Source organism: Zalophus californianus, chromosome 10 (genome assembly GCF_009762305.2).
Source record: "Zalophus californianus isolate mZalCal1 chromosome 10, mZalCal1.pri.v2, whole genome shotgun sequence".
NCBI classification, from domain to species: Eukaryota; Metazoa; Chordata; class Mammalia; order Carnivora; family Otariidae; genus Zalophus; species Zalophus californianus.
The window spans coordinates 107,299,456-107,361,415 of NC_045604.1; the positions used below are offsets into that span (position 1 = coordinate 107,299,456).

The 61,960-nt window shown below is 42.4% G+C and overlaps 1 protein-coding gene across 1 annotated transcript; it reads right to left on the bottom strand.

Annotated features, from left to right (window-relative positions):
• Positions 1-20,553: 20,553 nt before the first annotated feature.
• On the bottom strand, positions 20,554-53,507 carry LOC118355995 (cytochrome P450 3A12-like). Its single transcript, XM_035722051.1, has 13 exons — positions 53,346-53,507; positions 49,439-49,532; positions 47,493-47,545; positions 44,375-44,474; positions 37,406-37,519; positions 37,066-37,154; positions 35,601-35,749; positions 31,715-31,842; positions 30,580-30,646; positions 27,098-27,258; positions 24,995-25,221; positions 22,276-22,438; positions 20,554-21,097 (listed from the first exon to the last, which is right to left on the bottom strand). Exons 1-13 carry the CDS (start codon positions 53,414-53,416, stop codon positions 21,002-21,004), a joined length of 1,512 nt encoding a protein of 503 aa, XP_035577944.1. The 5' UTR covers positions 53,417-53,507; the 3' UTR covers positions 20,554-21,001.
• Positions 53,508-61,960: the final 8,453 nt, after the last annotated feature.

Genomic DNA, 61,960 nt, shown 5'->3' on the forward strand with positions numbered 1-61,960 from the left:
AGAGTTTGTCTCTAAACGGTTCCCCAAGTAGAGTACCTTGTGGGTCAATAATTGCTAAAACCCAAAAGAACCAACCACAGGAGTAAGGAGAGCTCATTCTCTCTTTACCAATACAGTGTTTTTATAAAATTCAGTTAGGATTTCTAGGCAGAGCCGCGATAAGAAAGGAGAGTGAAGCATTTCACTTGAGGGCAAAATTGCCAAAATCTCAGTAATCATATAAACGATATACTTTATTTGAATATAATACTTTTAAAAGTCAATATTAAAACAATAAGGGATAAAATATCAAAATTTTAAAGAAAAAACCCTCTTACACTTTTGCTGGGAATGCAAGTTGGTACAGCCACTCTGGAAAACATATGGAGGTTCCTCAAGATGTTAAAAATAGAGCTACCGTACAGCACAGAAATTCCACTACTAGAACTTTACCCCAAAGATACAGATGTACTGAAAAGAAGGGGCACATGCACCCCAATGTTCATAGCAGCAGTGACCACAATAGCCAAACTGTGAAAGAAACCAAGATGACCTTCAACAGATGAATGGATACAGAAAATGTGGTCCATATATACAATGGAATATTACTCGGCCATCAGAAAGGATGAATACCCATCATTTGCTTTGATGTGGATGGAACTAGAGGTGATTATGCTAAGTGAAATAAGTGAAGCAGAGAAATACATTTATCATATGGTTTCACTCATATGTGGAACATTAGCAATAGCATGGAGGACCACAGGGGAAGGGAGGGAAAACTGAATGGGAAGAAATCAGAGAGGAAGACAAACCATGAGAGACTCAGGACTGCAGGAAAAAAAATGAGGGTTACAGAAGGGAGGCGGATGGGGGATGGGATAACCGGGTGATGGGTATTAAGGAGGGCATGTGTTATGATGAGCAGTGGGTATTATATGCAACTAATCAATCACTGAACACTACATCAAAAACTTATGATGTACTATATGCTGGCTAACTAAATATAATTAAAAAAACTAAATAAATAAACCAATAAATAAATAAATAGAGACATGAACTCTCTGACCATTTACAACCTCTCTCTCTCTCTCTCTATGTATATATATATATGATATATATATATATCATATATATATATATATCAATATATATTGGTAATTTGCTACAAAAAACAATGGGAAGGAGAAAACTAGAGAATAATTCCAGGAGGTCCATCATTTGACCAACAGGGTCTCCAAAGAAAGAATAGAAAAAAATGAGACACATGGGGTGCCTGGGTGACTTGGTTGGTTAACTGTCACACTTGATTCTGGCTCAGGTCATGATCTCAGGGTTTTGCGATTGAGCCCTGCATCAGGCTCCACACTGGGCATGGACCCTGCTTGGGATTCTCTCTCTCCCTCCCTCTGGCCCTCCCCCACCACTCACATGTGTGCTCTCTCTCAAAAAAAAAAAAGAAAAGAAAAGAAAAAAAGAAACAAACAAACAAAAAATTAAAACTGAGAGAAAAAATACAAAAAAATTTCCCAGGACTAAAGAACAACAGTCTCCAGAGTGAAAAGCCAATACACTGCACTGTCCAATAGACAGCCCCTGGACACACATGTGGCAAGTTATATTTAAATACACATTTATTAAAAATAGATAAAATTAGAAATGCAATTCCTCAGCCACACCAGCGACATTTCAAGTGTGCAATAGTCTCATGTGGCTGGAGGCAACCACATTGCACAACACAGATACAGAACATTTGCATCACTGCAGAAAGGCCTCTTGCGGGCACCTGGGTGGCACGTCAGTTGAGTGTCTGACTCTTGGTTTCAGCTCAATCATGATCTCAGGGTCATAGGATTGAGCCCTGGGTCAAGCTCTGCACTCAGCTGACTTCTGCTATGAATGAGATGCAGTCTAAACTGGATACCCTGACAGCCAGGGTAAATGAGGCCGAAGAATGAATTAGTGAGCTAGAAGATAAGATGTGAGAAAAGAAGGAAGTTGAGGAGGCCTGGGATAAACACCTAAAAGCCCATGAGATCAGACGAAGAGAGATGAAAGATGCCATGAAACATTCCAGTGTCAGAATTATTGGGATCCCTAAGGGGGTGGAGAGAGAGAGAGAGGACTGGAAGGTACATTGGAGCAAATCATAGCTGAGAACTACACGAATCTGGGGAAGGAAACAAGCATTCGTGTCCAAGAGGCAGAGAGAACCCATCCCAAGATCAATGAGAATAGGCCAATGCCCTAGCATAGCATAGTAAAACTTGCAAATCTTAGAACCAAGGAAGCTATCCTGAGAGCAGCTGGGGGAAGAGATTTCCATATGGAGGGAGGAACATCAGAATAATGTCAGACCTGTCCACAGAGACCTGGCAAGCCAGAAAGGACTGGCAAGACATATTCAGGGTACTAAATGAGAAGAACATGAAGCCAAGGATACTTTATCCAGCAAGCCTGTCATTCAGGATTGACAGAGAGAAAAGGAGCTTCCAGGACTGGCAAACTGAAAATATATGTGACCACCAAGCTGGCCATGCAAGAAATATTGAGGGAGATTCTATAAAAGAAGAAAGACCCCAAGAGTAATATAGACCAGAAATTTACAGAGACAAATCTATAGAAAGAGGGACTTCACAGGCAACATGGTGGCACGAAAATGATATCTTTCAATAGTCACTCTCAATATGAATGGCCTAAATGCTCCCATGAAATGACACAGGGTTGCAGATTGGAGAGGAAGACATGACCCATCCATATGCTGTCTACAAGAGACTCACACTCAAGAGAACCTAAAGATACATCCAGACTGAAAGTGAGGGGATGGAGAACCATTTTTCACGCCAACGGAAAGCTGGAGTAGCAATTATCACATCAGACAAATTAGATTTTCAACTAAAGACTGTAGTAAGAGGTACAGAGGGACACTGTATCATTCTTAAAGGGTCTATCCAACAAGAAGATCTAACAATTGTAAATATCGATGCCCCCAACATGGGAGCAGACAACTACATAAGCCAACTGTTAACCAAAATAATGAGACATATTGTTAATAATACTTTAATAGTAGGAGACCTGAACACTCTACTCTCAGCAATACACAGATCATCTAAGCCGAAGATCAACAAAGAAACAAGAGCTTTGAATCACACACTGGACCAGATGGACTTCGTAGATGTATACAGAACATTCCACCCTAAAACAACAGAATACTCATTCTTCTCGAACGTACCTGGAACTTTCTCCAGAATAGGCCACATACTGGGCTACAAAGCAGGTCTCAGCAGATACAAAAAGATTGAGATTATCCCCTGAATATTCTCAGACCACAATGCTTTGAAAGTAGAACTCAATCACAAGAAAAATTTGGAAGGAATTCAAACACTTGGAAGCTGAAGACCATCCTGCTTCAAAATGTTTGGGTCAACCAGGAAATTAAAGAACTTAAACAATTCATGGAAACCAATGAGAATGAAAACACATTGGTCCAAAACCTATGGGCTACTGCAAAGGCGGTTCTAAGGGGGAAATATATAGCCATCCAAGCCTCACTCAAAACAATAGAAAAATCTGGAAAACACAAGCTAACTTTACACCTTAAAGAACTGGAGAAAGAGTGACAAATAAAGCCTAAGCCAAGCAGGAGAAGAGAAATCATAAAGATTAGAGCAGAGATCAGTGAATTAGAAACAAGAAATACAGTAGAGCAGATCGATGAAACTAGAAGCTGGTTCTTTGAAAGAATTAATAAGATCGATAAACCACTGGCCAGACTTAGGCAAAAGAAAAGAGAAAGGGCCCAAATTAATAAAAATTATGAGTGAAAGGGGAGAGATCATAACCAACACCAAGGAAATAGAAACAATTATTTGAAATTATTATCAAGAACTATAGGCCAATAAATTAAACAACCTGGAAGAAATGGATGCCTTCCTGGAAACCTATAAACTTCCAAGACTGAAACAAGAAGTAATTGACAATCTGAATAGACCAATAACCAGGAACAAGAGTGAAGAAGTGATCAAAAACCTCCCAAAAAACAAGAGTCCAGGGCCTGACAGATTCCCAGGGGAATTCTACCAAACATTCAAAGAAGAAATAATACCTTTTCTTCTGAAGCTGTTTCAAAAAACAGCAACAGAAGGGAAACTTCCAAACTCCTTCTATGAAGCCAGCACTACCTTGATCTCCGCACCAGGCAAAGACCCCAACAAAAAGGAGAATTCCAGACCAATATCCCTGATGAATATGGATGCCAAACTAGTCAACAAGATCCTAGCCAAGAGGATCCAACAGTACATTAATTAAAAGGATTATCTATCACGACTCCTGGGATGCAAGGGTGGTTCAACATTTGCAAATCAATCAATGTGATAGAACATATTAACGAAAGAAGAGGCAAGAATCATACGATCCTCTCAAATGATGCAGAAAAAGCATTTGACAAAATACTGCATTCTTTCCCGATTAAAACTCTTCAGAGTGTAGGGATAAAAGGATGATACTTCAAATTCATACAAAACCAACTATGAAAAGCCCACAGCAAATATCATTCTGAATGGGGAAATGATCAGGAACACGACGAGGATTTCTTTTCTTTTTTTAATTTTATTTTATTATGTTAGTCACCATACATTACACCATTAGTTTTTTTTTTTATGATTTTATTTATTTATTTGACAGAGAGAGAGAGAGACAGTGAGAGAGGGAACACAAGCAGGGGGAGTGGGAGAGGGAGAAGCAGGCTTCCCACTGAGCAGGGAGCTGGACATGGGGCTCGATCCCTGGACCCTGGGATCATGACCTGAGCCGAAGGCAGACACCCAACAACTGAGCCACCCAGGCACCCCTACATCATTAGTTTTTGATGTAGTGTTCCATGATTCCTTCTTTACATATAACACCCAGTACTCCATGCAATATGTGCCCTGCTTAATACCCATCACCAAGCTAATCCATCCCCCCACTCCCCTCCCTTCTAAAACCCTCAGTTTGTTTCTCAGAGTCCACAGTCTCTCATGGTTTTTCTCCCCCTCCGATTTTCCCCCTTCATTTTTCCCTTCCTACTATCTTCTTCTCCTTCTCCTTCTTCTTCTCCTCCTCCTTCTCCTCCTTCTCCTTCTTCTTCTTCTTTGACATATAATATATTATTTGTTTCAGAGGTACAGGTCTGTGATTCATCAGTCTTACACAATTCACAGCGCTCACCATGGCAGCTACCCTCCCCAATGTCCATCACCCAGCCACCCGATCCCTCCCACCGCCACCACCCCAGCAACCCTCAGTTTGTTTCCTGAGATTAAGAGTCTCTTATGGTTTGTCTCCCTCTCTGGTTTCATCTTGTTTCATTTATTCCTCCCTTCCCCTATGATCCTCTGCCTTGTTTCTCAAATTCCTCATATCAGTGAGATCATATGATACTTGTCTTTCTCTGATTGACTTATTTCGCTCAGCAGAAGACCCTCTAGTTCCATCCACGTCACTGCAAATGGCAAGATTTCATTTTTCTGATGGCTGCATAATATTCTATTGTATATATATACCACATCTTCTTTATCCATTCATCTGTTGATGGACATCTTGGCTCTTTCCATAGTTTGGCTATTGTGAACATTGCTGCTATAAACATCGGGGTGCACATACCCCTTCGGATCCCTACATTTGTATCTTTGGTGTAAATACCCAGTAGTGCAATTGCTGGGTCATACGGTAGCTCTATTTTCAACTTTTTAAGGAACCTCCATACTGTTTTCCAGAGTGGCTGCACCAGCTTGCATTCCCACCAACAGTGTAGGAGGGTTCCCCTTTCTCCGCATCCCCGCCAACATCTGTCATTTCCTGACTTGTTAATTTTAGCCATTCTGACTGGCGTGAGCTGGTATCTCATTGACATTTTGGATTTCCCTGATGCCAAGCGATGTTGAGCACTTTTCCATGTGTCTGTTGGCCATTTGGATGTCTTCTTTGGAAAAATGTCTGCTCATGTCTTCTGCCCATTTCTTGATTGGATTATTTGTTCTTTGGGGTGTTGAGTTTGATAAGTTCTTTATAGATTTTGGCCTTTATCGGATATGTCATTTGTAAATATCTTCTCCCATTCTGTCGATTGTCTTTTGCTTTTGTGGACTGTTTCTTTTGCTGTGCAAAAGCTTTTTATCTTGATGAAGTCCCAATAGTTCATTTTTGCCCTTGCTCCCCTTGCCTTTGATGAGGTGTCTAGGAAGAAGTTGCTGCGGCTGAGGTCGAAGAGCTTGCTGCCTGTGTTCTCCTCAAGGATCTTGATGGATTCCTGTTTCACATTTAGGTCTTTCACCCATTTGGAGTCTATTTTTGTTTGTGGTAAGGAAGTGGTCCAGTTTCATTCTTCTGCATGTGGCTGTCAATTTTCCCAACACTATTTGTTGAAGAGACTGTCTTTTTTCCATTGGACATTCTTTCCTGCTTTGTAGAAGATTAGTTGACCATAGAGTTGAGGGTCCATTTCTGGGCTCTCTGTTCTGTTCCATTGATCTATGTGTCTGTTTTTGTGCCAGTACCATACTGTCTTGATGATTATAGCTTTGTAATAGAGCTTGAAGTCCAGAATTGTGATGCCACCAGCTTTGCTTTGCTTTTTCAACATTCCTCTGGCTATTCGGGGTCTTTTCTGGTTCCATACAAATTTTAGGATTATTTGTTCCATTTCACTGAAAAAAGTTGAAGGTATTTTGATAGGGATTGCTTTAATTGTGTAGATTGCTCTAGGTAGCATGGTCATCTTCACAATATTTGTTCTTCCAATCCATGAGCATGGAACGTTTTTCCATTTTTTGTACGACGAGGATTTCTTATTATCGTACAACAACTTCTTGGTCTCGCTTAGGTAATGAACTTCTCTGAGTTCAGTCTTTCTGATCCTCACCCACCATTTCCCTTTCCCTGCTCCTCCCAGAATGAGCTCAGGCTGTCTGGGGATGTGACTTCTGGGCTGGGAAAGTGGGCCTCAGACCCTCTCTCTGCCCTGGACCTTACAAGTGACACCTGCTCTCTGCCCTGGTTCTACAGAGGGTCCTTGATGGTTTGTGGCTGTGTTCAAGGCTCTATAAGGACCGGGAATTGCCCCTGCTGACCCGGGCCTTTCTCACTGGTCCCCGGGTCCCAGCCTCACCATCCCCCCAACTTTGCTGAGAGTGTATGGTCACCGCTGTGTGTTCTCTAGCCCTCCTGTGACCGGCATGTACAGGCCCACTATTATCATCCCTGCATCACAGTTGGGGAAACTGAGGCCCTTAGGGTTGAATAACTAGATCCCCCATCTCTTTCTGGCACAGGTGGTTTTGGATCCAGGCAGAGTCCACCCCTCAACCAGCACAGCCTAGTGGTGGCAGTAATATTCAGCCTCCCAACAGAGCAGTTGCTGGGACCCCACCTCTCTACATATGTGTATACATACCCCCCACACACACTCCCTTGGACCCAAACCCCTGTACACACAGACACACATGCCCCCATGTACACACATCCTGTGCACACAAACACACACAACTTCTAGACACATACACTCCCCTGTACATTCAAACACATATCTAGAATATATTTTTTTATCTTTTTTAATTTTTTATTGTTATGTTAATCACCATATATTACATCATTAGTTTTTGGTGCAGTGTTCCATGATTCATTGTTTGTTCATAACACCCAGTGCTCCATGCAGAACGTGCCCTCCTCAATACCCATCACCAGGCTAACCCATCCCCCTACCCCCCTCCCCTCTAGAACCCTCAGTTTGTTTTTCAGAGTCCATCATCTCTCCTGGTTCGTCTCCCCCTCTGACATACTCCCCTTTTCTTCCTCTCCTATTATCGTCTTCTTTTTCTTTTTTCTTAAAATATGTTGCGTTATTTCTTTCAGAAGTACAGATCTGTGATTCAACAGTCTTGCACAATTCACAGCGCTCACCGTAGCACATACCCTCCCCAATGTCTATCACCCAGCCACCCCATCCCTCCCACCCCCAACCACTCCAGTAACACTCAGTTTGTTTCCTGAGATTAAGAATTCCTCATATCAGTGAGGTCATGTGATACATGTCTTTCTCTGATTGACTTATTTCACTCAGCATAACACCCTCCAGTTCCATCCACGTTGTTGCAAATGGCAAGATCTCATTCCTTTTGATGGCTGCATAATATTCCATTGTGTATATATACCACCTCTTCTTTATCCATTCATCTGTCGATGGGCATCTTGGCTCTTTCCACAGTTTGGCTATTGTGGACATTGCTGCTATAAACATTGGGGTACACGTACCCCTTCGGGTCCCTACATTTGTATCTTTGTGGTAAATACCCAGTAGTGCAATTGCTGGATCGAACGGTAGCTCTAATTTCAACTGTTTGAGGAACCTCCATACTGTTTTCCAGAGGGGTTGCACCAGCTTGCATTCCCACCAACAGTGTAGGAGGGTTCCCCTTTCTCCACATCCCCGCCAACATCTGTCGTTCCCTGACTTGTTAATTTTAGCCATTCTGACGGGTGTGAGGTGGTATCTCATTGAGGTTTTGATTTGGATTTCCCTGATGCCAAGCGATGTGGAGCACTTTTTCATGTGCCTGTTGGCCATTTGGATGTCTTCTTTGGAGAAATGTCTGTTCATGTCTTCTGCCCATTTCTTGATTGGATTATTTGTTCTTTGGGTGTTGAGTTTGATAAGTTCTTTATAGATTTTGGATACTAGCCCTTTATCTGATATGTCATTTGCAAATATTTTCTCCCATTCTGTCGGTTGTCTTTTGGTTTTGTGGACTGTTTCTTTTGCTGTGCAAAAGCTTTTTATCTTGATGAAATCCCAATAGTTCATTTTTGCCCTGGCTTCCCGTGCCTTTGGCGATGTTTCTAGGAAGAAGTTGCTGCGGCTAAGGTCGAAAAGGTTGCTACCTGTGTTCTCCTTTAGGATTTTGATGGACTCCTGTCTCACGTTTAGGTCTTTCAACCATTTGGAGTCTATTTTTGTGTGTGGTGTAAGGAAATGGTCCAGTTTCATTCTTCTGCATGTGGCTGTCCAATTTTCCCAACACCATTTGTTGAAGAGACTGTCTTTTTGCCATTGGACATTCTTTCCTACTTTGTCAAAAATAAGTTGACCATAGAGTTGAGGGTCCATTTCTGGGCTCTCGATTCTGTTCCATTGATCTATGTGTCTGTTTTTGTGCCAGTACCATACTGTCTTGATGATGACAGCTTTGTAATAGAGCTGGAAGTCCGGAATTGTGATGCCGCCAGCTTTGCTTTTCTTTTTCAGTATTCCTCTGGCTATTCTGGGTCTCTTCTGGTTCCATACAAATTTTAGGATTATTTGTTCCATTTCTTTGAAAAAACTGGATGGTATTTTGATGGGGATTGCATTGAATGTGTAGATTGCTCTAGGTAGCATTGACATCTTCACAATGTTGATTCGCCCAATCCATGAGCATGGAACGTTTTTCCATTTCTTTGTGTCTTCTTCAATTTCTTTCATGAGTATTTTATAGTTTTCTGAGTACAGATCCTTTGCCTCTTTGGTTAGATTTATTCCTAGGTATCTAATGGTTTTGGGTGCAATTGTAAATGGGATAGACTCCTTGATTTGTCTCTCTTCTGTCTTGTTGTTGGTGTATAGGAATGCCACTGATTTCTGTGCATTGATTTTATATCCTGCTACTTGACTGAATTCCTGTATGAGTTCTAGCAGTTTTGGGGTGGAGTCTTTTGGCTTTTCCACATACAGAATCATATCATCTGCAAAGAGTGAGAGTTTGACTTCCTCTTTGCCGATTTGGATGCCTTTGATTTCTTTTTGTTGTCTGATTGCTGTGGCTAGGACTTCTAATACTATGTTGAATAGCAGTGGTGAGAGTGGACATCCCTGCCGCGTTCCTGACCTTAGGGGAAAAGCTCTCAGCCTTTCCCCATTGAGAATGATATTCGCTGTAGGTTTTTCATAGATGGCTTTTATGATATTGAGGTATGCACCCTCTATCCCTATACTCTGAAGAGTTTTGATCAAGAAAGGATGTTGTACTTTGTCAAATGCTTTTTCTGCATCTATTGAGAGGATCATATGATTCTTGTTCTTTCTTTTGTTAATGTATTGTATCACGTTGATTGATTTGCGGATGTTGAACCAGCCTTGCAGCCCAGGAATAAATCCCACTTGGTCATGGTGAATAATCCTTTTAATGTACTGTTGGATCCTATTGGCTAGTATTTTGGTGAGAATTTTTGCATCTATGTTCATCAAGGGTATTGGTCTGTAATTCTCTTTTTTGATGGGGTCTTTGTCTGGTTTTGGGATCAAGGTAATGCTGGCCTCATAGAATGAGTTTGGAAGTTTCCCTTCCATTTCTATTTTTTGGAACAGTTTCAGGAGAATAGGTATTAATTCTTCTTGAAATGTCTGATACAATTCCCCTGGGAAGCCATCTGGCCCTGGGCTTTTGTTTCTTGGGAGGTTTTTGATGACTGTTTCAATTTCCTTAGTGGTTATAGGTCTGTTCAGGTTTTCTATTTCTTCCTGGTTCAATTTTGGTAGTTGATACATCTCTAGGAATGCACCCATTTCTTCCAGGTTATCTAATTTGCTGGCATAGAGTCGCTCATAATATGTTCTTATAATTGTTTGTATTTCTTTGGTGTTAGTTGTGATCTCTCCTCTTTCATTCATGATTTTGTTGATTTGGGTCATTTCTCTTTTCTTTTTGATCAGTCTGGCCAGGGGTTTATCAATCTTGTTAATTCTTTCAAAGAACCAGCTCCTAGTTTCGTTGATCTGTTCTACTGTTCTTTTGGTTTCTAGTTCATTGATTTCTGCTCTGATCTTTATGATTTCTCTTCTCCTGCTGGGTTTAGGCTTTATTTGCTGTTCTTTCTCCAGCTCCTTTACGTGTAGGGTTAGGTTGTGTATTTGAGACCTTTCTTGTTTCTTGAGAAAGGCTTGTATTGCTATATACTTTCCTCTCAGGACTGCCTTTGCTGTATCCCAAAGATTTTGAACAGTTGTGTTTTCATTTTCATTGGTTTCCATGAATTTTTTTAATTCTTCTTTAATTTCTTGGTTGACCCATTCATTCTTTAGTAGGATGCTCTTTAGCCTCCATGTATTTGAGGTCTTTCCGACTTTCCTCTTGTGGTTGAGTTCTAGTTTCAAAGCATTGTGGTCTGAAAATATGCAGGGAATGATCCCAATGTTTTGGTACCGATTGAGACCTGATTTGTGACCTAGGATGTGATCAATTCTGGAGAATGTTCCATGGGCACTAGAGAAGAATGTGTATTCCGTTGCTTTGGGATGGAATGTTCTGAATATGTCTGTGAAGTCCATTTGGTCCAGTGTGTCATTTAAAGTCTTTATTTCCTTGTTGATCTTTTGCTTAGATGATCTGTCCATTTCAGTCAGGGGGGTGTTAAAGTCCCCCACTGTTATTGTATTGTTGTCAATGTATTTCTTTGCTTTTGTTATTAATTGCCTTATATAATTGGCTGCTCCCATGTTCGGGGCATAGATATTTACAATTGTTAGATCTTCTTGTTGGATAGACCCTTTAAGTAGGATATAGTGTCCTTCCTCATCTCTTATAAATGTCTTTGGTTTAAAATCTAGTTTGTCTGATATAAGGATTGCCACCCCAGCTTTCTTTTGGTGTCCATTAGCATGGTAAATGGTTTTCCACCCCCTCACTTTCAATCTGGGGGTGTCTTTGGGTCTAAAATGAGTCTCTTGCAGACAGCATATAGATGGGTCTTGTTTTTTAATCCAATCTGATAGCCTGTGTCTTTTGATTGGGGCATTGAGCCCATTTACATTCAGGGTAACTATTGAAAGGTATGAATTTAGTGCCATTGTATTACCTGTAAGGTGACTGTTAACTGTCTGTTGTCTGTGTTCGTTTCTGCTCTTTGCTGCTTTTGGGTTCTCTCTTTGCTTAGAGGACCCCTCTCAATATTTCTTGGAGGGCTGGTTTCGTGTTTGCAAATTCCTTTAGTTTTTGTTTGTTCTGGAAGCTTTTTATCTCTCCTTCTATTTTCAGTGATAGCCTAGCTGGATATAGTATTCTTGGCTGCATATTTTTCTCGTTTAGTGCTCTGAAGATATCTTGCCAGTCCTTTCTGGCCTGCCAGGTCTCTGTGGATAGGTCTGTTGCCAATCTAATGTTTCTACCATTGTAGGTTACATATCTCTTCTCCCGAGCTGCTTTCAGGATTTTCTCTTTGTCTCTGAGACTCGTAAGTTTTACTATTAGATGTCGGGGTGTTGACCTATTATTATTGATTTTGAGAGGGGTTCTCTGTGCCTCCTGGATTTTAATGCCTGTTTCCTTCCTCACATTAGGGAAGTTCTCTGCTATAATTTGCTCCAATATACCTTCTGCCCCTCTCTCTCTGTCTTCTTCTTCTAGGATCCCAATTATTCTAATGTTGTTTCGTCTTATCGTATCACTTATCTCTCGAATTCTGCCCTCGTGATCCTGTAGTTGTTTCTCTCTCTTTTTCTCAGCCTCTTTATTTTCCATCATTTGGTCTTCTATATCGCTGATTCTCTCTTCTGCCTCATTTATCCTAGCAGTTAGTGCCCCCATTTTTGATTGCACCTCATCAATAGCCTTTTTGATTTCGATTTGGTTAGATTTTAGTTCTTTTATTTCTCCAGAAAGGGTTTCTCTAATAACTTCCACGCTTTTTTCAAGCCCAGCTAGTATCTTTAAAGTCATGATTCTGAACTCTAGGTCCGACATCGTACTAATGTCCGTATTGAGTAGGTCCCTGGCTGACGGTACTACCTCTTGTTCTTTTTGCTGAGGTGATTTCTTTCGTCTCGTCATTTTGTCCAGAGGAGAATAGATGAATCAGAGAACAAAATGCTAACAGGTTTACAACGTCCCCAGCAAATATACTGTATACAAATCAGAAAAGACCTGAAAGCAGGGGAAAAGAAAGGGAAAGAAAGAAAAAAGAAAGAGAAAAAGAAAAAAAAAAGAAAAAAAAAGATAAAAACAAAAACAAACCAATACAAAAAAAGCAGAATATGATCAAATATGATCAGGCTAGTGCATAGATCAGTGCCACACACTAGTTTTTGGGCGTATTTTGGTCTGTTAGAAAAAAGTGCCTCCTAAAATTTTAAAGGAAGAAAGACATATATGTACAAAATAAGGGTTGATACAATGAAGGGATGGAAGATGACTGTAAAGATGAAAATTATAAAAGATTTTATAAAAGGACTTGGTAAGATACGTTGTTTGAAAAAAGAAAGAAGATTTAAGAAAAAAAAGAAAAATAAAAGGAAAAAGGGAGAGAATGTGATCAGGCAGGAGACTAGAACAAAGCCATACACTAGTGATTTAGGGTATATTTTGATCTGTTAGAAGAAACTGTACCTCAAAATTTTAAAGAGAGAACAACTTATATATATATGCCAAAAATAAGGGTAACTACTCTGAAGGGATAAAATATGACTTTAAAAATGAAAAATAGAAAATGTTTTTTTTTTTTTTTTAAAAAGGGATTGATAAGATGTTGGTTGAAAAAGGGAAAAAGAAAAATAAAAAAAACAGTCAACAAAAATTAACTTTGATGAAATAATGAATCATGGTAAAAAAAAAAAAAGCCATGAATCTATGTGCAGTATTCCCCTAGCGCCGGAGTTCTCCCATTCTCCTTGATCGATCAACTTGGTCTTGGCTTGCTGGCTGTTTGTGCTGATCTTCTGGGGGAGGGGCCTGTTGCTGTGGTTTCCAAATGTCTTTGCCGGAGGCGGAATTGCCCCGCCCTTGTCTGTCCGGGCTAAGGAAGCTGCTCCGGTTTGCTCTCAGGAGCTTTTGTTCCCTGCAAGCTCTCGGTACAGCTTTGGAGGATCAGGGCAGAAATGGTGGCCTCCCAATCTCCACCCGGAGGAGCTGAGAACTCGGTGCCCCGCTCCTCAGTGTGCCCCCAGAGAAAAGCAGTCACTTCCGTGTCCCTGGTCTCCGGCCGTACTCTGTGCTCACCCGGCCTGTGACCGAGCGTTGCTCTTTCTGGCACCCGACCCCGCACGGAGTCTCCAAACCCAGCAGATCCCTGCAGTGCGTTCCCGCACCGCTCCTCCCCGGGAAGGAAGGGGAGTCTCCCCGGATCTGCTGCTTGTTGGGTCCCTGCTGGGGGAGCCGTGCCCCGACTGGGCCGCAGATCACAGTTTATGGCAACCCCGAGCTGAGAGCCCGCGCCTCGGCTCCATCTCTGCAGCCGGCTTCCCCGCTTTGATACCTGGGAGCTCTGGCGCACTCAGGAAACCCCGGTCTCTCTGTGACCCCAAGGGTCCTGAGACCACACTATCGGGGGAGGATTCCACCCCCCGCTTAGCCACAGCAGCGACGTCCCTCCGCCGAGCCAACTTCTAAAAGGTCCGATTTTGTGCTCCGCGGCTCTATCACTTGCCAGAAGCGGCCGACGGAGGCCCCTCCCCCGCCGTCTATCCTCCCGAATATCGCCTCGGATTCACTTCTCCGCACGCCCTACCTTCCAGTAAGTGGTCGCTTCTCTGTTCAGAGAGTTGTTGCTACTCTCCCGTTCGATCTCCTGTTGAGTTCGTAGGTGTTCAGAATGATTTGATCCCTATTCAGCTGAATTCCTGAGACCAGACGAAATCTAGGTCTCCTACTCCTCCGCCATCTTGCTCCGCCCCCCGTCAAACACATATCTAAACACACACACCCTTGTACAGAAACAGCCACACACACACACACACCTAGACACACACACTGCTGGACACAGACACACCACCACCACTACCACCACCGCCACCTCATCCCTGCCTGGCAAGCCCAGCTGACAGTCAACCCCTGGACAGTCTCCTGAGTTCCCTGCTGTGGCATCCAAGATAGCCCAGCTCCTCTGTCTCTGGATTAGTTATTACTCTGTAACAAAGTACCCTAGAACACAGTGGCATAAAACAATAATTTTATTATCTCAGAATCTGTGGCTGAGCAATTCAGAAGTGACTCGGCTGAATGGCTCTCACCTTACTCTCATGAGGCTGTGGCCAAGCTATTGCCTGGGGCTGTCATAATCTGCACGCTGGACTGAGCTGGAAGGTACATCAGGTAGCTCACTCGTGGACCTGGCAGGTCAGCACCAACTGTAGCAGGCGGTCTCAGGTGCATGCCACGTGGCCACTTAACTGTCCTCACAACATAACAGCTGACTTCCCCCAGTCAAGTGACCAAGAGGGGCAAGGTGGAAACATCTTTTTCTCTTATGACTCGGCCACAGAGTCACACACCGACATGTCCACAATATCCTCCTGGCTTCCCAGGCCAGCCCTGTTCATGGGGCAGAGACTACACACCAGGAGGAGAGACACTGGGGTGCTCTTCAAAGTTGGCTACCCCTACAGCCACAGCATGCTAGGGGCACAAACCCGTGGTGTCAAGGAGGTCCGGCATGTGACAGGTTTCAATAAAATCAGTCCTCTCCCTTCTTCCATTTTGTCCTGATCCATGGGACTCCAAGACACCTGCTTGGACACCAAATTCTTAGACACCAACACTCCTTTCTCTGAGCTCACCCACAACCCCACTGTTGCCTCCTTGATTCACTGCAACTGAAATCTGATGGCTTCCTCCAGTTCACCCCAATTGTTACCTCTCTTTTGACTCCACTGAAGTGAAAGAGGGGTATCGTAATGATTTAATGTGGCATGACAGACCACCCAAAAAGATTGGGTAATCTATTTTACCCATGAAAAAATGGACTGGACTCAGATGGCCAGCCCTTGCTTGGAGTCTCATGTGGTTGCAGACAGGCTGGGGCTGGGGTCATCCTGAAAGCTCTCTTCATATGTCTGGGTTGGAGACACTCAAACAGTCTGTCACGGGAGAGGAAACAAGCCCCTGAATTAGCTAATTGTGACTCGACATTTCTCTGGTCCTGCCTATCTTTGACCCCCAAAGGTTTAAGCAGCTCTCATCCGAGCTTTTCATGCATCCTGGACACTGCACAGCCTGGACAGGACCAGACACCCTGAGCAGAACTCTGGCACCAGAAAAACAATTCTAAGACAGGGCTGGAGAGAGCCCATCTGAACACAGTGGAGCTTTTACGGCAGTGTATCCCTGCCCCCAAGACGGCCCACTCCTAGTTGTGATGACTATGAACCATAAAACTAAAATCTGCCAGTTGTTTTACCAGCCGAAAGGGAGTTAATCAGGAATAAATGAGAATTGCAATCTGGAACAAACAGGCTGCCGCAACCATAGCCAAGTCTGAAGAACAAAGGGGAGGTATGTTTTTCAGGAGAGAAGGGGAAGCTGGGAAGGCTGTTACAAACTGGAGTCCATTGGAGAACCCAGGAGGGAGAAAGTGTGGTGGCTTCTCATTGGCAGAGCTCTTCTTGGGGAGAAGAGGTGGTGGATTGTGGTGACTTCTTCCTCCAGCTGGATAATAAGGTAGAGCAAGGTCAAGTCCCTGGGAGGTCAAGTCCATCACTTCCTGTTGGTCTGGCTGGTAGGGCGTGAGGGTGCCCCCTGCTGAAACCTCCCCACTCTGTCTCAGTGAGCTTCACATATTGATTATCATCTGACAAAGGCACTTCTAGAAGGGGGATGTTTATATTGTTCTTTGGAAAATTCATGGACAACATCAGCTGAGACATTAACATCTTCACAGTTAAACCTTTGTGAAAGATGTCTGCAATTACTTTCTCAAATGGCAGACTGAAGCTGGACTCGACAGGGATGGAACCCAAATGTCCAAACGAACATGGCCTCCTGAGGACAGAGGATAATACAGCTATGAAAGTAATAGCTGACATTGATTCCATCCTCGCTGCGTGCTCCGAGGTCTGTGTCCTAAACACCTCACACATACATCATCTGGTTTCATTGTCATGTCAGATCGGCACTGGCATTATGCCCCTATTTTACACAACCTGAGGCACTAAGTACCAAGGCGGGAAGTGTTAACTAATTAGCTCAAGGTCCCACGTAGAGGAGGAAGGTACCAGACTCCTGTCACTGGGCAGCATACTCACTCATCCCCCAGTTGCTGGCAGTAGTCACTCTTATGAGCTCACAGCTGCCCCACACTCTGGAGAATCACTCTTGGCCAAACTGAGTCCACTTCACCTAGGAGTTTGTGCCTCCTGGGGTTGGGAGGGCGGTCTATGACCCACTGATGGGGTACAAAATGCCAGCCCCTGCCTCACAGTGATATCCACTCTGTAATACAATTCTGGCTCCAGAGCTCCCCATGACATCGGGCTACCCCCACCGCAGCTTTGCTCAGCTTGTCCTCTTGCCCTACCCAGCTCCCCCCAATCCTTTCTCCTGAGAGCACTCTTGCAGTAGACCATTTGCTCCAGAGCCCCCACCTCAGGCTCTACTTTTACGGACCTGACCTGAGACAACGACAAAGCCCAAGCTAATTTGTGCACAGTGGCATTCAGCTACGGGGCATACAGGTGCTGAAATGTGGCCCAAGTTCTGTGGGTCCAGCTATGCAAAGGGGACACCTTTTCCTCATTTACCCAAAGCCACTGATTGATCTAGACTCAGCCCTGGACTAAGCTGGGATTCAAACCACAGGAGCTCCAGCTTCAGAGCACCCCATCTCTCAATCACTGTGTGGTGCTGCCTCGTTGTATTAAACAATACAAGTCAGACTAAGGCAAGGATCGGGGAGATCTGTGTAGGCTCAAGCTGCTTTTGTGACCCACTTCTCCCGAAAACAATCACAGCCTTCTAGAAGGGTCTCTTCCAAGAACTATGTTACTGACACATCCCACAGTAAATGCTGACCTGCTAGTTTTCATAATCCCCTGTAATCCCTACAAAGACATTCTCCCACAAAGTCAGGAAGTGGACGCTGACACATTACTCCAAGTAACAATCAGAGTCCGCAATTCCCCAAACTGTCCCCACAATGTCCTTTATAGCAGAAGGACCCCGCTCACACATTGAGGTTACATGTCCCCCCTCCTTTGTCTCTTTACTTCAATCTGGACCACTTCTTTAGTTTGTCTCTGGCTTTTGTTAAAAAACAAAATTCCAGCAACTCAAGTTGAACATCTCATTGGTTTTATTAAGCGATTCATGAATCGGCACCATCTCACCTGCCCAGTAGACAGATGCTCCCAGGAGGTGTACAAAATGCAGGGTTTTCTAGAGTGGAGGGTGGGGCAAGAAGGGCACAGAGGGAAAAGAAAGCATTGCTTCAGGCCAGGACACCTTCATTCTGGGGGATGGACTTGCAGGGTTTCTATCCTGCAGATGACTCATTAGTGCCAACAGGAAATTTCAGACTACCTTTAAATGGTCATCTTCTTGGGATACTTTTTTTTCTTTTTTCTTTTTGTAGATTTATTTACACATATATTATAAACACCCAAAAGGCACTGTAACTGTCTTAATCACTCAACATTCATTGGATTTACCTACACAGTTCCTCTTTTCATCATTTTAGTCGTTCCATCTAGGTTTTTCTTCTACCTGAACAATTCTCTCCAGTATTTAACTTAGATCTGGCAATAAATACTTTTTGTTTGCTTGATTTATTTTGGGTTTTTTCTATTTTTTATAATGATTTATTTTATTATGTTATGTTAATCACCATACATTACATCATTAGTGTTTGATGTAGTATTCCATGATTCCTGGGATATTCAATTGAGGTAATTACGCATTGTTTGCTGTGTGGTGGGGTTGGGGGGGGCACAAGTGACTCCAATCCTGGCTTGTTTTTTTCTTTTTTATTGTTTTTCAGGACTGTGACTTTGAGGAAGATTACACACCAGTTAGAGATTAGGAGTAGATAGTCCTTTATTTTGGTTTGTCTGACAATTTTGGGGATTTCTTTTCAGGTTTGCCTCCTCAGCAAGAATATCCCCGAGGTGACGCTGGGTTCCTTTCACCACATCCTATCAGGTGATGCTCCATCACTTCCTCCTGTTCCTGATGAGGCTCACTGGTCTGCCAGGTCTCTGCTCTGTGAGCTACTCTTTACTCAGTAACTCATGGCTGTCTCAGCTGTAGTACTTTAAAACTCTGTGACTGTCCTCTTCAATTGTGATCTATCCCTGTATTTATTTCCACATGTATGTACTCGATTTTCCAGTTTTAGTCAATGGGTTATAATCTCTTCCTATCGTTAGTGACCGTGATGCCCAAATGGTGCCTGATGGGTGGGTGAAACCCCTCACAGTAGCTCTGTGTCCTGTGGATGTGTCCCCATCACTTTGTAGCACAAGATGCTCCAGGCTCATCACGTGCTCTCCCAGCCTTCAATCAGCCATTTCTCTGAAAAGCCCTAGTTCCTTTCAGTCAAAAATGACATTTATAAGCCAAAAATGGGCACAACGTATGCTCATTGCTCTTACAATGTCATGTTTCTAAGAACTGTCTGTGGATAGAGGTAGGGGATATGTGTTTTTACACAAAGACATCACACACACATTTCTCTCTCTCTCTACCAATCTATCATGTATCCATAGGAAAGCATGACACTTCTCCAACATTGAGAAACTCCTGAAACCATGTAGCTTTCATATATTTACTTATTTGATCAATCCCCTTTCATGTAACTAACCCTCACTCCATCCCTTAACACTCATGTATGCCCCCACCATGCTACTTGGGTTCTTCACATTGTAGGCAGGCTCCAGGAGCTCCCGCCAGACCAACCCTCTGTGTGGGCCCCCTTCTCACCAAGCTTGGGCTCCCACACCCATGCCAGGCTGCTCTTCCATGTGGACACCCTCTTCACCCTACTCAGTTTCTAACCTGGAGTCACTGTGACTCCCTTCTCTACCCCTGACCCCCACTGTGGGGCTGCCCACTTGGCTGTGCCCCTCCTATGTCTTTAGGACTGAATTATCTAGGAAGGAGGGCAAAGGAAGGGAAGAGAGGAGAAGAGAAAGAAGGGGTGGGGAGGGGAGGGGAGGAAAAGGAAGAATCCTGTGCAGCTTCTGATACCAGCTGAAATGACAAATGCTTTTAGCCTTTCTGTCCAGTCAACCGGCCAATCAACTATCTCTGAAACCATGTTCATTGTGTCGGGACAGTTGGGAGCTGAGGCTGGAACACAAAGAGAAAGCATGTTCCCTGCCTACCAGAACAGCAGGGCAGATGAGATGAAAACAAATCATATAATACAAGTGTCTCAATCGAGAGTTATAAAAAACATGTGTTCCAAAACCTGTAGAATTAAACTATGAACATACTTTCTGAGCCATGGGCAAAGTCACAGTGCATTAACTTTCACCTATCTTTTTTTTTTTAATTTATTTGAGAGAGAGAGCATGAGCAGGAGGAGTGACAGAGGGAGAAGGAGAAGCAGACTCCCTGCTGAGCACAGTGTCTGATGTGGGACTCGATCCCAGGACCTTGGGATCATGACCTGAGCCGAAGGCAGACGCTTAACTGACTGAGCCACCCAGGTGCCCCAACTCCCACCTATCTTTGCATATCACATTGGAGTTCTGAACAAGCTCCACCCACTCAGTAACTATATGGTCAAAATACTCAGTCATTGGCTCTCACTCATCAGTTCTACGGATTCCCCGTCAATGTGCACGAAACCATCAGTTAGTACTTTTGTAAAGAGATGTTGATTGACTGGCTCAGTGTATTGTTTAACGTAAAATATTCAAAATAAGACATGTGATATAAATGTCACTACCACAGTCATGACACGAATTCTTGTTTTCATTAAAGTTTGTTGATAAAATTGTTGAGAAAGTTTTATTCTTGATCTGTGCTCAGGGGAGTAGTTGGTACTAACTGGGGGTAGTGTATGTGAACAAGGCAGGCTGAGTCTACATCTCTGGCAATTAGTATCACCTCCTTTACTCTCCACAATATATAATGCTCCACACAGACAGCAAAAAAGCTAAATGAATGTACGGAATCCCTAGTCATCCGTCATGGGCAGTACATGAAGGCCATCTTCATTTCTGGGTTTTACTCACAAAGAAAATTGAAGTCTCTGGTAATCTGGGATACAGCTTCTTGAAGAACAAAGGGGAAGTCTTTAGAGAAAGTCAGGCTCCACTCACACTCCCATCTCTTGGCTCAATCTTGAGAACAATGGGTTTTTCTGGTTTAATTAACCCTTGAGTATTTAATTTCAGGGGGATCTGCAACAGTTAAGCATACGAGAACCAACAAATGAAACCCTGCCAACAACAGAAGCAAAGCAGGCAAGATACATGAAGGACAATAATGCATTACAAACATATAAATACTATTTTTAGATTCATCTATCTCTGATTCTTTAAAATTACTCTGTAAGCTGTCAAAACGGAGCATGGAAGCATTCATCCATCACTCTTTCAACAGAACATCTATTGAATACTTACTCTGTACCAGGCTGGAGACACACTCATATTGGCTGGTGTTTGTTTGTTGTTGTTGTTTTTTTTTTAATTTTAAGAAAAAAGGATGAGTGTTTAAAATTTAAAACAGGTTCTTAGCCATTGTGGCAAACAATTCCAAAAAGTGCCAGAGTTAATTTTCATATGTGGAAACTTGAGTGTTTATGACACATTTTATTGTGTGGACATCCACACTGCTAAACATCTTGTCACCTCTGCCATGGAAACACCCATTCATGATGACAGATTGGGATGGGATGGGAGCACAGCCTGACTGGAGCCAGGCTTGCAGAAGGTGGAGCCAAGTAGCCAGGATGGCCTGGACCCTGGGAGTCCCTCCCATCAGGCAGACATGCTTCACACCACTGATTCTCAACCTTGCTTGCCCTTGAGAATCATGGGGGCACTTTTAAAAGCCACACTCTGGGAGAATTACATTAGAGTTTCTGAGATGACCTGGGCATCGGATTTTTACAAACCCACTGATTCCCATGTACAATGAGGGTTTGAGAACCTCGGTCACTAGAGTGTTTGTAAGTTATGGTGGAGAAGAGGATCCTTCAAAAGTCACGTCATGGTTATCACTGCACGTCATGACTATGCACAACATGTTCCCTTCCTTTCAGTGGACTTGAAAGAAATTTAAAATACTGCTCAAGATCATAGGTCTGTGCATAATGATGTCACATAAACTGCACTGACTATATGACCCTTATGATTGGGGGGTCATAAACCACAGATGTGGCACTCAAGAGCTGAACTTCCCTTCAAGGTCACAGATGGCTCTAAATAGATTCTCTGGCTGATAGAACAAAGTACTAAAGATAAATGAGCCCCCCCCACACACCACACACACACGACACCTATTCCATATCTCTTAGTTTCAAAGAAAAAAAAACAAACAATAAAACATTCTTTTTGCAGAAAGTTCTCTCTCTGACCTGTGTTTCTTCACAAGGTTTGAAGGAGAAGTTCTGCAGGACTCTGACCAGGGCAAGTTTCATGTTCATGATCGCAAACCTCATCCCAAGACAGTTTCGGGGTCCAGTTCCAAAAGGCAGGTATGTATAAGGATTTATGTTGTCCTTGTTCTTCTTACTGAACCTGGTTCCACATTACAAGTTGGAAACAAGTTAGTGAAACATAAAAACCACAAGAGCTACATATTCAGGGTTCTCAACCAGGGGTACATAGGAAACTTTGATGGGCTGGTTACTGAAGTCCTGCTATGCTTATCTGCTGTGACAATTATAAGCTACACGTCGTTGGATACCCCTTCCCCTATGGGAGCATTCAGTCTTGCTGAAGAGATGAGAGATGAATGCTGTTGAAAAGATTTATCTTAAACACTAGAATTATATTTAGGGTGGTGAGATGTTCACACTCTGACAGGCAAGCAAGAAGTGAGCCTGATTGAAGGAAAGGTAGCATTCTGCCTACACTGATTGACACTGGTCATCTATCCATGGAAAAAGGAGGCAGGAGAAATGCCTCCCATGATTTACATTGTTATTTTCCCCCTATACTTCCCTACCCTCCCTGCTAGGACCACCCCCAACAAATTAAACAGATCAGATTTTCAGATGATTTACATAGGCACGTGATGCTCCTCCACTATAATCATACTCACGGATATGAATAATCACTATACTTACTGAGTTTTTGTCTATCTGTTCCACAAAGCTATAAAATCCTTGAAGGTTAGACTTACACTTTATTCAAAATTCATTCCTCCATATTTATATCAAGGAAACATGTGTTTTTGGGGAAATTGATAATGGCATTGTGGTGAGGTATTATTTAAAACTCGTTATATTATGGGGGCACCTGGGTGGCTCAGTCATTAAGTGTCTGCCTTCGGCTCAGGTCATGATCCCAGGGTCCTGGGATCGAGCCCGGCATCAGGCTCCCCGCTCAGCGGGAAGCCTGCTTCTCCCTCTCCCTCTGCTACTCCCCCTGCTTGTGTTCCCTCTCTCACTGTGTCTCTCTCTGTCAAATAAATAAAATCTTCAAAAAAATAAAATAAAATAAAATAAAATATTATCTTATGGAGAAGATGCTGAAACGTTTACAGATGATATGCCTTAAAGTAATATGGAAAACAGATAAGGAATTATAATGGTGTGTGGATGGGGCAGCTGATATGGGTTCGTGGTTGTTGGGCAGGTGATGGGCACATAGAGATTCATTAAAAGTATTTCATAGACTTGTCTCTATAGAATATGCTTGTGCGTATGTCAAAAATTCTCCACAGTAGGGGCACCTGGGTGGTTTAGTTGGTTAAGGGTCTGCCTTTGGCTCAGGTCATGATCTTAGGGTCTTGGGATCAAGCCCCACATTGAGCTCCCCGCTCAGCCGGGAGTCTGCTTCTCTCTGGTCCTCTGCCCCTCCCCCCACTTGTGCTCTTTCTACCCCTCTCCCCGTGTCTCTCTCTCTCTCTCTGTTTCTCTCTCTCAAATAAATAAAATCTTCAATAAAATTATCCATAATAGGCATTTTTAATACATGGATTTCATACTGCCTGGCACAGTCCCTGACACACTTAGGTAAGCACTTCCTCTCATGGCGGAATGAATCACAGACAGGTACAAGGGGTGCTCTGTGGTTTCCACTTGAGAGGCTATAGGAGAGGGCACTCCTGAGCTTATGGGCACCATCAGGTCCCCTGGTCTAGAAAACAGAGGACTTGGTCATTCTTGAGTTCTTTCAGCAAGTACTATGTGCAGATGCATTACTAGCACTAGGGACACCATGCAACAGGAGAAGGGCTCGGCCAGCAGGGAGTTAGGGGCAGGGGCTAAACGTCTAGATCCCTAAAAAGTTCATCCAAATTTTGCTCACCAATACAATAAACAGGAAAGCGAGGACTTTAGCAGAATTCAAGCTGCACCCAAAGCCACACTCTGCTCTGAATGATCAGAACGGAAAGCTCAAGACCCCTCCAAGGAGGATGTCTCAGACGGCTAGAGAGCAGATGAGCTTGCTTTGGATGAACCCCTGATACTGAGAGAGGTGGGAGCTGACACAGGACTGCAGCCACACACAGCACAGGACCTTTGCGCACCTCTGTCCTCAGGAGGCTGTTCCTCCTGCCGGCAATGTGAACTCAGCTCAACGGCCTCTGCTCTCACACTACAGCTATCAGAATCTGCGGTCCAGAGTTACAAAAATGCAATGTGAGAATGTGAGGAGTAAATTCAGAGAGCTAGAGAGAGCAGAAAAACTTCAAGGAAAAAAAAGCCCCATTTTCTTAAATGAGAGAATGGTTAAGTATATTATGGTATACGCATATAATCACAAACACAAATACAGTATGTTTTTATAGCTTACTGTTACATTAAGTAAGTAGTTCAAAAAATATACAATGCCATCCTAACTTTTAGTAATCTATGTATGCGTAGAAAAATATCCACAAGGACATATATCACGCGATCAATAATGATGTATGTGACTGGTGCTGACATTAATTTTCTTTTTTCTCAACTACAGTTTGCAAAATTTTGACAACAATGATCATTTTGTAATAAGAAAAATACATCTAAAAATAAAAAGATGTACAAACAAATAATTGTACAACCACATGTTTGTCATCTATACTAAGGAAATATCAGAATATCCTTCAATATGAGGGTGGGTTCCCCTTTCCAGGGCTCCCTGTACCTTTCAGGACGGAACTCCTCGGGTTCTGGCCAGAGATCCAGGTCTCGGTGAAGAGTAAAGACCGGCACCATCACCACTGTCCCTTTGGGAATGAACACACCACTGATTTCCACATCTTTCTTACAGACCCTCTCAAGTCTACCACCGATTGTGTATAATCTGAGAGTCTCATTCAACACCATGTCGAGATACTCCATCTGTAGAAGGGCATCATAAGTGGGCAATGCCTGGAAGGAAAGAAACAGATTTTGATACACTGAGATTTGGAATCAATATTTAACTCACTCTATACACTACTACCGAAGAGTTAGGAACACCTAAGAATCATTTGTTTTGGTAAAGGGCGTTTATGAACATTTTAATGACTACCATGTCTTTCGACCTGCTCAATGGCCCACTGACATGTGTGCAATAGTAATGACCAGGGGAGATCGCAGGGACAATCCCCTAAACAGGGCCTGAAATCCTTCCCAATACCAGGTATGGTTTTTCTTCCTCATGTGAACTAAAGGGACTAATAGATTGTGAACTGTAATCTTTTTAAAATTTTTTTAAAAATTCAATTTAGTTAACATATAGTGTATTATGAATTTCAGGGGTAGAATTTAGTGATTCATTAGTGGCATATAACACCCAGTGCTCATTACATCCGGTGCCCTCCTTGATGCCCATCACCCAGTTACCCCATCCCCCCCTTCCCCTCCCCTCCTCTCCAGCAACCCTCAGTTTGTTTCCTACACTTAAGAGTCTTTTATGGTTTCCCTCCCTCTCTGTTTTTATCTTATTTTATTTTTCCTTCCCTATGACGCTTAGTCTTAAGTGAAACATGGTGAAGTCACTCTTCCCTTTCAAAACAGGAGTCACACACCAGCACCATGGAAGCAGAATGTGCAACAGAAAATATCCCCTCTTTCACATAAACTCTTCTAGTGGAAATATCCTACTCCCTACCTTTCAATTACATTTACAGTATTTAGAGAGAAAAACTCTATTATATAAAAAGTATAAATAACTGGGGGAGACCCTACTTCCTTTCAACCCAAATAGGGCAAGAGAAGGGCAGGATTGGATGCTACCAAATGTGGACACACAATTTCGGTTCTATGGAACGTTCTATGGAGGATCAGAACCCTACTCTCAGTCCACCCTCTGTTGCTGGAAGGGTCTCCTTGTTGTTGCTTCAGGGTTTCACTGTTTGCCAAATAAGCCACTCCAGACCCAGAGGCCAGGTCAATTCATAAGTAGGGAACTCCAGGTTGGGCAGGGATTGGTAAACAGTGTGGTCAATATGTGCCTATCATTTCGTGTCATATACATATTTTTTATTTATTTGAGAGAGGGAGAGAGAGAGAGACAGAGAGAGAGAGAGAGAGAAATCACAAGCAGGGGTCGGGTGCGGGGGGTGCAGACTCCCCCCTAAGCAGGGAGCCCTATGTGGGACTCGATCCCAGGACCCTGGGATCATGATCCAATCCAAAGGAAGACCCTTAACTGACAGAGCCACCCAGGAGCCCTGGTGTTATATTCAAGAGCCAACATTGTAGAGGTTAGAGGTCGATCAGGATCCAGGCACCCTGGCTCCTAGCTTGGCTTCTTCACCACTAGTTATATGATAATTTAAAACGTTATGATGTCTCTCTGTGGCTCAGTTTCCTGAGTTGTTACATGGAGATAATAGGGTTGCCATTTCATAGGGTATGTGGCAGAGACACTCACTGCCCACCCAATAACCATGAAGACCCCCATAGTTCCCAGCCCATGGGAACTTAGGGGAAACTATTTTGCAAATCGGCTGTGAACTGGTGAGATGTATGTCAGTTCGGGGCCAAACATTTGAAAAGCAAGTGAGCGACACTCTAGTTCCTTGTTCCCCAGCCAACAATTAGTCCCAAGTTCCAGATAATGCAGGTATAAGAAAGTAGAGCCTCTTTCCCCAGTATCACCGAATAACTATATGAAGCAGAGGCTCATCCCCATGTTGGACATGCTAATGTGAGTTACAAGTAAACCTTTTAACGAAAACCCACTTGGTTTGAGGGCTAATCTGTTACTGAGACATAACCAAGCCTATCCTGGCTCCCTCTTCAGGTAGGTACCGCTCACCTTATTGGGGAAAGTCGCATCAATCTCCTCCTGCAGTTTCTGCTGGACATCAGGGTGAGTGGCCAGTTCATACACAAGGAAGGAAAGAGAAGTGCTAGTGGTCTCGTAGCCAGCAAAAATAAAGATAATAGATTGGGCCACAAGCTCCAGATCAGAGAGAGCTAAAAGAAGCAAAGACATTTTAGCTAGAGCAGGTGAATAGAAAACATCACAGTTTAGATGATGAGAAATTTATTGGAAACTCCCAATTCCCTTGGGGGAAAATGTAAAAGCAGTTCAGAATCAAACTCACAGTGGTTTGCACTCTGATGTCTACCTACAGAGACAGAAAAGCAAGAAGTTGTCTTGCTCTGGTTATTGCCATGGTCTATACTATTCTTGGCCATCTGCTCCTGCTTATGCCACCACCCCCACCAACACAGAGAGGTAATTTCAGGAGCTAGCATTTCTGTCTAATGCACATAGAGTTTTCTGTATGTCCTTTGGAGAATCTGACAATGACTTCCGTCCTAAGTCACATGGGATAGCATTCTCCCTCAGGAAAATTTAAATCCTCCCCAGCTAAAACAGAACTTAAATTTCTTTAGAGAGTTTGCAATGCTAAGGCTCAATTATCAGGAAGAATGAATGCTCTTTCATCTAAAAATATCTGCAGGAACTTAAGAGAACACAATTGGGCTACAGATGAACTCTTGCTGCTCAAAGTGTGGGATCCGCAGCATCTGGGAGCTTATTAGAAATGCAGAATCTCAAACTTCACCTTAAAATATCGAATCAAAATCTGACCTTTCATGAGATGTGGTGATTTGTGTGAACAACCTACCTTGAGAAGCACAGATTATACCTTTCTGAGGTCTCAGCTAATAGAAGACCTGGCACACAACTTCTCAAGTGGATGATCTCCAATATGTACAGAAACTATGACACAGACAACGTGAGAAGAGTGGGGATAGACCTAGGATAATCCATGCCATTAAAGGAGCAGAAGAAAGAATGTGTCAATAGCAGGGTACTGGCTGGCAAGAAATACAGACAAACTGAATGCAGTGAATGGAATTAGCAATGCCTATTCAATCATGGCCTGAATCGGTCACCTTCCTTAGTGCACGGCCCCACTCTGAATATAAGTTGGCACCTCTGATTTTCTCCTGGCAGAAACACAGCGTGGTCATGCTCTAATCTCTTTGATCAGAACTGTATCAGGACATTTGGATACGTAGAGCACTGAAATGAACATGGCCTCTGCCACAAACACATAATTCACAACTAAAGACAATTAAAAAGTGTAAGAAAGGTCTATAGAGTTCTGATTTCCCAGTCATACTTTCTGTGAGGCTGCTGTGGATCAATTCAACTATCAAATTCTTGCTCTCGATTACCATGAACCCCATGATAATCAAACTTTAGAGCTGTGCTGTCCAATAAGGTAGCCACTTGCCAGATGTGGCTATTTATGTTTCTTTTACTTAGTTATATTAAATAGAATATAAGATTCAGATCTTCAGTGACACTAGCCACATGTCAAGTGCCCAATAACCACATGTTTGTAGTGGTTCTGTACAGAGCCAAGCATAGATAGAATATTTCCTTCATCACAGAAAGTAGTAGAACTAGAACGATAGAGAGATGGTTACATAGAATAAAAGGAGACACAGTCGTATATAATATATATATATATATATGTTATATATATATTATATACTAGTGGTGTGATAGAGTAAGCCCATTGTTTTTCTCTAGAATCAACTGTTATATATTCAAGAATTTTGTGAGATGGTTGTCAAACCATAGAGAGCTTGAAATTGACCACAATGAGAATATTTTGGTCATAGAAACAACTATAAATCAAGACTCCCTTTTTCTTTCAGATGCAGAGACCATAATTACATCACTGGTTATGGATATAGAAATATTTGTCTTCATCAGTCCTGTGTAAATATATTTGATGTTCTTTGTTTGGCCCACTGAGAGGAAATAGAAACAAAGAAACCCTTGTAGCAACGAGCACTCCTACATCCCAGATTTTGTTTTCTAAACACCATTTCTCACTAAAAGGAAACAGAGTTTCTCGGAGAAGTGGATGATTCCAGGGCTCACCAGGGGAAACAGAAGAGAAACCTGGAATGTCTCATACCAGAATGCAAGGAAATGCTCAGAAAATGAATGGGCAAAGGATACAGAATCCTCTATGTGCTGTAATGGTGGATACACATAATTCTACGTATGTCTAAACCCATAGCATGTACAACACCAAGGGTGAACTGTAATGTAAACTATTGATTTGGAGTGGTAATAATCTGTCATTGTAGGGGCATTGAATGTAAAACAATTACCACATCGTGAGGGATTTTGATAGTGGGAGATGCTGTATGTAGGTGGGGCAGAAGGAATATGGGATAAGTCTCTGTGTCTTTCACTCAATTTTGCAGCTAACATAAAACTGCTATAAAAAAATAAAGTCTAGGGGTGCCTGGGTGGCTCAGTCGTTAAGCGTCTGCCTTCAGCTCAGGTCATGATCCCAGGGTCCTGGGATTGAGCCCCGCATCAGATTCCCTGTTCAGTGGGAAGCCTGCTTCTCCCTCTCGCACTCCCCTTGCTTGTGTTCCCTCTCTCACGTGTCTCTCTGTGTCAAATAAAGAAATAAAATCTTTTAAAAATTTTTAAAGAAATAAAGTCTATAGAACCCATAAAGAAGAAGAAAGAAAAGAAAAAGGACACAGGAGCCCACTTAAAAGGGCTTCTAAAGGACAAATCTGAAAGAATTGACAATCTAAATTTTAAAAAATGATGTAAGAGACTAAGTTATATTAAGATCATACTGACATATATAAATAAACAAATATAATAATGATGATGAATGGAAAGCCCACCTCAACAATGGACTATCACTCCAAATGTAGAAGAAATGGTAGAAGTAGAAAGCCATCATTTTGCAACCATCATAGTAATAATAGTTTTAATCAAATACCATCCATGGATGGTAAAAGTAGTAGGTGATGGTTTAAAGACAAACACCATATGTACACAGTCGCAAAGGCATCCTGCACTAGTTACTTCTTAATTACAAAAGGAAAAAAAAACTTGGGAGTAGATTAAGCCAGTGAACACAAGTTTAACTAAGTGTTCCAAAAGAAGGTTGCCAATACTGGGGCCAGGTGCCTCCTGATGTGATGAGCCTTGATGTGAATTTCTAGGCTGAGGGTCTGATTAAATGGGTCTGAATTAGGCTGGAGGACTGACATTGGAAACAAGCTCCCATGTGGCAGACCACTGACAGCTTTGTCTATCATTGCCCGTCAAGCCATGAAAAAACTGTGGCTGTGTTCTTCTGGAAAATTCTCTGGCTACCATTTGTATCTGAACATGTGTCTTTCTTTGATTTTCTGATATTCCATCTGCTAAAAATCTTCCTCCATATCTCAGAACCACCCCCTGTCTCTGAGCCACCCCATCAAGAGCCATCTGAAGCTCTCCTTGCTTACTTTTATGGGTGTTTACTTCTTTGGAATTCTGGGAGTTAATCATCAGCTGAAGAAAATCCACTCGGTGCTGGGAACAGAAAGAGACATTTCAATGACAAAAAGTCACTTGTGAAGTCAGAAATAAAACAGGGATGCAGTACCTAACTTCTTTCCTGAGAATATGGCCCCTTCACATCCAGAAGTTTAGTGTTTCCAGAGTCATCAGCGAACAAAGATGTCCAGCTACAGATCTTGGAGAGCATGATATTTCCCTGACAGGAATCCAGCCATTATGTCTCTTTGCTTTTTGGTTCTTGCTCTCTCTGATCCTCAGCTTCTCTGGCTTTTGAACACAGCTTCCTGGCCCAAGGGTTGCCTGCTCCTTCTCCTGTCATACCTACTAGCTCAGGAGAAAGTCCCTGACTTCAGTCCTTTTGTTTTTCCAGCCTTAATTCTTAATGAATGGTCATATAGACCAATTCCCTGGCCTCTGCAGAGTCCACGGGCAGCTTCCATGTCAGCATCTTCCAGTGCCCCATCCTCCCAGAACTCTGCACAATCTTCATAGACATCCTGCGGTACCAGCCCTGTCTCCTTGTCCCACACACGACCTAGTGCTGGCCGCCAGGTCTCAGGAAGGCAAAGCCTACTCAGCCAGCTTGCAGCCTCAGTGTCCAAAGAAGACACCTGCCCACTCCACATTATGATAGCCTCAAGTTTAACATAACCAGGTACCTGAGGGGAATTTCCACTGGAGAACATGTAAGAAAAGAGGCTTAGAATGAAGGGATTCTTTGTCACTGTAAGATCTGGCAAAATCATACTACCAGGAAAAATATTTTACGCAGTAATTTTTAAGTTTTGACAATTTATTGAAAGGAAGTGGTAGTTTTTCTCTCATTGAAGATTATGCAGTGACATACTCGTTGGCAAGCTTATTCTTTAATTTTAAACATTGTCTCTCTGACTCATCTTCTTATCTCCTTCCCTGACCTCCACCTTCTTCATTCTCTCTAAAATGTTAGAAGTCTCCTGCTCTAAACCCTATAGTTCTCTACCTACCATAAAAACCTACTTAGAACTGTGTACATCAGATGTATACAGTTCAATAACAGATCAAAAGTGAACATGCACATGGAACCACCACCAGATTTACCTTTTGTTTATCTTTGAGGCGACTTTCCTTCATCCTTTGTACAGATTTTGTGAAAAAATCAGTAACACGTTTTGGAAATAGCCAGATATTTAGCATTTCAAAAACTGGGGCAAGGAATGGAAACAGTACTATAAGGGAAAAAAAGCAATGGAAATATCAGTGAAAATGAAAAATTTCCCTGGGGCAATTCTAATGTGGTCTACCAACCTGAGGATTAAAAGATACCAGGATTCATTCGTATCAGGAGTTATTCCCTTTATGACCTTTACTTGAAGTGGCTGAGTCGGAGCAAGTCACACATATGGGCCACCCCTAGAACAGCCAGATCAGTGTCTCCTGCCACATCTTTAGAGTGACCAAAGGAACAAGATTGCATTCCTGGATCTCTTAGCCTTTTATTTTTGGACTAGAGTCTCAATAAAATCAATTATATTTCATACACTGTGATAAAAAAAATCCAAAAGTGAAATTAGGAATATAACTCCTTTACAGTAACATCAAGAAGAACAGAATACTTAGGAATAGCTTTAACAAAGGAAGTGCTTATACTCTGAAAACCACAAATATTGTTGAAATAAATTAAAGATTTATGTAAATGGAAAAACATCCAATGATCATGGATTAGAACTTAATATTGTCAAGATGGCGATACTCCTCAAACTGATCTACAGATGAATGTACTCCCTATAGGAATCCTAGCTGCCTTCTGTGTAGAAATTGACACACTGAAATTAAAATTCATATGGAGGGGCGCCTGGGTGGCTCAGTCGTTAAGCATCTGCCTTCGGCTCAGGTCCTGATCCCAGGGTGCTGGGATGGAGCCCCGCATCGGGCTCCCTGCTCAGCGGGAAGTCTTCTTCCCTCTCCCACGACCCCTGCTTGTGTTCCCTCTCTCACTGTGTCTCTCTGTCTACGGCCATACCACCCTGAACGCGCCTGATCTTGTCTGTCAAATAAATCAATAAAATCTTTAAAAAAATAAATAAAATAAAATAAAATAAAATTCATATGGAATGGAAGGGACCCAGAATGACCAAAACAATCTTGGGGGGGAAAAAAAAGAATACAATTGTAGAACTCTAACTTCCAGTTTCAAAAATTACCACAAAGCTATAATGATCAAGACAGTGTGGTCCAGGCATAAGGAGAGACATATAGATCAATGGAATTGAATTTGGAGCTCAAAATTATACCCATGTGTTTATGGTCAACTGAATTTTGAGAAGGTTTCCAATACCATTCAATGGAATAAAAATAGTCTTTTGAATAAATGTTACTGGGACAAGTCACATGACCTCAGAAATTAGAATACATTCTTAAATATGACACTAAAATCACAGATAAAAATGGAAAAATACATAAATCGTACATCGTCAAAATTTAAAATTTTGTGCTACAAAGAACACTATGAAGAAAGTGAAAAGACACCTATAGAATGAGAGAAAAAATTTTCAAATCATATATCTTAAGGGTCTTTTATCTAGAAGATGCAGACAACTCTTTGAACTCAAAAACAGAGAAACAGCTGAACCAGAAATGGGCAAGAATTTGAATACATATTTAGCTAAAGAAGTTATGCACCCCAATGTTCAAAGCAGCAATGTCCACAATAGCCAAACTGTGGAAGGAGCCAAGATGACCTTCAACAGATGAATGGATAAAGAAGATGTGGTTCATATATCCAATGGACTATTACTCAGCCATCAGAAAGGATGAATATCTACCATTTACATTGACATGGATGGAACTGGAGGGTATTATGCTAAGTGAAATAAGTCAATCAGAGAAACACAATTATCATACGGTTTCACTCGAATGTGGAACGTAAGAAATAGTACAGAGAACAACAGGGGTGGGGGGGAACTGAATGGAAAGAATTCAGAGAAGGAGACAAACCATATGAGACTCTTCACTTCAAGAAACAAACTGAGGGTTGTGGAAAGGAATGTGGGTGGGGGGATGGGGTAACTGGGTGATGGGCATTAAAGAGGGCACCTCATATGATTAGAATTGGGTGATATACTCAACTAATGAATCACTGAATATTATATCAAAAACAAATGATGCACTATACCTTGGATAATTGAATTTAAATAAAAAATTAAATTTAAAAAAGAAGTTATGAAATAGGCGACAAGCATATAAAAAGTTGCTCAACCTCACTAGTCATTGCAAATGCAAAACAAAACCACAATGGGATACCCTTCACACTCATTAAGATGGCCATCATCAAAAAGATAGACAAATGTAGACCAACTGTTGGCAAGGATAAGCAGAAACCAGAACCCTCATGTTTAACTGGTGGGAATGTAAAATGATGTCATTATTGTGGAAAACAGTTGGGCAGTTCCTTATTAAATTAAACACACTATACCTTAGCAACATAGCAAGTTACAATGCAAAGCATTGTACAAACAGCAAAGTTACTTCACAATTCCATCTCAGAATACACACCCAGAAGAATTAAAAACAGGTATTCAAACAAAAACTTGTGCATGAATGTGGATAGCAGTACTATTCACAATAGCCAAGAGTTGGAAACAACCCAAATGTCCCTCAAAAGATGGAAGGATAAACAAAATGCAATAAGTCCATACAGTGGAATATTGTTCTGCCATAAAAAGAAAGTTCTGATGCATGATGCAACATGGATGAACCTTGAAAACGTTACGCTAAGGAAGGAAGGCAGCCACAAAGATCACATGTTATATGATTCTATCTGTATGAAGAGTCCAGAAGAGGCAAATCTATCAGACAGAAAGCAGATTAGTGGTTGCTTAGGTCTAAGGAAAGTAGGTAGTGATACTAAAGAAGTACAGGATTTCTGTGTTGACAACAATATTCCAACAATTGAGTGCAGTAAAAGTTACACATATCTTTGAATGCACCAAGCAGAGTTTTCAGTTTCCTTGAGTTATAAGAGACATACAGTATTATATAAGATAAGGTGTACTGCATATACTTGACATACATATATAAAAATGATTACCACAATAAGATTAGTTAACATGCATCATCTCGTACAGTTATAAAAACAAAATTTTCTGCCACTATGATGACAATTTACAAATACATCATACAGTGGTGTTAACTATAGTCATCATGTTGTATTTACCAGTCCAGTACTCCTCTATCTTATAACTAAAAGTACGTACCTTTGCTCACCTTCATTCAAGTCCCATCCCCCAATCCCTGCCTCTGATAACCACATCCGATCTCCTTTTTGTATGACTTTGTTTCTTGTATTGTTTTTTTATTCCACGTGTAATTGAAGTCAAACAATATTTGTCTTTCCCTGTCTCACTCATTTCATTTAATAATGCCCTCAGGATCCATCCATGTTGTCCAAATACAGAATTTCCTTCCATTTTTATGGCCGAATAAGATTCCATGGTATATACATACCACATTTTCATTATCCATTCCTTGGACAATGAACAGTCAGACTGTAAAAATTGAATTGTACATTTTAAAAGGAGGACATAGTCTGTCGTGGTTTGTCTCCCCCTCTGATTTCCCCCTCTTCATTTTTCCCTTCCTTCTCCTAATGCCCTCCGTGCTATTCTTTATGTTCCACAAATAAGTGAAACCATATGATAATTGACTTTCTCTGCTTGACTTATTTCACATGATGAGTATTAAGGAGGGCATGTATTGCATGGAGCACTGGTGTTATACACAAACAATGAATCATGGAACACTACCTCAAAAACTAATGATGTACTGTATGGTGACTAACATAACATAATAAAAAATAAATTTAAAAAAGGGGGACATATATGTTATATGAAGTTATATCTCAGTAAAATTGTTGTAGAAAGGTAGGAAGGGAAGAAGTGAGGGAAGAAGGAAGGAAGGAAAAAGAGAAAGCTAGTACTGTACGTACATAATGAGAAGAGAAATGGATTAAGGAAATCAAATTTTAAGAGCTTCTTAGTATTTTCCACAAAGGGATCCTGTGGGTTGTTGAGGGAATCAATGTTCACTCCAAACGATGTGCTGGTAATCACATCCATGCTGTAGGCCCCGAAGATGCTTAGTAGAGAAAGAAAGATGTAGATAATTAAAAGCGATACCTTTTTACTGTTCTTATCAAACACATGACACAGGAAGTACATATAGATTTCAATGACCAGGCAAGACAAGAGCCACACTTTCAGAACCACCTGCTACATCATCCGAAGAGTCTATATGCCATCACACTCATTCACGAGGTGCTCAGGAGGTGCCACTGATGCAGCTGGCCTTGCGCTAGGGGTCATGGGGACACTGCAACATGTTAGACACACCTCTGAGCACAAGGAGCTCAGTCATGGAGGGTTAGAGACCAAGAGCTGGACATATTACAGTAGCGTGTTTTGAGTATGGGCAGTAGAAGGTGGATTAGCACTGTGTCTGAGAAGGACAAATGGTGGAATAATTAACCCTTCCTCAGGGCCAAGTAGGTGAAATTGATTGGGATCTCCTCTCACCACAGGATCTATGCTTAGAGCTGATTCCTCTTCAGCACATGATAAAACACCAACACCCTGTTCTGTGCTGCCAAGAACACCATCCCTTCTTCTCTACATCCCTGCTAAGGCTCCTGAAAGACCCACTCTGTCTCATCTCCGTCAATCTGAGATTATCCTTTGGACTCACTCATTTCCATAAAATATAAGAACAAGACTGTTCCTAGTGTAAAAAAAGATATTAAATTACACCAGAATTGACTTAGGGGATGCCATAGCTAAGTGATCATATGCCACTAGTTTCCTAGGACAGTCCCAATGTACATCTGTTCATCCTACATAATTAAAATATATTCCAGGTAGGGAAAAAAAAAAAAAAATGGTCACCTTACCCATCCCATGAGCAGGGCCTTCTCTCTTTTGAGATTGAAAGAACAGTTGGTCATAAGAATTAATATTTAGTGTTTTGCTAATATCCTCAACAAATCAGGAAGGGGGTTAAGTTGTTCCAAGTTCCACATGTTAATGTTCCTCCCCCCCACACCAGTATGTACCAAGTGCCTTCCCCTCCCATCATTCCATACTCTCTACATTCAAAGATTTGGTACAGTTATGTGTCTTCTTTTCAAATAATGTATTCTGTCTTCAGAATATCCAAGGTGACAACTAAGCAGATGAATTAATCCTCCCTCATGTACACAAAAGAAGACCCTTTCTCTCCTGGCTGCTCTGCCTTTTTAGGTGAGTTACCTCTTCTTGGCTGGCCCATTGGGGTTGTAACATCATACAACTACCTCAGCTTGTTCACTGAGTAACTCAAGAGTGGGAATTTGGCTCTGTGGCAGCAGCTGGAAAGTGTTGTGACAGGGTCAGAAACCCAGCAGCGGCACTCCTACTTACTCTTTCAAGTTGATGGGCTTGCCTTTCTCTGCCTCCTTCCTCAGGTTCCTCACCAGCACATCTCCGTACTGGCCAATGATGGAGAACATCTACACACAAAATACAACACCACCTGAAGTTAAATCTGAGAATCAAGTCCTAGGATGACATGGCTTTCACAAGCATGGAGCAGTGAGTTGTAATAACAAATCTTATCATGTCTCTTGTAGGACATGAAAAGACCATTTTTACGAAGCCCAAAATCAGCAGCCTACCCTTTAGAGACGGACTGTGATTTTATTTCCTACCTGCCCCCAGATGCATTCCTTAACTTTCTCATTGAAGATCACTCTTTTCTTACCTCCTTGAGCTTTCCGCTAGTGAAGGCTGGAGACAGCAATGTTCGCATTCTCTTCCATTCTTCATCCTCAGATATAGAGATTGCACTTTTCATAAATCCCACCGGACCAAGAGGCTAGAATCAAAGAAAAACACAATTTGCCTTACATAAGTTTTGGAGGTCTCAAAGGTTGTGGAAAATTTGTTAAACAGGCAGAAATTATTCAACAAATATTTAGTGATTATCAACTTAGGAGTAGGCCCTACGGTAGGTGATTAATAGATACTTATCCCAAATGCCTAGCCTCTGGCAAGGCTGAGGACACATCCAGCCACCTGATGTGTTTTCCAGCCTTTATATTCCATCTCTTTTCAACATAAATGTGGTATGGGAAAATTTGGCAGGGAAACTACTCCTCCAGGGGAATACAGAGGATTAACACCTAGGGCATTCTCCTAAGCTGTGCAGAGTAGAATTGGATTGGTAGAAGGCAGCCAGATAGGCTGGAAAACTGTATGTTGCCTCAGACCAGTTCTGCCTTTACATATATCCACAGCATGAGAAATGGATGTCTTGATACGGAGATTTTTTTTAAAAAATTGTAGTTAACACTAAAAAGATGAGGAATCTAGTTGCTCTTGTGAAGAAATGATACAGTAACATGGAAGTCTCTTGTCCCTGTATTTTCCCCAAAGGGACATAAGGAAAAAGAGAAACAATTCTCTCTTCAATATATCATCTTTGGACTGGCCTAGCAAGCCAACCAGTTTGAATATTTCTTCCATTTTCCAAAACTATATTTTGTTTTAAAATGGATATCTCCGTGGCTAAAGTTAACAACTCAGGGAAAAACAGATGTTGGCCACGATGCAGAGAAAGGGAACCCTCATACACTCTTGGTGGAAATGCAAACTGGTGCAGCCACTCTGGAAAACAGTATGGAGGTTCCTCAAAAACTTAAAAATAGGGCTACCCTACAACCCAGCAATTGGACTACTAGGTATTTTATCAGAAGGATACAAACATAGTGATTTTAAGGGGCACATACACCCCAGTGATTATAGCAGCAATGTCCACAATTGCTAAAATATGGAAAGAGCCCAGATGTCCATTGACAGATGAACAGATAACCTAAGACATGGTATATATATATATATATAATGGAATATTACTTAGCCATTAAAAAGAATGATATCTTGCCATTTGCAACAACATGGATGGAACTAGAGGGTATCATGCTAAGCGAAATAAGTTAACCAGAGAAAGCCAATTATCATATGATTTCACTCCTATGTGGAATTTAAGAAACAAAACAGATGAACATAGGAGAAGGGAAGGAAAAATAAAATAAGATGACAACAGAGAGGGAGGCAAACCACAAGACACACTTAACTGTAGGGAACAAACTGAAAGTTGCTGCCAGGGAGGTGGCTAAAGGAATGGGGTAACTGGATGATGGGCATTTAGTAATGAAGTAATGAGCACTGGGTGTTGTATGTAACTGATGAATCACTGAATTCTACCTGTGACACTAATAATACAGAACATGTTAATTAAATTTAATTTAAATTAAAAAAAATTTTTTGTCATATGTGTGTTTTATTTTTATTTTTTCCCATATAGCTTTTTACTTTTTTTATTATGTTCAGTTAGTCACTGTAGAGTACATAATTAGTCCTTGATGCAGTGTTCAGTGATTCATTAGTTAACTATAACACCCAGTGCTCACCACAGCACGTGCCCTCCTCAAAATAAAAAATAAAATGGATACTTCCAACACCATTTCATGATAAAAACTCACAAACTAGGAAGAGAAGGAAAGTTCCTCCACTTAATAATGAGCATCTAAATACCCTACAGTTAACATCACCTCAGTGAGGAAAGACTGATATTATGTCACTAAGATGATGGAACAGGACACTCCAGCCTCTGTCACCCCACAAAGAACAATTAGACAGCTATCCACAAAGAAAAACAGGCCCAAGAGCTTAGGAGTCCATTGAAGAAGCTTCAGCAACACAGTGGAGAAAACTCCAGAGAATATCTGCACAAAAAAAAGTAAGGAAAATAACTTCATTTTGTCCGCATTACCCATGACCCAGGCCAGCACTGCTCAGCACCAAGAGGACACTCCGTGACTGAGACAGTTCCCCTTCCTGGGGAACAGCAGAAGGATGAGCAACTATTAGCCCTAGTCCTTCAGAACACGGCACAAATGACCTGTTCTGGTTTCAAACCTCCCAGAGACTGGCATGGCTGACATCTAGACACAGCTAGGAACAAAGAAGGGCAGGACTACCAGTATCAGTCAAGTGGCAGGAGTGACCATGTTTCTCTGTGTCCTGCTCTGCAGAAGACCCTAGCAGCCTTTGCTGCTGAGGAACCAACAGCCAGTACAGCACTGTGCACCCTCTAAGATTTTGCTGCTGATAGTCTCAAGGTTTTCACAATTGCAGGACTCCAGCTGCCTCAGTCCTGCTGGTGTCCCATCTGTACTCACTGGAGTTGCCTCAGCCAGTGCCACCACCAACACTGTGAGCCCCAGAATCTACACCACCAGCCAGTTTGGCCTCTGTAACTCAGCATACGTACAACATCAGCCCAGGCTCCAGCAGCTTTCAGGTGCCTGAGGCCAGGACTGACTCCTGTCACTGGACTGCAGTGCTACATGAGACCACAGCTAAACCCTGAAGCTGTACACCTTCACATGGCCGGCCTGAACTCCACTCACGAACCCCACTGCTGTGCATGCACTACTGGCTAGCCGGAAGCCACGTGAGTGCACACCAGACAGCCCAGACACTCAAGGCTCCCTGTGTGCCCACAGTCGGACAGTCCCCACCACTGGCACTAGCTCTGTTTTGGGCATGAGCCTGCTTTCAGCCCCTACTGATGAGTGTGTGCGTAGCACCAGCTCTTGCCACCATTCTCCTTCCCCAGCCTCCTGGCACTGGATCTGGTGGTGGTGCTGAAGACCCCAACAGCCACTGCAGCCACAAAGAACCCTCCACTGCTCTTGCTGCCAAGGATCATGCAGTGGCTGAAGTTGTGGCCCCCAACTGCCTGAACCAATCATGCCCTCCTGATTATTTTAAATTATCCAGTCAGAGTGAGGTACAAAAATGAAAAGAATTGGGAAGAAAACCTACAGGACTTATAGGACACCAACAACTGAAACAATATTCATATTATGGGAGTCCCAGTAGGTGAGGAGAGAAGTGGACAGAATGTTTACTGAAAGAAACAATGGCTGAAAACTTCTCAAACCTAGGGAAATGTATGGACATCTTGGGACATGAAGCTTAAAGTCCCCAATAACACTGAATCCGAAAAGACTTCTCCAAGAGACATTATAATAAAACTCAAAAATTAAACCCAAAGAAAAACATCTTGAAAGCAACAAGAGAAAAGGAGCTCATCACATACAAGGGAACATCGTGGGCTGTCAGTGGATTCCTCAGCAGAAATGGTGAAAGGCAGAAGACAGTGGGTGATTTATTTCTTTTAAAGATTTTATTTATTTATTTATTTATTTATTTATTTATTTATTTATTTGGCAGAGAGAGACACAGTGAGAGAGGAAACACAACCAGGGGGAGTGGGAGAGGGAGAAGCAGGCTTCCCGCCGAGCAGGGAGCCCGATGTGGGGCTCATCCCAGGACCCTGGGATCATGACCCAAGCTGAAGGCAGATGCCCAGTCACCGAGCCACCCAGGTGCCCCAGTGATTTATTTGAAGTGCTGAAAAAAATACCAACTAAGAATACCTTACCGAGAAAAACAAGGCTTTCAGAAATGAGAGGGAAATAAAGACGTTTCCAGACAAACAAAAGCAGACAGAATTCATTACCACTAAGCCTGCCTTACAAGAAATACTAAAGGGGGTCCTTCAAGCTGAAAAACAAAAAGGGCACTTACTAGGAACATGAAATCACATGAAAGTATAAATCTCACTGGTAAATATAAATGTATACATTCAGACACAGTGATATTGTAAACTGGTGATGTACAAATTACTTATAAGTCTAGTGAAAGCTTAAAACACAAATAATTTTAAAAACTACAGCTAAAATAATTTGTTAAATATACAATATAGAAATATGTAAATTGTGACATCAAAAACATAAAATTGGTGGAGAAGGAATAAAAGCATTGAGTTTGGATGTAAACAAAGTTAAGTTCTTATCAGCTTAAAGCAGACTGCTATATCTAGGAGATATGTTATGTAAGCCTCCTGGTAACTGCAAAGCAAAAACATAGAGTAGATACAGAAAAGATAAAGAGAAAAAAAATCAAAGCATATCACTGTGAAAAACAAAAAACAAAAAACCAACCCATGAAATCACAAAGAAAGATGAGAAGGAGGAAAAGTTGACTTATGAAACACCTGGACTAACAAAATGACAATAGGAAATCCTTATCAATAATTACTTCAAATGTAAAGGGAAAGATGAAAGGATAGAGAAAATGAATATTACTAAGCCTTAAAAAGGAAGGAAATCTTGCCATTTTAAGCATGGATGAACCTGGACAACATGGACAACACTCTAAAGGGACTAAACCAGACACAGAAGGACAGGATTTGCACGATCTCAATTATAAGTGGAATCTAGAAAAATAAAGTCAAGCTCAGTAACAAATCCTAGAATGGTAGTTATTAGAGGCAAATGGCAGATAGAAATCAAATGGTACAAAATTTGGGGAATGAGATGAAAAAGTTCTGGAGACTGAATATACTGCATGGTGAGTATAATTATTTTTTTAAAGATTTTATTTATTTATTTGACAGAGAGAGACACAGCGAGAGAGGGAACACAAGCAGGGGGAGTGGGAGAGGGAGAAGCAGGCTTCCCGCCGAGCAGGGAGCCCGATGCGGGGCTCGATCCCAGGACCCTGGGATCATGACCTGAGCTGAAGGCAGACGCTTAACGACTGAGCCACCCAGGTGCATCTGGTGATTATAATTATTAATAATGTACTATATATTTGAAATTTAAAAGTAGATTTTACATGTTTTAATACACACACACATCGGGCTGCCTGGGTGGCTCAGTCATTAAGCTCTGAGTTTGGCTCAGGTCATGATCCCAGGGTCCTAGAATCAAGCCCTGCATCGGGCTCCCTGCTCAGCAGGGAGCCTGCTTCTCCCTCTCCCACTCCCCCTGCTTGTGTTCCCTCTCTTGCTCTCTCTGTCAAATAAATAAATAAATATCTAAAAAAAAAAATACACACATACACAAAGAAACTCTGGGTGGTGACAGATATGTTAATTCATTTGTCATAATCACTTCACAATGTATACACAAATCAAAACATCACAGTTAAATATATACAGTGTTCACTATAAATAGATATTTATATATATATATATAAATATTTAAATGGTAAAAGACTGAATGCTTGCCCTTAACATCAGGAACAAGACTAAATGTGTACCCTCACCACTCTTATTTAACATCTTACTAGAAATCATAGCTAATGGAATAAGACAAAACAAAGAAATAGAGACATAAGATTGGAAAAATAAAAATAAGAGTGTCCCTATTTCTAGTTCAGGTGACATAATTGTTAATGTAGAAAATCTTAAGGAATATAAAAAAGAACACCTCTGATTCTAATAAACGAGCTAAGCTAGGTTGTAGGAAACAAGATCAACAGAAAAATCAACCCTGTTTCTATATAATAACAAGAATATGTCAAAGCACAGTAAAAACACAGTAACAATTATAATCACACAAAGAAAGTGAAATACTTTAAATGTATATTTAACAAACCTATATGGCCTTCCTGTGCTGAGAACTAAATGTTGGTGAAAAGAATCAAAGAAAACCTAAATAAACACACATTGCATTCATAGATTGAAAGACCTGACTTAGGAAAGATACAGATTTTCCACATATTGATGGATAGGTTTAAGTCATGTATTACAAAAGCCCAGCAAATATTACATAAACATAGATAAGCTAATTCTTAATTTGTATGGAAAGGCAAAGGAGCTAGAATACCTAAAACAATTTCAACAACAACAACAACATCAAAAAATGGGAGGAATCACTGCTCATGATGCTGAGACTTACTATATGGCCACAGTAATCAAGAGAGCCTGGCATTGGTGGAGGGAGAGATACAGAGATCAATGAACGGAACAGAGAATGAGAAATAGACATCACACATATAAGCCAACTCAATTTTGATACTGCTACAAAAGCAATTCAATGGAGGAAGTATAGCCTTTTCACAAAGGGTGCTGGAGCAATTAGACATCCATAGGCCAAAAACAAGGATCTTTGACCTACACTTCACACCTCACAATTAACACTAAAAATTGACACAAAATGGATCACAGACTTAAATGCGAAACATAAAACCATATAGGATTTACATTATAAATATAAAACATAAAACTATATAGTTAAAGGTAAAACAAAAAAAGTAAATACTTGGAGAAAATCCTAGGGCCTTAGGGCTAGGTGAAGATTTTTCAAACTTGATGCCGAAGTCACAACCCATAAATGGATAAAAGGATACACTGGCCTTGTCAAAATTAAAAAGAAAAACCCAAAATTGTGTGCTCTGCTGAAAACCCTGAGATAATGAAGAGACAAGCTACACACTGTGCCTATAAAAGAGTAGTAAGAGGGAGACTCTTTGGTGATGGAACAACCTTGTAACGTCATTGGGGTGGCGGATACACAAATCTACATGTAAGATAAATGTTCGGGGAACAACACACACACACACACACACACACAGGCACACGCACACGAGTGCATATAAAACTGCTCAAATCTGTTTAAGTTCTGTGACTAGAACCAATGTCAAACTCGGCTTGGACACTGTACTATAGTTGAGCAAGATATAGCCTTAGAGGAAACGGCTTGAAGGTTACATGACATGGGACCTTCAGTGACAACTTCCTGTGAATCTATTCTTATTTCCAAATAAAAGTTTTATAAGTAACTATGGAAACGTAAAATAAATCCATGCCTACCCGCCGGTTTGTGAAGACAGAGTAACATTCTTTCACGAGTACCGTTTTGATCATGTCCGGATCCATGATAGCCAACACAGGCTGTCGCCCATCATAAAACCTGTGTGGGGAAAAGAGACCTGATTACACTTAACATGACAGTTTCTGCAGTTGCAGCCACGCCTGGAAGTCTAGACTTTTATCCGGATGGTACCTAATCTATTCTCTGAGATCATGGTTAGAAAAAACATTAGAACATCTCTTAAGTCTAGGTGTGTACATGGGTATTTCTTGGACCATTCTCCGTAATTTTTTGTATGTTTAAAATGCTTCAAATATTTTAGAAGTAGGGCAAACAGTTCAAATAATTTATCTATATTAACAAAAAAGAAGTTAGGGTGGTAAATAACTGAAGGCAAGTAAATTATCTAGGAACAAAAAAAATAATGGAGAGTCTGTCTACCCAGTCACTAAAAATTATAATTTTGAAGATATATCAAACACATGAAAGGCATAGGAGAGAATATTAGATGAAAATTGTGCATACACTGATCACATATATGTAACATGTGTCTGCAAATGAAAAGACTTGGAATACTCAAAAAGTGATGGCAAAATTATGAATTATTTCTTTATTTAATAAAATTGCTTCCCAGTTACATGTGAAAGGAAATATTATTTTTAATATCGAGAGAGGTCCTTGATAGCATTAAGTCAGAAAATTTTGAAACAAAAGAAAAGAGAAAAAAAGAAAGACAGAAAAATACATATAACTCATTCTAGAGGTATTTCCTTTTTATTACTTATATTTATTCTTTATGTGGGTCCCAGGTGTGAGCTCCTTGGGCTTCATGTGACATCCCTAAGCAACGTGGCAAGCCCACTTTTGCACATGTCTCACACAAAGCTGACTCTTTATATGTGATCCATCCCTCTCCAGCCTGACTTGACTGCCCCTGTGGCCTTTAATGGGAATCTGTCCCCAGCAAGAGGTTTACTTTAAGCTTAATTAGACCATAAATAAATAAAATTTATTTTGTTTCCACTATACATCATTTGCATTTACTAGGAAAAAATGAAAGATTTTCCACAAGTCCCCTATTCTTTCTTTTTTTTCTTTTTTTTATTATGTTATGTTAGTCACCATATAGTACATCATTAGGTTTTGATGTAGTGCTCCATGATTCACTGTTTGCGTACAACACCCAGTGCTCCATGCAATATGTGCCCTCCTAAATACCCGTCACCCGGCTAACCCATCCCCCCACCCCCTCCCCTCTAAAACCCTCAGTTTGTTTCCTGGAGTCCATAGTCTTTCATGGTTCATCTCTCCCTCCGATTTCCCCCTTTCATTTTTCCCTTCTTTCTCCTAATGTCCTCCATGCTGTTCCTTACGTTCCACAAATAAGTGAAACCATATGATAAGTGACTTTCTCTGCTTGACTTATTTCACTTAGCATAATCTCCTCAGTCCCATCCATGTTGATGCAAAAGTTGGGTATTCATCCTTTCTGATGGCTGAGTAATATTCCATTGTATATAAGGCCCACATCTTCTTTATCCATTCATCTGTTGAAGGGCATCTCGGCTCTTTCCACACTTTGGCTTTTGTGGACATTGCTGCTATGAACATGGGGGTGCATATGGCCCTTCTTTCCACTACATCTGTGTCTTTGGGGTAAATACCCAGTAGTGCAATTGCCGGGTCATAGGGTAGCTCTATTTTTAATTTTTGGAGGAACCTCCACACTGTTTTCCAAAGTGGCTGTACCAACTTACATCCCAACCAACAGTGTGAGAGGGTTTCCCTTTCTCCACAACCTCTCCAAAGTTTGTTGTTTCTTGCCTTGTCCATCTTTGCCATTCTAACTGGTGTGAGGTGGTATCTCAGTGTGGTTTTGATTTGAATTCCCTGATGGCTAATGACCTTATTCTTCCTTTGATGTCATAGGGGAAATTCAAATGGTTTAATGATCACATCAAAAAATGGATGGGACCACTACACTAAATACTACCCATCTCCAAAAAGTATTCTAAAACTCAGAAGGTTTTAGTGGGGGTCAAGTATACTCAGTGTTGAAGCGGTGATAGAAATTACTGAGGTAGCACTTAGGTCTGTCTGCTCTCCCAGCAGCCTGATTGTATTTATTGGAGGATTCCCCTTGTCCCATCATGTTTCTTCAAAAACATGTGGGTAGACAAGGGACAGTGCTTTAGGGTAACCCTTTTCTTAAGGATGTCTTTTACCTTAGCTTTTTTTTCTTTAAATTCAATTAGCCAACATATAGTACATCGTTAGTTTTTGATGTAGTGTTCAATGATTCATTAGTTGCATATAAACCCAGTACTCATCACATCACGTGCCCTCCTTAATGCCCATCATCCAGTTACCCCATCCCCCCACCCACCTCCCTTTCCACAACCCTCAGTTTGTTTCCCGGAGTCAAGAGTCTCATGGTTGGGCTCCATCTCTGATTTCTTCCCATTCAGTTTGCCCTCCCCTCCCCTATAATCCTCTGCACTAACCCTTTATATTCATGATCTCACACAGCCCTAATATTGCTTCCACTACCAGTTAAATTCAGATTCTTGGGACCCACCCCATATGCTCCACATTCAGCATTCCGGGGGATGGAAACCAAGAATCTGCATTTTGAACAAGCTCTCCCAGGTGATTCTTACCCACAGCCAAGCATGAGAACCATGTACTAAGGACAGAACTGGGGCCCACCATGTAAGACTGGCTCCATCCACAGCTGAGCAGTACTGAATGTGGGAAGGGGCAGTGGAGCTGAACCAGTGGTGATCCAGACATCTGGGTTCTTTCTATGCCATCATGTTGTTTATGGCCAATGCCATTCAGAGACGATGGTTTCTGAAGACATGACCCGAGAAAAGAAAGAGGTATGGAGAGGTACCTGCTCCCTGCTGTGAGCAGCCCAGCACCACACTATACCTCTCCAGGCCTGATTCACACTTAGACCTGCACACCTGGTGACACATGTGATCCCAGGAGGCAGAGGTTCCAGAAGCTTTACTACAGCAGGCTTCATCCCAAGGGGCTCTTGGCTGAGACTGTTCACACCACAGGGGCTTCATCATAATAAGTCTATCCAGTGGAAGTTTCCAGAACACTCACCCCCAAAATCTTCCATACGTTCTAAAACATTTCTCATCAAAACCAGAAAAACCCTGCAAGAAGAAACAAAACATATTACTAATCTAAATCTCCTGAGCCCCATCTCCTACAGGGACGAGAAGGACTCAGATCACATGAAATGCAGCTTACTATCTCACTGGCACTCAGAGGGAAGCTCTTATGCACAGGTGTCTTACTGGAAAGGAGAGAAAACAAGAGGATATTGAAATGGAGAAATTCAAGTCCCTCTTGAATCCTCTCCAAGTATTGCAGATACTGAACAACTTACCCTGTCTGTGAGGACTACAGAACCTCTGAAATTCTGGCCTGTTTGGCTTGTGCCTGTGTTGTCTCTAAATCTCAGAGTCCTCTGAATTATTACCTCAGGGCCCTTGGGAAAACTGGAGCTAAGGGAAAGTCAGTGTGGCCTGCGCCCTCTGAACCCCCAGTCAGCATCCTGTTCATTGATCTCAGGAGGCCTACTAGAATTCCAGGGGATTTAGGAAATTAAGACACCAGTGACCTCTTTTAGTCTAGCAGATTTACAGAAGTCTAAGACATGTTTGTTGAGTGAGTAAGTGAGAGATGAGTGAAGGAATGACAAGGTGGACTCGCCTTCCAGTCATCCAGCAAACACAGGAAGAAGGGACCATGCCACCACTCCACAAAGGGCAGAACAAATTAAAATACTTGATATGAGTTTTCACTTAAGAAAAGAACAACAAAACTTCCTGTCCCTAAGTTTTAGCTGTGACTTTGATGTACTAACGGTGCAGAACAGGGTCCCAGAAATGTGGATCTTGGGGTGCCGGTACTAAGGAGTTGATCTGGGAAAAGAGGAAAGGAAATTATTGCTTTTCTGGAGAGAAAAAGTCCGGGAAGTTCTCAGGTGGTAACTGGGCACCGAGAGTCTCAACAGGGAGAAGTGGGATCTGAGAAACAAGCCTCAGGTCTGGGGGAAAGGGACTCCACAGCAGAGAGCAGCCTGCACGTGAGACTCTGCCTGCTGGTCTTCTGATGTGAGCTCCTAACCTTCTGGCCCAGGGGGGCCTCAGACAAGCCACCAGAGCTGGATGAGCCACACATCAGTCTGTGTGTCTGCTAATACATTCCACTCAGCACATTAACTTCTTAATAATGTTTGTCAAAGCATCTCTTTTCTAGTGATTTTGCATGGGCAGTTGTACCTTATGTGAAGAACAATATACATATAAACACAACTTGATCAAAGATGAAAACCTGAAGTCAATAGAAAGCACCATCTCCCCTCAGCAAAACTCCCTCCCTGCTCAACTCACCCAGAAGGTGCCTACAATGAAGGTAGGGAAGTAAAGCAGAGAGCTCTGGGTCAACCTCTCAAAACCCAAGAGATGTCACCATTAGCAAAGGGTGAGTTAGAGCTTGGAAATAAAGGCAGGGGGCTGGCAATTTTTGAGAGAATTCAAGTATGTGCAAATTCCCTAAAGGTGAATTTGGAATGCCCAATAAACTGAAGTTCCAGAGCTATCCAGCAAAACAAAAGGCTACCCAGAGCTTGTACTATGAACAGAAAAGTCTGACTCTAGCATACACAGCTTAATGGACCACTAGCGTGGACCCCCTTGATGCTCTTCTCCTAATACCAAATACAATGGTGCCTTCCTGTGAATCTGCACCTGCCAGAAACAAAAGCCTCTTCTCGATGCTCACAAGCTAGAACATCGAGTCCTGGGTTGAAGCAGCCAGAGAGCTGGGGCTGCCCACTGAGGCAAACCCTGAGGCTCCTGACAGCAGACACTAGAGCCCCGGGGTAGAACTGGCCATGTGCTGGGTGGGGCCTGTGACACCACTTCTGGGAAGTCTGAGCTTCCTAAGTACTTCTTCCTGAGGATGAGCATATCTACAATGAAACGAAGCTGGGATTGACAATCATAAGAAGCGAAAGAGGGAGCTCAGGCAACACTCACCTTACGGTAGGCCAGAGCAGTTCCCACAAAAGGCCAAGGTGTTGGCCCAGGAATTCCCAGCTTCTTAAAAAGTCCATGTGTGGAGGTCCCATATCTATAAAGTGAAAGAGAAAGCCAGGTCACAGGGATGGTGGAATAAGTGCTGAGGCTGGCAGTCACTGACACAGAACTGGGACAGGGAAGGGAGGGAGGTAACATGTAGGCCAGAAATAATAAGAGCAATTCCAACGACAATAATTACATTCCTTCATCATCTCCTTCCCCACCTCCACTGTGAGACCCACAAAACGTAATGATGATTAGCTAAGGGCAGCCGAAATCTTCACGGTCCCAATCCTAAAGTGACGACTTGATAAGTGTTTCCACACGAGTGCTCCTAAAAGGGTCATGCTGATCTCTTCCAGGAAATCCACTCATGCCATTTAGTAAATGACTCTTCCGTAACTTTCTCTAGGGAGAAAGAGAAAAAATTTCTGCTCCAATGATGAGATTTTGCTTAAGTATATCCACTCAATAATAGAGGGTTTGTGAGAGCCTACCATGAACGTGTGCTGCAGTTTGCTCAGAGACTTTTGTGGTTTTCCTTCCTTGTAGGACCTATCTCTGTGTGAGATCTGGTCCTTCTGAAATCTATGTTCGTTGAGACACCTTGAGCAACAACAGTGTTCTCATTTCTGTACAATGAAAACTGTGTCCAAGGCTCCACTGGCCTCACTGAAAAGTGAGATGCTTTCAGCTCCACCCAAGTCTCTGTTGTCAGGTACTCTGGTTCTCCTGAGCTGCAGAGAAGGGGGGCTGACCCATATGTGCCCTAAACGATACCATATAAAAGAATCCGTAAGGAAACAATCCATTTCCAGACCATTCTTCCCCTCATGGCATCTGGTCCCTCAACCTGTGATACTCACCTGCTCAGCACACTGCCAGGTACACTCTTTTTTTTTTTTTTCAAGATGGTCACTCACAAAGCAGTTAGTTTACCAACTCTGTGCAACAACTGTCTCAGAAATCCATTACAGATGGTGCTCCCTATGGCAGGCTTGTCTACAATCATCTTTCATGGGTCATGTGCGGAATCCCACAACTGGGGTTCTGGATCCTTGCAAGCCTTCCACTTAGGTGTTGCTGACAGATCGCAGAGTGGAGGAAGAAGACAGGCTGAAGGAGGAAGCTGCCAGAAACCATTTTACCCATGAACTTGCTAGGCCTACAAGGCTAACCCCATAGAGGCAATTTAGGAAAGTATGGCGGGAACGGATGCTAGGTAGAAACGGCTCAACAAACCCTGCAGGTGTTTTCAGCTAACTGATAGGGGGCCTTCCAAAGTCCAGATACCTCCAGTCAACAGCAGAATACATGTTATGCAACATAAAATGAGTGATGATAAAATATTCCAAGATTGGGATTAACACCTTATCTCCTCTTCTCTGGAGGTGAGCCTTTAAGATAGTACAGGTTCCAGATATTCTGTACAAATCCAGCAAATTGTATATTATGTAATCAAATAATCCCCCAAAGTTGCATAAAAGGACCTGGGTTTGAGGGACCAGCAGAGGTACCTCAGCCTGGCCCAGCTGGGTGTTTGGATCCTTTTTCCAGAAGAGTGGACGCAGGAGTACCTACTGCCAGAAGCGGGGGTGGCCTAGTCCCACCTCCATTCTATCCTTGCTATCACCAGCACAACATATCAATTCCTGTTTCTGAACATTCGACATGCTCCGTGAACTCCCAAGTGAGGCCAAGCAACTGAGTGATGTGACCCAAGGAAAGATCTGGTCTAGTGTCTAAACTCACATGGCTCCATAAGAAGGCAGAGGGTGGGCTGGGTGAATTTTTCTGATTCTTTCCAGCTTCCCTCCTCTTGGTAGAGTCATGTTGCACTTGGTACAAATGAAGGGGTTAAAATAAAGCCACTCATTTTTCTTGCCTTTACATTGCACTGGCATACAGAAGGCACTGTCTACACGTAATGACACCTGGCTACACCAGTGTTTTCTAAGTCTACAGGGTTGTTTGCCTGGTGGTGACAATATCCAGTGACAGCCCCACTGCAAGACAGACTACACACGGTGTGGCTTATAGGGTGGCCCTGTCCCCTGGCTTCTAGCAGATGAGATGCTAACCCTGCAGTCCATGACAACCTTCTGTAGGAAAAGGATCAAGGAGTAGCTCTCAGAGGTCTGCTCTGAGGGAGGACTATTCTCCCACTCCATCCCCAAGTCCTACCTGGATGCCTCTCACATCAGTACTGGCTCACAGTCCCACTACTCACCTGTGCTGAGAGGTTAAAATAATCTGCGGGGCCCATGTATTGAAAAAATAGACAATCTGTGACATAAAAGTGTGTATGGGTACACCAAATTCACATTGCCAACATCACTCTAGAAGGCTGAGGTCATCTATGTACCTTTATAGTCACAAAAGCTGAACCAACAGCCCTGTTGTATCGTTCAGAAAGAACATGCTGGCAATAGTTTTATCTCAGTAGAAGACCTATTATTAAATAGAATGAAATTAAACCATATCAATTCATCTTAAATGTCATCACACAGAAAACGTGTTGCACGATACTTGGCATTCCTAACCTTTTTCTCAGAAAATGAAAATGAGGTCTCCATGTTTATGCTCCTGTCCTCATGATTTCCTACACTTCAAGAAAGTGAAATTGAAACAGAGGTTAAATGTGACATGGAGGGTCCTTCCCTACCCACATTGTGAAACTAAGTCTTTCCCAACCTGTTCCGTGATACCAGAAATCCCACCACTGACAAGAATTCCTCTGCTAGACAGGTTGAGTCTTCCTATTGTACTGTAACATACAGGCAAAAACACATTTAAAATCCAAATTGGCTTTCAGGGCACTGTCTTTGTGGCTGCTGGAAGATTTCATATCATGGGTAAAGAAATCTCCATACTGGGGCGCCTGGGTGGCTCGGTCGTTAGGCGTCTGCCTTTGGCTCAGGTCATGATCCCAGGGTCCTGGGATCGAGCCCCGCATCAGACTCCCTGCTGCACGAAAAGCCTGCTTCTCCCCCTCCCACTCCCCCTGCTTGTGTTCTCTCTCTCTCGCTGTGTCTCTCTGTGTCAAATAAATAAACAAAATCTTAAAAAAAAAAAACTTAAAAAAAATGTCTGTACTGATGCTAACCTTCCTAGAGACTGGAAAGGAAAGGTGACATGAATACAATTTTAAGAAATCTGCCAAGTCTCCTCAGCTCTAAAGATGCTCATTTAGGGGTAAAGTGTTCTGTATATTATGGGGGGCAGGGTGGTAATGGCCAGGAGAAGGGCAGAAAAGAGGGAAGAGGCCAGTCAGGAGAGGAATGCGAGGCATCTGCAGCCCCCCTGGAAGTCTGGGTGCACCAGGTGCCCTGCGTCCATGATGCCTGGTGGTGGAGAGAGGGGAGTAGGAGCCACCTGAGTGACACAGGCGCAGTCCTTCTACACATCTCTTGCAGTGGACCGAGAGGAGAAGGTGAAGATAATGAGACAAAGACCCAAGGCACTCCCTCTGCCTCCAGAATCCCCCACAGCTTGGAAGGCGGTGAGGACCCCAGAGCACCGGGGCCTGTTGATTTTACTCTGCCTCTGCTGAATTCTGCTGGGTTAGTCCAGGTCCCAACTGGTAGTCAATCAGAAGATCATCCCTAGGAGCAAATAATGTCACTCTAGCTCCTAGCTACAGAAATTGGAGTTGGGGTGTGGGGGCTTCAGCAGATCAGCAGATCTGATGAGGTCAGTAATAACGCTTTATGTATTCTTAGCATGTTTGAAGCACCCAACACTTGAGCAGCTTCCCCTTTGTTAACTTTTCTGATCCTCAAAACAGGCGAGGAAAACGGGGTAGATGCTGATTAGCAACCCAAGTCCAGGGTTCCAGAGGCAATGAGCCTGGACAGTTACTCACAGATAGAGGAACACGAGGCCGGTAGCCAGGAGAAGCCAGGTTTCCATGGAAAAGCTTGGGATCAGGTCCATGGCCACTTTTCCTCTATGAATTCTCTTTCCTTTCGTTCAGCAGGGTTGCTAGTCTTTGCTGGCCTGTGTGTGCGGAGCTTCCGTTCCCACCAGTGGTGATTCAGTGACGCTGGAATGTCTCTACCGAAAAAGGGGCGGGGCTAGAGCTACAGCCAGTAGCAGGGCCCCCCCGAGCTCCACCCGCAGGTGCCCCCCCAGTCATGCGTGCTGGCAAGGCATCCTGCATACTCCCAGTTTGACCTCCAATGAGTTCCTACTCTGTGGGAAATCAATAAATAACTCAGTGTTATCAGTAATCTCAAAGGTTAGCGAAACTCATTAAAGTCACTATCCTTAAATCTCTAACCCATCCTTGTCAGCGTGGCTCCCTGCACCCCTAAATACTTGAAACTCTTCAAACAAGAACGTGTAGATCTACACATCTTCACCCATGTAGTTTCCTCTGCCTAAAAATGTCCCTGTGCCCCCTACAAGGATCCTACTCATCGTTCAAACCCAGCTCCGACAGAATCCCCTCTGGTAGAGTCTTCCCTCACCAATCTCCTTGAACACATATAACCACTTCATCCTCTGGGAAACTTCTGTCCCCCCAGCCCCAGTTCTATGATGACCCTTTCTACCCTCCAGCCCTGGACACCTATTAGCCTTAGATAGAGAGCTTCTCAAGGGCGCCGTCTGTGTACTCATCAACATTAGGAGCCTAGTCCCCCACAAAGCACTATATGCTCAGGGGGCATCCAGAAAGGTTGGTGGAGTTGAGTTGGTGTCGGTGAAATTGTGCCCGCATGGCCGGAGAAACTGGATTATATGGCATACCTATGGAATCCATGGGACGATGGAGCCCTGCAAATAGATAATTAACGGCTCCTGGGTGGCTCAGCTGGAGAAGCATCTGCCTTTGACTCAGGTCGTGGTCCTGGGGTCCTGGGATTGAGCCCCATGTCAGGTTCCCTGCTCAGCAGGGTGTCTGCTTCTCTCTCTTCCTCTGCCTGCCGCTCCACCTACCTGTACTCTTGCACGCGCGCTCTCTCTCTTAAATTTTTTAAAAATAGATAATTAAGAAAGAAGTGGCTGCCATCTTGAATAGCAACAATGGACAGACATAGGAAGCTGGAAAAACTTTACCCCCAGGGAAAGTAGGAGAGAGAGACCAGGAATTCTGAAATATTTCTGCCCCCTTTTGGTGCCTTCACTGGTGACCGTTCAGCGGGGTCATGCTATTATCCCTGTTTACAGATGTAGAAACTGATACTCACTGACTGCCTTGTGTTTCCAACAGCCACTGATCACAAGAACAAATTGTAAATAAGCAAACATGAAGAGAGACTGAAAAGTCTGTGCTCTGCAACACCAGCATTCAGTGCTTGCCCTTCCCTGACAAGGGTCCCTGTGGGAAATAGTGAGACCCAGGCTGCAACAGCAAACTGGTTAAAATTCTGTCCCTAACTCCATGGCGATCTGCCCAGCAGCTTCTTCGTTCGTCTTCCAGAACAATGACTCCACCTCATCTCAGCAGGGAAGACAGATGCTAGTCAAGATGATAGTAAGGGGGAACACTACATCAAAAACTAATGATGTAATGTATGGTGAGTAACATAACAATAAAAAATTTCTTAAAAAGATGATAGTAAGGGTACTGTTGTATGCGATTGCCTCCCTATGTTCCCCAGCAGAGAAGTACACAGAATACACACAAACAAGGAAGACTCCTGTCATCTGATAATCTGGACAATTTTATTCTCTCACCTAAACACAAAGCTTTTCTTATTTTACTTGGAAATCAGGCCTCTGTGGGAACTAATGTGGTTTCATCCTTCTCCAAAATGCATGCTCAGCTATGACGATTTCATAACTAAGTCTAATATGAGCATCCACCTGCCCTATTCACCTGAGGGTCTGCTCCATCTGGTTGGAATCTACACTAACAGCGACAGGCTAGTCATTGCTGGGGACTAAAATGCAGCTAGCGCCAGACCAATACAGATGGCCTTGTCTGCAAGGGGAAGTAATGGAGGCTTGAGCTTTGCTCCCCATCCTTCCCCAGAAGGAACACCTGACACGAGGAGACTCGCATCCTCAGAGTTGTACAGAAGGTGTGAAGGGGGACACTGTGTGCCAGAAGGACATCCCAAACACCCCATGGCTCTCATCTACTCCTTCCTGTACCAACATGCTCATCATGTACTTTCCATACTCTGCTCTAAATATGTGGGGTAAAAATATAACTAAGACCCACACATCATTCCGGTTGAAGATAGAGGAAACTAACAGATAATTATAGCACAGCCAAGGAAAAGTAACTGTTTCCTCCTCAACAATGAAGGATTTATCTGCTTTCTCAGTCTCCCTAGCTATTGGTCAAAACTGAATCTCAAATACCATTCAGGGAAGCCTGAGGCTCAGATATCAGTGTAGGTGGACAGGTTGTCAGAAACTCAGCGATGCAAGGAGCCCTGGCTGTCTAATAGTCTCATCCCTTTGTATCGTGAGCCCACATGGCGCCTCTTCTCTTCTCAGAAGCTGGGCCTGATTTCTTTCTACTGGCCAAGAGAACCGCTCACAGTAGGAGACCCAGTGTTGTTCTGGAATGATTTGTGACTCACATTCAAATTGCACAGGTCACAATCTCAAGTGTGCAAAACTGAAAGCCAGATTATGTGTCTGTTCCTAAGCTGTCAAGCTCCCATTCCTCTCAGTAAGGCCAAATTTGATCTTGCTAATTCTGGGTAACCAGGGGGTATCTAAGTGTTGGTGGCTGGGCCCTGTGGTTGGTGTGGCAGTGAGGAGGTAAGTGACATTCCTGCCATAGGAAGAGTTGGGCCCCTCTCCCATTGTCATTCGATATTGGTTGGGCTCTATATTGCTGCATTCAGTCCATGGGCCAAGCACTAAATATTAAGAAGTCAAAATCCTTATGTTATGAACCTGACACTCTAAAGGGATGAGACACACTAAACAAATAACCACACAAGCATGGAGCTATAAATCAAGACCTGCTATAGGGGCGCTTGGGTGGCTCAGTCGGCTAAGCCTCTGCCTTTGGCTCAGGTCATGATTCCAGAATCCCGGGATTGAGTCCCGGGATGGAGCCCTGCATCAGGCTCTCTGCTCAGCAGGGAGTCTGCTTCTCCCTCTGCCCTCATCCCACTTGTGCTCTCTCTCTCTCTCTCAAATAAAATCTTTTTTAAAAATCTACTCTAAAGTAATGGTTTTGGTATATCTGGTGACTTTGCCCAGCCAGATACCTGACCCTCACAAGCCCTTTAGAAAGGTTCGCTCAATATGAAGTCATAAAGAGTTCAACTGGCGGCTGAGAGAGGACAAGAATTATAGAGTAACCCCAAATGATGCAATGTAGTTTCTTTTAGCAAGAGGAGGAGACATAAGTTCAAGCTTTAGTTCAAACATAGGTAAAGGTTTGGAGTTTGCTGGATGTGGACTGCCTGCTTTTTTTCTTCTTATTTATTATGCTTAAATGGCTCTTTCTCCCTCCTGCTCTATGAGGAGCCACTAAGGTTGTACATGATCAGAGACTTCATCATGGATTCTAATTGGAGCCTGCCATGTCTGTCCAGCTGTGTAAATGGCAGGGAGCAGGACCATGACACCTCACTTCTTCCCACTCCCCTAGGACTTAAACCACCCATAGGATGAGAATCCACTTGTCCTCCTCCACCTAGTGGGCAGAGTTTGTCTCTAAACGGTTCCCCAAGTAGAGTACCTTGTGGGTCAATAATTGCTAAAACCCAAAAGAACCAACCACAGGAGTAAGGAGAGCTCATTCTCTCTTTACCAATACAGTGTTTTTATAAAATTCAGTTAGGATTTCTAGGCAGAGCCGCGATAAGAAAGGAGAGTGAAGCATTTCACTTGAGGGCAAAATTGCCAAAATCTCAGTAATCATATAAACGATATACTTTATTTGAATATAATACTTTTAAAAGTCAATATTAAAACAATAAGGGATAAAATATCAAAATTTTAAAGAAAAAACCCTCTTACACTTTTGCTGGGAATGCAAGTTGGTACAGCCACTCTGGAAAACATATGGAGGTTCCTCAAGATGTTAAAAATAGAGCTACCGTACAGCACAGAAATTCCACTACTAGAACTTTACCCCAAAGATACAGATGTACTGAAAGAGAAGGGGCACATGCACCCCAATGTTCATAGCAGCAATGTCCACAATAGCCAAACTGTGAAAGAAACCAAGATGACCTTCAACAGATGAATGGATACAGAAAATGTGGTCCATATATACAATGGAATATTACTCGGCCATCAGAAAGGACGAATACCCGTCATTTCCTTTGATGTGGATGGAACTAGAGGTGATTATGCTAAGTGAAATAAGTGAAGCAGAGAAATACATTTATCATAGTGTTTCATTCATATGTGGAACATTAGCAATAGCATGGAGGACCACAGGGGAAGGGAGGGAAAACTGAATGGGAAGAAATCAGAGAGGAAGACAAACCATGAGAGACTCTGGACTGCAGGAAAAAATGAGGGTTACAGAAGGGAGGCGGATGGGGAATGGGATAACCGGGTGATGGGTATTAAGGAGGGCATGTGTTATGATGAGCAGTGGGTGTTATATGCAACTAATCAATCACTGAACACTACATCAAAAACTTATGATGTACTGTATGCTGGCTAACTAAATATAATTAAAAAAACTAAATAAACAAACCAATAAATAAATAAATAGAGACATGAAGTCTCTGACCATTTACAACCTCTCTCTCTCTCTCTCTCTCTCTCTCTCTCTCTATATATATATATATATATATATATACCAATATATATTGGTAATTTGCTACAAAAAACAATGGGAAGGAGAAAACTAGAGAATAATTCCAGGAGGTCCATCATTTGACCAACAGGGTCTCCAAAGAAAGAAAGAATAGAAAAAAATGAGACACATGGGGTGCCTGGGTGACTTGGTTGGTTAACTGTCACACTTGATTCTGGCTCAGGTCATGATCTCAGGGTTTTGCGATTGAGCCCTGCATCAGGCTCCACACTGGGCATGGACCCTGCTTGGGATTCTCTCTCTCCCTCCCTCTGGCCCTCCCCCACCACTCGCATGTGTGCTCTCTCTCAAAAAAAAAGAAAAGAAAAAAAGAAACAAACAAACAAAAAATTAAAACTGAGAGAAAAAATACAAAAAAATTTCCCAGGACTAAAGAACAACAGTCTCCAGAGTGAAAAGCCAATACACTGCACTGTCCAATAGACAGCCCCTGGACACACATGTGGCAAGTTATATTTAAATACACATTTATTAAAAATAGATAAAATTAGAAATGCAATTCCTCAGCCACACCAGCCACATTTCAAGTGTGCAATAGTCTCATGTGGCTGGAGGCAACCACATTGCACAACACAGATACAGAACATTTGCATCACTGCAGAAAGGCCTCTTGCGGGCACCTGGGTGGCACGTCAGTTGCGTGTCTGACTCTTGGTTTCAGCTCAATCATGATCTCAGGGTCATAGGATTGAGCCCTGGGTCAAGCTCTGCACTCAGCTGACTTCTGCTATGAATGAGATGCAGTCTAAACTGGATACCCTGACAGCCAGGGTAAATGAGGCCGAAGAATGAATTAGTGAGCTAGAAGATAAGATGTGAGAAAAGAAGGAAGTTGAGGAGGCCTGGGATAAACAGCTAAAAGCCCATGAGATCAGACGAAGAGAGATGAAAGATGCCATGAAACATTCCAGTGTCAGAATTACTGGGATCCCTAAGGGGGTGGAGAGAGAGAGAGAGGACTGGAAGGTACATTGGAGCAAATCATAGCTGAGAACTACACGAATCTGGGGAAGGAAACAAGCATTCGTGTCCAAGAGGCAGAGAGAACCCATCCCAAGATCAATGAGAATAGGCCAATGCCCCAGCAGAGCATAGTAAAACTTGCAAATCTTAGAACCAAGGAAGCTATCCTGAGAGCAGCTGGGGGAAGAGATTTCCATATGGAGGGAGGAACATCAGAATAATGTCAGACCTGTCCACAGAGACCTGGCAAGCCAGAAAGGACTGGCAAGACATATTCAGGGTACTAAATGAGAAGAACATGAAGCCAAGGATACTTTATCCAGCAAGCCTGTCATTCAGGATTGACAGAGAGAAAAGGAGCTTCCAGGACTGGCAAACTGAAAATATATGTGACCACCAAGATGGCCATGCAAGAAATATTGAGGGAGATTCCATAAAAGAAGAAAGACCCCAAGAGTAATATAGACCAGAAATTTACAGAGACAAATCTATAGAAAGAGGGACTTCACAGGCAACATGGTGGCACGAAAATCATATGTTTCAATAGTCACTCTCAATATGAATGGCCTAAATGCTCCCATGAAATGACACAGGGTTGCAGATTGGAGAGGAAGACATGACCCATTCATATGCTGTCTACAAGAGACTCACACTCAAGAGAACCTAAAGATACATCCAGACTGAAAGTGAGGGGATGGAGAACCATTTTTCACGCCACCGGAAAGCTGGAGTAGCAATTATCACATCAGACAAATTAGATTTTCAACTAAAGACTGTAGTAAGAGGTACAGAGGGACACTGTATCATTCTTAAAGGGTCTATCCAACAAGAAGATCTAACAATTGTAAATATCGATGCCCCCAACATGGGAGCAGACAACTACATAAGCCAACTGTTAACCAAAATAATGAGACATATTGTTAATAATACTTTAATAGTAGGAGACCTGAACACTCTACTCTCAGCAATACACAGATCATCTAAGCCGAAGATCAACAAAGAAACAAGAGCTTTGAATCACACACTGGACCAGATGGACTTCGTAGATGTACACAGAACATTCCACCCTAAAACAACAGAATACTCATTCTTCTCGAACGTACCTGGAACTTTCTCCAGAATAGGCCACATACTGGGCTACAAAGCAGGTCTCAGCGGATACCAAAAGATTGAGATTATCCCCTGAATATTCTCAGACCACAATGCTTTGAAAGTAGAACTCAATCACAAGAAAAATTTGGAAGGAATTCAAACACTTGGAAGCTGAAGACCATCCTGCTTCAAAATGTTTGGGTCAACCAGGAAATTAAAGAACTTAACCAATTCATGGAAACCAATGAGAATGAAAACACATTGGTCCAAAACCTATGGGATACTGCAAAGGCGGTTCTAAGGGGGAAATATATAGCCATCCAAGCCTCACTCAAAACAATAGAAAAATCTGGAAAACACAAGCTAACTTTACACCTTAAAGAACTGGAGAAAGAATGACAAATAAAGCCTAAGCCAAGCAGGAGAAGAGAAATCAAAAGATTAGAGCAGAGATCAGGGAATTAGAAACAAGAAATACAGTAGAGCAGATTGATGAAACTAGAAGCTGGTTCTTTGAAAGAATTAATAAGATCGATAAACCACTGGCCAGACTTAGGCAAAAGAAAAGAGAAAGGGCCCAAATTAATAAAAATTATGAGTGAAAGGGGAGAGATCATAACCAACACCAAGGAAATAGAAACAATTATTTGAAATTATTATCAAGAACTATAGGCCAATAAATTAAACAACCTGGAAGAAATGGATGCCTTCCTGGAAACCTATAAACTTCCAAGACTGAAACAAGAAGTAATTGACAATCTGAATAGACCAATAACCAGGAACAAGAGTGAAGAAGTGATCAAAAACCTCCCAAAAAACAAGAGTCCAGGGCCTGACAGATTCCCAGGGGAATTCTACCAAACATTCAAAGAAGAAATAATACCTTTTCTTCTGAAGCTGTTTCAAAAAACAGCAACAGAAGGGAAACTTCCAAACTCCTTCTATGAAGCCAGCACTACCTTGATCTCCGCACCAGGCAAAGACCCCAACAAAAAGGAGAATTCCAGACCAATATCCCTGATGAATATGGATGCCAAACTAGTCAACAAGATCCTAGCCAAGAGGATCCAACAGTACATTAAATAAAAGGATTATCTATCACGACTCCTGGGATGCAAGGGTGGTTCAACATTTGCAAATCAATCAATGTGATAGAACATATTAACGAAAGAAGAGGCAAGAATCATACGATCCTCTCAAATGATGCAGAAAAAGCATTTGACAAAATACTGCATTCTTTCCCGATTAAAACTCTTCAGAGTGTAGGGATAAAAGGATGATACTTCAAATTCATACAAAACCAACTATGAAAAGCCCACAGCAAATATCATTCTGAATGGGGAAATGATCAGGAACACGACGAGGATTTCTTTTTTTTTTTTAATTTTATTTTATTATGTTAGTCACCATACATTACACCATTAGTTTTTTTTTATGATTTTATTTATTTATTTGACAGAGAGAGAGAGACTGTGAGAGAGGGAACACAAGCAGGGGGAGTGGGAGAGGGAGAAGCAGGCTTCCCACTGAGCAGGGAGCTGGACATGGGGCTCGATCCCTGGACCCTGGGATCATGACCTGAGCCGAAGGCAGACACCCAACAACTGAGCCACCCAGGCACCCCTACATCATTAGTTTTTGATGTAGTGTTCCATGATTCCTTCTTTACATAT

Excerpts from the sequence above, each read along its gene's own strand:
- LOC118355995 (XM_035722051.1), bottom strand. The coding sequence starts at position 53,416 with ATGGACCTGATCCCAAGCTTTTCCATGGAAACCTGGCTTCTCCTGGCT. Across the intron at positions 49,533-53,345 it reads GGCCTCGTGTTCCTCTATCT|ATATGGGACCTCCACACATG; the intron begins GTGAGTAACTGT and ends TTCACTTTATAG. Across the intron at positions 22,439-24,994 it reads GAGGAGTTCCGTCCTGAAAG|GTTCAGTAAGAAGAACAAGG; the intron begins GTACAGGGAGCC and ends ATGTGGAACCAG.